Source organism: Amia ocellicauda, chromosome 4, assembly GCF_036373705.1.
Source record: "Amia ocellicauda isolate fAmiCal2 chromosome 4, fAmiCal2.hap1, whole genome shotgun sequence".
Lineage (NCBI taxonomy): Eukaryota > Metazoa > Chordata > Actinopteri > Amiiformes > Amiidae > Amia > Amia ocellicauda.
This window is the reverse complement of record NC_089853.1, coordinates 40,531,224-40,600,891: the sequence shown is the minus strand read 5'-3', so window position 1 is coordinate 40,600,891 and position 69,668 is coordinate 40,531,224. Positions and strand designations below refer to the sequence as shown.

The 69,668-nt window shown below is 46.3% G+C and overlaps 5 protein-coding genes across 8 annotated transcripts; all 5 read right to left on the bottom strand.

Moving 5' to 3' along the window:
- Window positions 1-1,968: 1,968 nt before the first annotated feature.
- On the bottom strand, window positions 1,969-3,598 carry LOC136748467 (iroquois-class homeodomain protein irx-1-B-like). The gene is made up of 2 exons (XM_066702214.1): window positions 3,358-3,598; window positions 1,969-3,096 (listed from the first exon to the last, which is right to left on the bottom strand). Exons 1-2 carry the CDS (start codon window positions 3,565-3,567, stop codon window positions 2,284-2,286), a joined length of 1,023 nt encoding a protein of 340 aa, XP_066558311.1. The 5' UTR covers window positions 3,568-3,598; the 3' UTR covers window positions 1,969-2,283.
- Window positions 3,599-6,456: 2,858 nt separating this feature from the next.
- irx7 (iroquois homeobox 7) lies at window positions 6,457-8,070 on the bottom strand. The gene is made up of 2 exons (XM_066702212.1): window positions 7,809-8,070; window positions 6,457-7,450 (listed from the first exon to the last, which is right to left on the bottom strand). The coding sequence occupies exons 1-2, from the start codon at window positions 8,016-8,018 to the stop codon at window positions 6,689-6,691; spliced, it is 972 nt and encodes a 323-aa protein (XP_066558309.1). The 5' UTR covers window positions 8,019-8,070; the 3' UTR covers window positions 6,457-6,688.
- A 7,337-nt stretch (window positions 8,071-15,407) lies between these two features.
- Window positions 15,408-33,330, bottom strand: LOC136748825 (ankyrin repeat domain-containing protein SOWAHC). Its single transcript, XM_066702870.1, has 14 exons — window positions 33,030-33,330; window positions 29,978-30,039; window positions 29,398-29,733; window positions 28,368-28,520; window positions 24,304-24,360; window positions 23,706-23,807; window positions 23,306-23,317; window positions 23,070-23,072; window positions 18,873-18,959; window positions 18,381-18,383; window positions 18,054-18,122; window positions 17,603-17,675; window positions 17,211-17,300; window positions 15,408-16,916 (listed from the first exon to the last, which is right to left on the bottom strand). The coding sequence occupies exons 1-14, from the start codon at window positions 33,151-33,153 to the stop codon at window positions 16,729-16,731; spliced, it is 1,359 nt and encodes a 452-aa protein (XP_066558967.1). The 5' UTR covers window positions 33,154-33,330; the 3' UTR covers window positions 15,408-16,728.
- A 5,896-nt stretch (window positions 33,331-39,226) lies between these two features.
- znf335 (zinc finger protein 335) lies at window positions 39,227-54,818 on the bottom strand. 4 transcript variants are annotated; one of them, XM_066702208.1, is made up of 28 exons: window positions 54,694-54,818; window positions 52,991-53,183; window positions 52,547-52,820; window positions 52,243-52,320; window positions 50,675-52,153; window positions 50,229-50,375; window positions 49,202-49,366; window positions 48,675-48,945; window positions 48,250-48,427; window positions 47,927-48,039; window positions 46,550-46,568; window positions 46,302-46,439; window positions 45,997-46,073; window positions 45,729-45,889; window positions 45,346-45,575; window positions 45,050-45,149; window positions 44,814-44,884; window positions 44,311-44,570; window positions 44,056-44,191; window positions 43,752-43,955; window positions 43,370-43,512; window positions 43,116-43,255; window positions 42,920-43,023; window positions 42,718-42,804; window positions 42,289-42,372; window positions 42,100-42,165; window positions 41,752-41,857; window positions 39,227-41,606 (listed from the first exon to the last, which is right to left on the bottom strand). In XM_066702208.1, exons 2-28 carry the CDS (start codon window positions 53,180-53,182, stop codon window positions 41,482-41,484), a joined length of 5,148 nt encoding a protein of 1,715 aa, XP_066558305.1. In that variant the 5' UTR covers window position 53,183; window positions 54,694-54,818; the 3' UTR covers window positions 39,227-41,481. The 4 variants fall into 4 exon arrangements, with proteins under 4 accessions (XP_066558305.1, XP_066558304.1, XP_066558306.1 ...); XM_066702207.1 differs by having other exon boundaries at window positions 52,991-53,188; window positions 54,694-54,811; XM_066702209.1 differs by having other exon boundaries at window positions 44,056-44,188; window positions 52,991-53,188; window positions 54,694-54,811.
- Window positions 54,819-59,165: 4,347 nt separating this feature from the next.
- mmp9 (matrix metallopeptidase 9) lies at window positions 59,166-66,012 on the bottom strand. Its single transcript, XM_066702211.1, has 13 exons — window positions 65,687-66,012; window positions 64,701-64,936; window positions 63,997-64,145; window positions 63,510-63,638; window positions 62,702-62,875; window positions 62,034-62,207; window positions 61,727-61,900; window positions 61,428-61,583; window positions 61,106-61,325; window positions 60,835-60,974; window positions 60,467-60,617; window positions 60,227-60,330; window positions 59,166-60,099 (listed from the first exon to the last, which is right to left on the bottom strand). The coding sequence occupies exons 1-13, from the start codon at window positions 65,819-65,821 to the stop codon at window positions 59,981-59,983; spliced, it is 2,061 nt and encodes a 686-aa protein (XP_066558308.1). The 5' UTR covers window positions 65,822-66,012; the 3' UTR covers window positions 59,166-59,980.
- Between the last annotated feature and the right edge of the window lie 3,656 nt (window positions 66,013-69,668).

The following is a 69,668-nucleotide window of genomic DNA, read 5'->3' as shown; positions in this document are numbered from 1 at the left end:
TCCGATATATATATATATATATATATATATATATATATATATATATATATAAAACAAAGTCAATATCATCAGACATAAAGGTTAATCTAGTTACTGAATATTCTTTATAATTTACCTATTGCATACTTTCATTTTCAGCCAACATTTTATGTTCAGTAAACTACTACATTCCGTTAAATAATTACCAGTTCCCGAATAACAAGTACATGTTTAAAAATTATTCAAATACTTTATTTATGTGTTTGTGTGTAGTTGTAAGTTTCCTGCAGCAAAATCAAACGCATATCAATACAAAGCTAAATCATGTAATTTCGTGCATTTATTTCACAAGTTCTGGATGTATGTACTGTTATAGAAATAAACTTAACTGTAGGAAAACGGACACGAAAAGATCCGCATCTTCACCTGCGCGCTTTCAATTTCTCATGTATGCATATTCTCACGAAAAGCACACACAGACAAAAGCAATCACCATAGGCACTGGACGGTGCAGAGATACCTTTATTTTCATTTCAAGACGAACAAAAAACTATTTGATTACCTGATTAGTTACGTGTGAAAGAGTGAAAACATCAAACGCACCAGGCGACGTGAATATTGCAGGCATCTGCGTTGCTGACTGTCGAGGCACTCTCAATAATTCATGTCTGTGATTTACAGCCCCTTTCACTCGACCTTGTGATGCAGTTTCCTTGTTTAAATGACACGGAGTCTGTTGTATTAAATCTAATCCTTTCGCAAACTGGTGGCCACGGGGAACAGAGAGATGCACAGCCGCCGGGATCGATGCGCACTCCGGGCAATCTGGTCTAGTTATCTATCAGGAGAGGAAAATGAAAGATCATAATGACAAAAATAATCGTTGTGTGTGTGTGTGTGTGTGTGTGTGTTGTCGGGGGTCTTTTTCAAACCACTACAATATTAACCCATTGCATTTATGATATATATCATGTAATGCCATTGTAAAATAAACGCCCTGGAAGAGGCGCAAAACATATTCAAGTTATACTGGGATAGAGCGTTTGCTTGCGTCAGTTGTTGTTTCATGCTATCTGACCCAAAGCACATCTGCATGAAAAATAAAGAAATTCCCAAACACCCAATCCACCTTGTGTACCAAACTGCACGTCACAGACTATAGCTAGTCCATGCATTCAGTGGTTCTCTCTGGGCAAACCCATGCATTTGGATTGCTTTTTACTTGATTTCTTAAAAATGTAAGAGAAAAAAAGCTTTGGAGAAAAAAAACAAGCAAACAATAAACATACACTATTTATGTGACCACATGGACTCTTCTCTTCTATCTTGTTAATGGCTTCTTATGCTAAAATAGTCCTAAGCGAATCGTATGTAAATCCATTAAAGATGAATCCTTAAAGATGTTTGGTTTATACATGGGAAAGCTCTTTGAACCAGGGTGCTCCAGTCTGGCACCAATTAAATATTCCAGCGGGGCAAAATGCTTTCAAAGGTTGCGCTGAGTTTTGACGTAAAATAAAATGGATTACATCAAGATTAAAAGCTATCTTGGGTTTATTTTAAAAGAATTGAAAACATGCTTTGAACGATTTCTTTCCCCCGAAATGATTGGCAGAATTGTCTCGCCTGCTTTAAAACATGTTCAACTCTGGCACTCTGGGCTTAAGTTAATGCGAGGTGTCTGTGGTTCACATGTTTCTCTATTATTATTATTATTATTATTATTATTATTATTATTAAATATTTTATTTTATAGTAGCATCCACAATATGTCTCATTACTAACTCATAATGAATCATTAATTTATTATTATGATTCCACCCAGACTGCAAATGTTAAATTGATTCTAAACATTGAACAACAATATCAGGTAGAATTATGTGACCTATGTTTTTTCAGGTTTTACCTCTTTTTATTTTATTTTAAATTATACAGACACAAATGGTTATGGTTATTTCTGGAAACACACCTACATGTATTTCATGAGCTCATACACTTTCTTTATTGTAAGGTATCTACCATTTGCACCAATAATATATTAGGAATCATACAAGTTATAGTAAAAATTAACTCTACATTTATTTATTGGCATGTGTGCAGCATTTGGCAGGTCAAAAGCATGCAAGCTTCAGAATAGGTTACAAAACGGCATTTTAAGTGGAAGGAAACAGTAAAACGATGCAAAAATGTGCCTTCGGAATGAAAATGCCAAATTTACAGTAATAGGTTCACAATAAACGTTATGTTCAATAAAAATACTTGTATTTTATTTATTTTAACTGGAAAGGTTTTGCATCCTGTAGTTTAGAGGAGTCTGCTGGTGTGAACTGGGTAATACACGGGGAACTGGTGGGTGTTCTTGAGAACCAGATCTTTCCACAATTTGCCAGTATCTTGAGTACTGATCTGAGAGGTCCTGTCAGTTGGGTCTGTTCGTCTAACGGACGTTGCCGTTTCAGCGAGGGACCAGATTTTAGGTTTCTGCGGTTGCGCTATATCTTTGGGCACTGCGGGCACACCAGCAGTGTCTGGGGGTAAGATGCACTGCGCGGGTCTCCTGTAATCCTCTTCAGACTGGCAAACAGGGCTCTGCGTGCCCAGCTTCAATCCTGTCTGGGTAAGTCTGTCGCAAGTCCTGAAATCCTCGGAACCGTGAAGCCCATCAGAGATCTGTTTGTTCTCCTCGTCCATAGTGTGGGCATCAATCTCATCCTCGTCATCTGAGTGATGTCCCTTCTGTCCGGTTTCATCTTCATCACTATCCTCCTCGTCCTCCTCATCCTCCTCGTCGGACTTGCCCTTGGAGCCCCAGCTCATCCGGTTCTCCTTCTTCAGTCGCCTCCTGGCGTTGGCGAACCAGGTGGACACCTGCGTGAGGCTCATCTTGGTGACGATGGCCAGCATGATCTTCTCGCCCTTGGTGGGATAGGGGTTCTTCAGGTGCTCGTTCAGCCAGGCCTTCAGCGCGCCGGTGCTCTCTCGGGTGGTCACCTTGGCAGCCCTGCCCGGGTCCTCCGCAGCCACAGGCCGGTATGACGGGTAGAAGGAGCCTCCTCTGCGGAGCAAGGCCTGGTGATACGGGGAGGCGGCCTTCAGGTCAAAGCATGGGCCCTGCAACTAGAAGAATTGAAATTGTAATAAATAAATACACTTGTGTTATTTCTATAAAAGTTGCAACACACTGAGCAGCAGGATAAACAGTGTAAAACTGCAATTATAGGATTAAGACAGAGGCTGTGTCCCCCCCCCCCCCCCCCCCAAGATTTAGCAGTGTGTGCAAAAACTTGTTTTCTAAAGTTATGAATGAACTAACTAATTCATGCATAGCCATGTTCATGTGTGTGTCGCCGTTCGGGTTAATTGAATCCAAACACCCACCATGTGTGCGGCGTGTCTCAGGTGAGGATACGGGATGAAGCTGTACTCCTGCAACCCGGGATAAGACACGGGCAGCCCGGCAACAGCAGAGAGGTGAGGCGCCGGGGGGACCCCTGTCGGGCACCCCACAACCAAAGTCTGATATCCAGGCGGCATGCTGAGGTTTTTCCCAAGGAAGAAATCTGCAAATCCAGTGTGCGGCGCAGGCATGCTTCTCCCCGGACTCTCGCAGCTGCAGTGCCGCCGACGCTCCGGACTGACGCTAATAGCGGCCGAGCTGCGAGGGGCGGGTCTGTGCGCAGGACAGGAGCGCTCAATGGCTTTTAGGAATAGTTTTGAAGAGGGTTGCACTTAGTAAAGTTAACAGGTGGTTATAAGAGGTGATGCATTTCATTTAAATTTTTCCACATTTCTGATGCTATTTCCTGCCCGTGACAACTTTCACATTCCCGGCACATTCAACCAGAGGAAGCGTTGACTCCAATTTATGAATGAACTGCTGTTATCTTCCTCACCCTCATCATTTATCTTCTGAAGCAGCTCCTATATCTGAACAGTGCATCTGTTATAGCAGGACAAACATAGGCTACTCACATGGGGAGGGGAGGGGAGGGGGGGGGGTAAGAAAACGATTGATTTATTTACAAGATCAATATCCTTTTGAGTTACATTAACAAGGGGAAGCTATTGCAGTTTAATTCTGATCGATCACTTTACTCAGCGCTTCCTACCCCAGGGACTGGAGACACCAATACTGGGCTTAGCCTATACATGGTGTAGCTCGGGGGTGGGGGGTTCTCTCACCAGAACAGATTCTGAACAGAAACATTTAGTCATTTCCACTGAGACACTATGAATGGATTATCTTATGAAAACGTTAGCATTGTGCACCGTGTAGTTTAACATCTGCCCCGATGTCGTCAATGCAGTAGAAAACTACCGTAAAACTTCCATTAGTCGCCGGGTTGATTTGCATAATCATGCGAACAAAAGCCGGTGTCTAATAAACGCCGGGTCACGCATCTTTCTTAATTCAGTAAATATATATACCGTAAATTAATTAAAAAAATTACCATCACTTGTGTTTTTATTAATGTATTTCTCACTTATATATATATATAAATATGTATATAGTTGTATTACTGTTAATTGTAGTGATTGAACTGTCAATTGCGACATGAACAATGCATTAATGAAGTATAATGTTGATGGTTTGGTTTAAAGTGTATTTCCACAGTTTTGTTGAAGTGCTTTGTGTTTATTTGTGTGTCACAGTATATTGAATCTCAGACTGCTAACAGAAGTACCGGTACCTTGTTTTCAATCCAGTGTGTAGTTCACCATACATTGAAAGTGGTTTATTTGCATATTTGGAAAGCAACGTATTAAAAAATTACAATAATTACAAAAATAAAGAAAGAAAGAAAAGTCTGGCCTATTAGTCTACTTCTACAATGAAACAGTGTTTCAGGCTCTTCTTACCCTGCATGAGTCCGCGATGTCTTTTTATTTATGGATGTTTAATACAATCGCTGGTCTCCAATTAACGCCAGGGCTTCTTGTAGTTATTTGGAATAAATGCCGGGGGCGTTTAATTGAAGATTTACGATATTTCGATTATTTGAAGGTATTGTCGTTTTTATTTTCATTTAATTTGCTTGTAGTGTTATGTGCCAGGAATGTGCAACACATCAGGTTAGTATGCGTTATTCGGACCGAAATTAGTTGATCTTATAGGCAGGCACTGTTTAAATATTATGGATGGACCGATAATATGGGTCTCACGCCAAAAAAAACAAAAAAAAAAACGAAAATGTCATCAGCCAAATCCAGCGTCTAACTTAATGGTGGATTGTGGTAAATCAGTGGTGAGGTATTAGGTATTACCGGTGAGGAAACACGTTTCGCCCGCAGTGTGTCCTGTCTGACCGGCGCACAGCCCTGCCCCGCTGGACACGCAGCATCCCTGACCGCAGCGCTCGGCCTCAGCTGCGATGGACCCTTCAGATCGATACATTTTACACAATGCAAAACCTGATAATTCAGCTGATCTGAGTGCAGTTTGGCTGGTTTCACTATTACTTGTAGTCCCACTCTCTTGGAAGAAACGTGTCAAAAACGAAACAAGTGCGCGCAAAGTTTCATCAGGGACAGCACGTGTTCCGATACTGTGATGGGAAATAACTACATATTAAACACAAACGCAACACATTCAGGTGAATAAATACATAATTAAGCTAATCAAATACAAAGTTGACTCCAAAGACTACTTTAGTTGAACTACTACTTCACAGGAGATAGTATATCAGTGATAATTGGACTCCTGGAGGAAGACTTATTTTGCGCAACAGCTACAACGTGTGTCAGGAGGCTACTATTAACACATATTTAGATTTTAAGCAAACGTTTTAGAGAGTATTATTATTTATACTACTATTTTTTGGCCTATATGTATGAGTCTCTATACATCAATATGACCTCGGAATGGTGATTTACAAAAATTTGAGTGATTAAATAAAGTGGAAATTATCCTAAAGTTCGCCAATTTATGTATAATATACATGCACCCCATACATATATACCCCCATATACTTTGAATTTAATTAGTGCTATATTTAATTTGTATGAATATACATCTATATACCTTAATTTGTGGAAAAGGGCGGAGAATTTGGTGTTAAAGACAACTAATGTCCTATTGTTAACCCCCCCACCCCCATAAAAATGACATCGTGATTTCAAATGATGCTGTCCCTGTTTGAATATCAGATCGTTACATTTGTATCTGTCTGTACGTGTTTGAGTTGGGCATTGATTTTCAATCTGCAGCTCTGATGGAGTGCTTACTCGAGCGGCACCCGACTGGAAGGTGTCATTTCATTACATATCTAGTCTAATGCAAATCTCGGGCCATTTGCGCTGCGGACTATCACGAAACTATCAGACACAAGTGTGCACTGTGGCCAGAGAAAGACTCCCCTGACATCCCGATCAATCGACTGAAAAGTGAACAGGCTCTGCGCAAAACACTACAAAAGAAAGTGACAGCCGTGAAAGACGCGGAACGACGGGAGACTAAATGACATGCCGCTGTGACCATTTTAAATCTGAAGCATTTTATTTAACAAAATAGCTCTGTACAGGTAATATCGTCAGATGTAACCAATATATATATATATATATATACACACAGGATATACAAAAGGAAAATATACAATATCTACAGCATCCCAAGACACCTTTCAGAAGATTGTCTGCGTTAAACAGTAACTGTAGGCGCAGGAAACGGCACACGAAGCTCGGTTTTCAGCGTCCAGGACTGGCTCAGGGTCTACTGGCAGTTCAACTCGCTCTGCTGCAGGATACACTGTGGGTAATACATGGGGAAATACTGTCCGTTTCTCAAAGCCCAGTCCGCCCACAGCGCCCCGATGTCCGCGCTGCCGGTGTGCTGGATGGCGCTCTTGCTCGGAGCTCTGTGCGCGCTGTCCGAGGTTGCCGTCTCGGCCAGGGACCAGATTTTGGGCTTCTGGGACTGCGCGTCCTCTTTCAGACACCCTGGTTCTGCTTTGCCCTCGGATTTCGACACTTGCCCCAGCCTCGCCAGCGAGCACACATCCAGGGCTGCGGGCACTCCCTCGGGCCCGACAGTGCCACCAGAGATCTCCTTCTCCTCCTCGTCCACGGTCTGGAGATCAATCTCTTCCTCGTCCTCCGTGCACGGCCCCTTCTGCCCGCACCCTTCCTCTTCGCTGTCCTCCTCATCCTCCTCGTCGGACTTGCCCTTGGAGCCCCAGCTCATCCGGTTCTCCTTCTTCAGTCGCCTCCTGGCGTTGGCGAACCAGGTGGACACCTGCGTGAGGCTCATCTTGGTGACGATGGCCAGCATGATCTTCTCGCCCTTGGTGGGATAGGGGTTCTTCAGGTGCTCGTTCAGCCAGGCCTTCAGCGCGCCGGTGCTCTCTCGGGTGGTCACCTTGGCAGCCCTGCCCGGGTCCTCCGCAGCCACAGGCCGGTATGACGGGTAGAAGGAGCCTCCTCTGCGGAGCAAGGCCTGGTGATACGGGGAGGCGGCCTTCAGGTCAAAGGAACGCTGCGAAAAAACAAGACATGCCATTGTCAGTTATAAGATACTTCTAATCAATATTTTGACATTTGCTTCTTCATTTTTTTTTAAATGCACCCAAGGGTATTTATCAATTTTAACTCTTTGGTATTGCACACAATAACACAAGACTAAAAAGGTATACGCCGAAGTGCATAATAAAAAACATTTCTGTAGCCTTATTACTACCACTGTAAGTAATGAAGCACCGCACAGTTACACTACCACAATGATTAATTATGGATTGATTAAACAATACGCAAAATGTAAAATATAGTTACATATACGTCCAGAGGCGGATACAATAATAAATAGAGCACAATCATTTCAGTAACCAAACACCCACCATGTGTGCGGCGTGTCTCAGGTGAGGATACGGGATGAAGCTGTACTCCTGCAACCCGGGATAAGACACGGGCAGCCCGGCAACAGCAGAGAGGTGAGGCGCCGGGGGGACCCCTGTCGGGCACCCCACAACCAAAGTCTGATATCCAGGCGGCATGCTGAGGTTTTTCCCAAGGAAGAAATCTGCAAATCCAGTGTGCGGCGCAGGCATGCTTCTCGTCGGGCTGTCGGAGTCGGAGTGCCGCCGCGGCTCCGGACGGGCGTCTTATAGCGCCCCGGGCTGAGCGGGCTGGGGGCGTGGCCTGCCGCGGTGATTGACAGCCCTGTGGAAGGTGTTGCCTCGGCAGCTCCAAATTCCTACAAAGGGGCTCCGCTGGCCCTTTAACGGGCTCTCCAAGGCGCTAAACACATGATAATCCCATATCTGAGCCCGATATGTATTATAATGAAAGGGATTACAAGATTTTTTCTTTTTCTTTTTTTAAGCATAAACTGTACACGGATCTGTTTCATGGAGTTAAACAATATACAGTAAACCCATACATCAAAGAAATGCTACTTAGGGATTAAAAAAAATGTTAGTATGGCTTTACTTTTATCTTATCCGTTATGCAACATTTTAAACAAATAAAGATCTAATTTGACATACATACATATAAATTGTATAATTTGTCATTGGGTTCCCGACTATTAAACATGAGATTTGGAAATCATCTTTTTATAAATAATTCTGATTTTGGTTTTGCTCCGTTTTAGTTTGTAAATTATTTGGACTCTTCTGTAAGTGTTTAAATTACGATTTTCACAAACGTATAATTAGTCAATAGATTCTAGGCTACAATGTATCACACTCCTGTATCGAAATTATATCGATATAGGCATCTGTGCGCCATTCATTTGAAGCGTAAAATACTTTTTATATTATTACCCAGTTCCAGAATAACAGATGCTAAATTTACATGTTAAATAATTTTTGATGATATCAAGATCTAGCTTTCATTTTTAAACTGGATCTGTGCAAGGTAACCACAAATTATAGAGATACAGATATCGATTAATAACATTTAATTGAATAACATGCAGTAAACTAGTGAGCAATGTATCTATTTGATTTTATATTATAAAAATATATATTATTAAAAAACAAAATACAAATACCAAGACAGTATCGAACAAAAAGTTAGATTATTATAATTATTATAGAGTTATAATATATGTAATCTGTTCAACGGTATTAAATGTATGAAGTTGGTCAGGTAATTTTCAATATGTGCAAATTTCTTAAGCGGGTTAAAAGTAATGAAGATAAAAACATAGCAATTTAAATTTGCTGAACTAAAAAGTTGAATTAATTTACAAATCATGATATGATACACAAACAAAAGCTGTAAAAGGTAAACGGGAATAGAAATCCGAAATTTACTTACTATTGATTATTTCAACAATATGAACAATAACTTTGATCAAATGGCGAAACGTATAAACATCGTATAATAAGCAAAACATTTATATTAAATCCTCAGGCCAGTTCTACATTCTCTTCGTTTTACAAAATTATTTAATATAATCTAATGAAAAATACTATAATAATAATAAACAGCTGGCGACAATAATAGAGATTTAAATGATCAGGCTACAATCATTGTTTTGTTTGAAGTGTAAAAACAGAGGGATGAAAAGGCCGTTGAGACGTTGACCAGAGTTGTGAATTACATTAAGCAGATTTAATTAAGCAAACAGTTGGGAAGATCAGAGCCGCAGATCTCAAACTTCAATAACTGGGTGAGAATAGGGGGGTGTAATGTCTGAGAAGCCGGTGTTTGTGATTTAATGATTGCCGTGTTTAAATCAGATATAAACTAGTATGTTTAAGGTGAGAATTGTTGCAAACATGGTCTGCTGACAAGAGCTTTATGTCCAAAGATACATTTCTTGTGGTTAATCTCTGTCATGATCAATACGTGTGTATATATATATATATATATATATATATATATATATATATATATATATACACACACACACACACACACACACACACACAATAATAATAAGTTATTTTAAGGGATGGCACATTGACAGCTTTATTAATTAATATTGTTTACATTTATGTTCGTTCATAAGGATAATTTAAATACAAAGATTAAACAATTTACTGATAATCAGATATCGAATACAGGGAATATATATATATATATATATATATCTAATCAAACAAAAATATATGAGGCCTACTAATAACAAAATTAGCAAAAGGCGTTTCAAAGGTGGATTTAAAGTATCTTTCGCCATATAGTTCGACCTGTCCTTAATCCAAGAGAACTGTTAACCGTGTCATTGCAACTGAAAGACAAATTGCGTTACTACCACACTGCGCCAATTCAAATGTTCAAAACAGTAGGACGACACATTAAAGCATCTTTTCCACTGATGAGGGTTATTAATGTGTCAAATGTTTTCCTTTTTATCACAAGGCAACGACTCAATAGCCCTAATTGAAACTTTTGGTGAAACAGGTGTCGGCTAATGTATATGATAATGACAAGATAACAGATGCTAATGGGACGGAGGTGGAAGGAATTGCTAAAGAATACCAAAGATAAGATTACACCCCCCCCACACACTTTTAATTTACACCATGCATACAAATGCGCCTCCCCCTTCAACGAAAACGGACACTGTAAACGAAATGACAGATGTCAATTAAAAACAGTAAACACCATTGTTTGTTTTTCTCCAGTTCGTTTAGTTTGCTTGGTAGTTATAAACGCTAAAGTGACCAGTATGGACTTCACATGAACCCCTTAAAAATAAAACTGAATAGCATCTAATTAAAGGGTTTTTGGCTGTTAATATCATGAAGGAACCAGAGAAGGTTACATTAACTTCCCCCTCCAAAAACAGTTGCATATACTATATCCCTAAACCAACAACAAAAACAGAGAAAGCTCTCACACATAGTGGATCAGGTATCTAAAAACAAAGCAAACCCCTGAGAAAACATCCACACAACCAAAGCCACAGACTGGATTTACTTCCAGGGTGGTGATCAAGCCAAAAAACAAAGGAGGAAGGAGAAATTGGGTTGGTAAATGCAGATAAACAGTGTTTCCCCGCCTACTTAGTAGCAATATTGCTTCAGACGGTGTGTTGGTATGGCAGGCGTGCGGCTGCGAGTGGCAAGTATGTGCAGGTTTGCTGGAGCGTGGGTGTGAGATGCCTGCCGTACCCCTGAGAGGACCACACTTGCAGGCCCACTCTAGAGCAGTGACAGGGGCCCATGGTGGAGACTGGGGCTGGAGGAGAAGGAGATGTTTGGATAGGTGGAGGGGGGGGGGTTCTAGGCCCCAGGGTTAACTTGACAGGAACAAATTTGCTCAGCTTGTGCAAAGGGAGGGACTCAAAAGCTGGCGGTTGTGTGCGGAGAGGAATCCACTGCTGATTGCCGATCTCGGAGGCAAACAGGCAGAGACACGGCGTGCCATTGTGTGCAGGGCCTGCTTTAGCACGGAGGCACAATGTGCCGTGATGCAGGTGTGTGTGACATTGCGCCCCTGGATGCTCACGCTGACGTTTGCTCTGCTAAGAGTGTTGCTTGCCATAGCAGCAGTGGAATTGGGTGAGTGGGGGGGGTTTCCTGGAGGACCTGGCGTAGTCTGTGTTCAGAGTTTACTCACAACTGATATCCGAAAAAGCAGCCCATTAGCTCAATTCGCTTGTTTTCTCTCTCTCCATGTCCTACAGCAACAATTAGATGGAATGTATTTGTATGTATATACAGCTCTGGAAAAAATTAAGAGACCACTTAACATTGATTTCTGAACTCAGGAGTGGTCTCTTCATATGTTCCAGAGCTGTATATACACACACATTATTCCAACACTTGTGTCAACAGTTTCCTTGCTCGTTTGTGGAATCACATACAAATGTTGATATTGCTGCACACATCGCACATTAAGATTAACGATAACCATTACTAACCCGAAAAACTTGCTCAAGGGCAATGTTCTGTGCCTTAATATGCTTGTAAAGGCATTGAACTGGGGAGGAACATCATTTACTAGCCATCAGTTGCAATTGCACTGACAAAAGGTTCAAGTACACCCCTTCATTTGGAAGAGAAAGGTCTGAATGATGCTTTGTGTGCGAGGTGGTGGTGTTGTACTTGTGGCCAAGTGTGAATGGGATGCATCCAGAGAAAGAAACCACACAGACCGTAAACAGATGCAGAGAGCATTCATCCATAAAGCTTGTAAATTTCCTTTAACATTCTCAGTGGGTAAGTAGTTAGTCTGGAAACGGGCAACAAAATAACCTGCAGCACAAGTCAAATTTGGCCTTCACATTCGTTTTGGTTCGTTCTCAGAAACATCACTACACATCCATGTAGGGCAGAAGCTTATTTTAATCCAATAAAGTCCCTCGACTCAAAGGCCGTGTGAAAACTGAATTTTGCTTTGTTTCAGATAACCCCAAGCAGAGGGGCTGACAGTCCAATAAACCTGGACATGAAAGATAAAATCACAGCGCAGATAAACAGCAACACGCTGCCAATGGGCGAGTTATGGATTTTCATATCTGTCTGTTGTTCTCCCAGGGAGGGGGGGGGGGGTGGAAGACTCCAAAATGACAAATGAAGAGGCAATTGATGAGAAAGCAACACCACGCAGGAGTGGCCAGATGAGGCTAACCCTCTCCCACAATATGGCCATCGATATGCATCAGCAGAACCCACCCCCACCCCGCCAATGTCTGCCTAATGAGATTTAACGAAGCTACAAACGCAAATGAAATGATGTAAAGAATGCGTGTTATCAGGCTCTTCCACCCCCTGGACCCCCTCCCTCTGCCCTTGTCATTACCTTTATCAGTCTCACTCCATCACTTGTAGAGAGTGGCTCTGAGACCTCTTACAGATTAATGCATGTCTTTGTTAACGGCCCCATTATAGCCGGTGTCCCCCGGGCCCACCCTGATGGACGGCCCACCGCTGAGTGAGTGACAGGCCCTCGTTCGTTAGCCTCTGACGAGCAGCGTGACAGCTGGGGTGGCCGGCGTCCTCCCCGGCACCCCGCCCCACCCCCACCTGGGCCTGACCGCCCTGCCAACCCCCTGGACCTGCTGCCTCGGAACACCTCGTTAGGGGCGAACAAAGCCCCCCGCGACGCCACGTAGAGAGAGAGCTGATTGATGGCGTTTGTACAGGGTGGCCTATTCTGCGCATGTGACTCCTAATGGCACAGACCGCACCCCTGCCCGCCTCCTCCTGCCTCGTGGCCCGGCGGGGCGACCTGCTCTGGAACAATGGAACAGGATCGGAACTAGGACTGGATTCGCAATTAGTATTTTAATGTTCTGAAGCGTAAGGGCGAAGAGCCAGGCAGGATTTAGAGACTCTCAGGGCTGCAAGATTTCTGGGTACGGTCAGGACCAGTTTCTGTAGATCATTTTGAGATCATGATAAAATTAGTGCAATTAACCTGGATTTAGTGCAGTAAGTGAGGGGAAAAAGTTTCAGTTTAATACTAACACTTCTCTCCGAGTACTGAGCGAAGATGTATGCTTTGCATTTTATATTAACTGTACTTCTGCACTTTTGTCATTATTAAATTGCCTTTGTATTAATGCTTAAATTAAAATTTTGTATCGAAATATATTACTGCACTTTTGTTATGCTTGTATAAACTGTAAATCTAAAGATAAATAATAAGTCCTGAAAAGTGCAGTGCTCGTGTAGTACGACATGGGATCAAGGTGAAGATTACAACTTGTCCACACGCTGCAGTCGGGAGGAACACAAACCACAAGACAAAACACAAAATCGAAACTCTGAAAAAGGCACAAGAGCGCCTCTGTCTCCGACACACAATGTTCCATTGCACAGCTGTGTCCGGACGCTGCTGCCAGCCTGTGCAAGTGCCAGCTTTATAGACATCCATTATCTAGTCCAGTCTCCCAGGAAAAATGGGAAGAAATCTAATCAGAAGTGTGCAAACTGAGCAGTAGTGCAGGCTGTAGACGCACAAGAGCGAAAATGGGAATTACACGTAAACAGAAATCTGACTTCGCAAAGAAAAGACCTGTGTAATAACCAATTGAACATCAAATCAAAATTTGGTCACATTAAATTAAAACTGAATTAGAACCGAATGGAAATAACGAAAGAAAAAATAAAGTAAGGATACAGTCTACAGGCTGACACACACTGACACTCAGCCACCTTGTTTCTGTTTTTTAACAAGTTTAAGCAGGTATTTATTGGCCTGCATTGACTGCCTCACGCAGAATACTTAATGTACTTGTAAGAAATCTGCGACATGACATCTACATTTCGGGCCATTTGTAAAACAAAAGCTACAAGGAAGCCAGAGGCAGTCTCGACACAATACCCAACAAGAAGGGGAGGCTGGTGGGAGGTATTGCTTTAATGGAAATGAGCAGCCAAACCAACAATGTAGGGCCTAATCTCTTCAGAGGGCAGAAGCTGTTACACAGCAGTTCGAGCTTTTCAAGTTGCTTTTCATTATAACCTGCTTCCCATTCAAAACCACCCCCCCCCCCTCGGTGACCCCTAATGTGCTGCCCCAGGCTCTGCCCCATAGCCAGGCCAGTTATACGGTAGCCTATACAACAGAAGGGAGAGAGCAGGGGGGCAGAGGGGAGGGTCGCTGGTGTTGGTGGTGGTGGTGGTGGTGGTGGGGGGGTTAGGCCTCAAAGCCTGGGATTACAGTTAATGTGCCTCCCTAGGTTTATAATCTCTTCAGAGGAGGCTTTGTTTGAGAGCTTGAGGGTGGTGAGATAAGTATCTATTACAGATACTCCCTCTTATCCCCCCCACCCACCCCTGCTCCCCCTCAGCACAAAAAATAACAAAAACCCAAAACAAAACACTTGCCTCCGTCCCCCCCCCTCCTGATATCTAAAACCCCGAAAACAAGTGCAGTCTTTTCTCAGCTAATCTGGAATTAGGCGCTAAAGCCGTGTGGAGAGTCACCGAGGCACATATTTACTCCATCTGTGCCCCTCAAAGTAAATTACACCAGAGTCTGCAGATCAAAGGCACTTTGTAAAAATGAGATTACTGTGGTGAAAAGAAAACGAGGGGGTGTCGGGAGGGCGAAGGCCGCTCGATGAGGCTCACACCCAAGGAGCTGATAAGGCCTGATGGGGTAAGATCACTCCTGGGGCGTAAAAAAGACCCCTTTTATTAATTAAAGCTTGCAGGGCTTGACTTCGAATCCTTGTCTGTGGCCTGGGAAGTAGCCAGAAGCTCTCTCATGCTGTTGTATCTTCTTCTTCTCTGTATATACTTTGTAATATTGTACAAAACATGCTTGCACAGCAGAAGCAAACCCAGGCATTGAATAAATGATAACGTCTCTTCTTCCACAACTTTACAACAGCAGCACAAAAGCCTGCTGCCACCCCCGCCCCCCCAACCGGTGTCTCAGCCCCGCGTCTTTGTTTTTTCCGGGTATTAACATCTATAATGATCCGGAGAGGCTTTCATCTGCTGATGCGCTAACATGAACATTATTTTATCAGTGAACTTATTACACAGAGAAATAAAGCAAATAGAAAGATATTCACAACAATAACACAAAGCCAAAGTGGTTTAATTTTGATATTACAGCACAAGGGATACTTCTATTTGTAATGAAGTAAATTCAATATTTGGTATTTTGTCTATGCAGTCCTAAGCACAGTGGCTGTTCACTAATGCTGCTAGCATCAGTTATTGCCTTACAGAAAGTACGGCAAGCTGTACATGACCTTGCGTTTGTAATACGAGTAAAAATAACTATAACAATAACTATACTTGTCACTTCAAAACCTCTCAACTCATTGCAAAAATATAAATGTGTTTATATTAAAACATGCACACACTCAATCACATTTCTGTGCCGCATTTTATGTTGAAAGTGACATTAACATTAGATTAAATAACACTGATCAAAATATAACAATTTTACTTTTTTTTTATATATAAACAATTTTTCAAGACACTGAGTGCTTTTAGTCGAATACAACAAATCGCAATAACAAAAGTAAAACCTCTGGAAAACATTAAGGCGTGAAAATGTAGAAGACAGTATTTAGAGGAATGTGAAGGCAGTCTGGGAAGTCATTTAGTTTCACCAAGAGCTGCATCGCCCTCCTTCCACAGCAAAACATTTGAAGCAGCTGGAATGCAAGGAGAGCCGCTGTGACGAAGCCCTGGATGGATGTCACCTCTGCATTGTTTAAAGTGCACAGCAGACGCACTGAATACAGTACGAGCCTCTGCAGTTTGTTAATATCTATATACTTATACTGTTATACATATAATAAACATGGCTTCGCACAGGGAACTTTGCGTAGGATAATGTAAAAAAATATCTAAAAAAAAACAAACTTCTCTGTGTGCGAGTATATACATGTGGTATATATATATATATATTACACACACACACACACACACACACACACACACACACACACACACACACACACACACACACACAATACATAGATACATATTAAAAACAGATATTCCAACTAGAAAACACAAAGGACTAACTTCTTATAAGAGAATGGCCACATCCAAAGTCCGGTGGTCGTGGAGGGGAGATCTCCAAGATGAAGATCGACTCCGGACCTCCAAGCCTGCATCAGCAGTGATTGCGTGGCGTTTCGGACGCATCGCAGAGGAACGACAGTGTCTCTGCCGTTGCGTCCCGTTTCAATGGGAGTCGAGAGCCCGGTCCGGTCCTTTTGATGGTGGACCCCAAATCTGGACCACAGCCATACCTGACGGAACACCTGCTGCGCCGGTACCGGAGGAGGGCTGGCCGAGGGGTGTGGCCCTGCAGCGACCGATTAAATGACTCCGCCCCCTGGCCCAGGGCATGCTGGGATCTGTGGAGGAGTGCTGGCTGAGGTCAGCGGGAGAACTTCCTGGGCCTGAAAGTGGGGGGCAGGAGCAGCTGGGGGCCACCCTTCTCCTCCTCCACCGCTGCCAGGTCCTCCACCGAGCCCCACTTCTTCTTGGAGCTGCCGGAATTCTTGTGCGTAAAGAGCGACGACAGTTTCCGGTTCCTGCGCTCAATGCCCTGCGACACTGGGAATTCTGGGAGGAGGAGGAGTGGGGATGAAGGAGGGTAACATAACGGACAGAACAAGAAAAAGGAGGGGGGAAAAAAATAGATTAAAGATTGAAATCATACTCATTTCACTTGATTGTACATTTGACCACTGTATGGTTATTCAAATGTATTCGAATTGTATCTGACTCGCCAAAGTGCATTTCATTACGAATCTCTACATATATTAAACACATCCAGTGTCCCCTCTTTACACCCAGAGTGTTGCTGATCTAGGTCTCGCATGCCACCGTGCTGGACCCACTGAGCAGGACACTCACGCAGCCCTCTGCCCTCCTCGCGGGAGTCCTCCATGTTCAGGTACTGGAACGCCAGGTGGCCGCTGTAGTCACGCAGGTTCTCCTTGGCTCCTGAGAAGGACAGATGGACAGACAGACCGGGGTGTGAAAACGGGGCAGCACACCGGTACACCCGGACGCCTCTGGTCCGCACTCCAGAACTCCCGACGGTGTTCCATTGCGTCTAGCGGAATACCATCATGTGGTGCAGCTCAGAGGGACAGAAGCCAGTCTACCTGGTCCTTCAAAAAACAGTTAATTCTCTACACAGTTCCCCAGTTCCTGCCCAGATGATCTCGATCTAGAGCACCCTAGTTGAACGTTATCAAAGTCGTTTATTTTTTCGTTGTCATATTAAGGACCTCCTTGCTTACCGTAGGTCCTGACGAGGAGGTCTACGATGTGCCGGTGTCCGTGTAGTGCCGCGATATGGAGGGGGGTGTAGCCCTGCCGAGGGGGGGTGCAGATACACAGGTTACAAAACAGCAGCTGGAGATCCGTTACTGCGCTAACCTAGTGCGCCAGGCGTGTGTGTGTGCGAGAAATCTCATTACAACTAAATACATGTATAAATAATCACCATCGATCACTGTGTGTGTGTATATAAATAAAAAAAAATGTAATACAATACATACAAATCTGATGGAAAGCCCAAACTAAGTGTGGCCAGAACCTCTGCCAGTTTTTTGTGGTTGGATTGAGTCTAGGCAACAGAGTGAACTTTGTGAAATCTTAATGGGTCTGGTGTTGTGGCCCTGAACTAAGAAGTACAGAGTAGAAGATAATCCAGGAAGAAAAATGCATAAATTACACAGATTTACTTACTCCCTGGAGGGGTCCCGCAGCCAGGCCAGAAAAAGGAAAGAAAAACAGAGGCATAAAAAGTAGTTGCAACTTTTATATTAGACACAGATATGAGATCCAGGATACTTTCATAACTTTTTGAGATGAGTCCTTCAATACATGAACTAGTTTCATAAAGGAAAAGGTTGTCAAAAGTCCAATCCAGACATCAGCTAGAATCAAAATATTTAGATGTATTCAAATATCAATCCATAAGGTTTGCAAGTTTAACACTCCCCTATTTAACCAAGCAAGACCTGCATTTTATCAGAGTAGGTAGAAGAAAAAAAAAAAAAAAAAAGTACTTACATGCTGCAAGAGACACACAAACAAACACACAAAGAGAAATAATGTTGGGGTTAGGATTACAAACTGGAATGGTTTGTCTGTGGTATCTAGGTAAACCAAGCTTGGAGGTCTTTTCTGAAGGCTGTTCTCTTAACTGGAGTTACAGGAGAAACAAAACAAACTCCTGGTAGTGGAAGTGACAACTCCAGAGTTTATAAACTGCAAGAACAGCAGCAAAAACCAGCAACAATAAAAAAGAAGGAACAATCTGGTTTTCCTAACTAGATAACACCTATCTTATCTCCCTCTATCCCAAATAGGCAATTGTGATGTAAACAATAACTAGAAACATGTAAATCTCCTATCTGGGCTGTAATCCCAATTGTGTCTTGAAAAGATCTGGATCAGTTTGGCACCACCAAAGTTAGTCTTATTTCAGTATAGGACAACCTGTATGCATCAGCCCTAAAGGAGGCTAAAGACAGTAAAATATGTAAAATCATAGTCACTCACAGCTTTGGTGTTGACATCCACTCCAGCATTGGCCAGCATAGTGGCCATATCTTCCTTGCCGTGTTTGGCAGCCCAGTGCAATGCAGTCTGTTACACAGAGGAGAAAAGCCAGAGGGGTTTGATCCATTAAAATGGAGGAAGACCGAAAGCACCTACTTTCCAAAGGCTACTTGAAGCCTGGCATTTCCCCTGCAGTTCATGTTAAAAGTGTGAGGAGCATCTCTTAAAACACGGTCGTTTACTTTCCACCTCTGCCTGAACTATTCATAACCCGCAGTTCACTGCCGGATGGATTTGGAAAGACATTATTCTACTGTCACACATTCAAAAAAAGTGAATGAGGTGAGGATATGGTTTCAACAACCGAGAAACACCTTGGCACATAACACCGCCGAGAGGTAGAGGCGAAGGGGTGACCAAGAACAGTGCAGAGCAGAGAAATGCTAGGAGAGGTAGGGCAACTGCAGTGGATAACTTAGCACAGAGTCTCACTCAAAATAATAAAAAAGGACATGGTAAAAGAAAATTGATTAGAGAAATAAAAAATATTACAGGGTGCCAAGCTGTCATTACAGTTGTGCTGTGTGCCGCTGCAGTGTGACAGATGTTGGTAACGCACACAGCTGTGAGTGCGAGAGGCCGGGCCCGGGGGGCTGCACGGCCGGGCTGAACAAGTCCCGGTGCCGGAGCAGTCCGGCCCGGCCTCTTGCCCGTGCTGCTGTTATGGTTGTTGTCAATCCGGCGTGGCGCGGAGAGTGGCTGTGATTGGCTGCTTGACAGAGCCATCCAGCTGCGTGGGGGGAGCTGAGTGACGTTTCCTGCCATTTAACGCGGCTAATTACAAAACAACAAACTGAGCGTGTCCACAGCGGGGGGGGGGGGGGTGAGGGGCTGTCAGCGGGTGAAGATTGATGATGTTGGTGTGACCCGCGGATGCCAGACCCACCCAGACCTCATCCCCTGTGACCGCTGTCAGCACCACTGGGGCCCCCTGCACCCTGCCCCGCTCAAACACTACCGCCCCCCCCCCAAGGCCCCGCCTGCCCCGGCCCGAGTGCAATTACCCCTTTTCATATTTACCAAGAAAAAATTATGTTCGAAATTACTGTAAACGTTCGCAGCATAATTGCGGGCCCATGTTTCTGTCCGATGCACTGCTGTCTGAGCAACGGGGACTTCTTCCCTCGGCCCAGGAGCTGCGCTGGGCTGAACACAGCTGTTTACAGACACACTGGCAAATAGACCGACAGGCAGTGTCAACTCACCACAGCAAACACCAAGACACAGTAAGAGTTTCTGTGGGTTTATGTGTGGAGGTGCCCGTCTGTTTTCCATTAGCGCTCCCATGAGGTCATTATAATAATTAAAATATATATATTCTAACCGTATTGTAAAAATAAAAGCAAAATGCAGCTGTACATCTACACACAGGTTTCTGGAGAGATTAAGTATTTAGTAAAAGTACACCCAGTGCGACATCACAGCAAGTGCGCACACAATATACAGATGCATACATAGGGTAATAAAGATGTGTGCGTGTGTGTGTGTGTGTGTATTGTGTACCCGAGTGTGATAGATGTGTCTGGCTGTAATATTTGCATGTCTTTGTTTGGGCCGTCGCACACGCTGCAGCCTGACTGACGGATTGACGGCTGGGACTGATGGATGTGCAGAAACAGGAAGCTGCTCTCCACTCAGCAGGGCACACAGCCATCCCTCACGTGCGCAGCTATCTCAGCGGGGTGAGGGGAGCGAACCGCAGGGATTTGGCAGGGGAACCATCCCGCCACTGTCCTTACAGACACCAGCACTCCCCCAGGAAGGGATCAATAAAAGCTGAAATTTAAACACCTTAACCGTCAGTTAATAGACAGTTTGTGAACCTCTGCTACTCGCAGCCACATGAACGGCGCACGCTGTACAAAAAGATGGCCTAGCGCTTTAAACTGGGTTTAATCGCGTCCAGGTCCCATACCCCTCTTCAAAAAGACAAGAAAAAGGAAAGTTTTAAAAGAAAATACTTACAAACTGTACGCACAAGTCCCAGGCACATCCATGGTCACATAGGAATAAATAAGAACAAGACACTATATGAACAAACAGACAAAAAAAAACAAAAAAAAAACAGGCTAACCTCAGCTTTTTGTTGTTCACTCTTCAGCTACAGACAATTCTCTTTATACCAAATTGAGAAGAACGCAATAAAACAAAACAACTAAACTGGCTTTAAAATTGAAGCAAAGATTTTAGTTTATTTCTACAGTGAAAATGTATTAAAATGGATGGATTGTACTCGGGGCTTTGAGGTGTGGCTTCTTCTGCAGCAGGGCTGAAGTTTCTGATCAGAGGTTGTGAGCAAAGACCCGGAGCACCAGGTAAAACCAGGTGTCCTCCACAATGTGGCACCACTAGTGTCGGACGTGTCCTCGTACCCCTCTCTGCACACAGAGCAGGGTGGGGCCGACACAGTGTGGCTGGTCCACAGGCCTGTGATTCTCTCGCAGGCCTACAGGGGTGAAGTGAACTTAAGCCGGTCCTCAGGCTGCCAGCGGCCCTCACTCGCTACAGATCCCTCCTCTTGGAAACGAACCCTCGCATTAAAGGGGTCAGGTGTTGACTGGGAAAGAGCGTCCAAGTCCATTCTGATCACAGGCTGCTTAACCCTTTGGTAGCCGAGGCTGTGCACTGCTCCGAAATTGCCTTCTGCCAGGGGATACAATATCAGCAGCTTAAGCACACCGATCTCTCACAGGGCAGGGGAGGGGAAGGGAGGGGATTCCCGTGCATGACTTCACTGGGCAAGTATGTTTCTGCAGAGCGAGGACATCAAAGAAGGCGCCGGGGACTTAACACCTTCCCAGGGACGCAGGCGGCCATTGTCCTCCAATTAATCCTGCCCCCTCTATTACTTTCAGATTATCTTAAAGAGCGGTGCGAGTCTTTGTGCTGTGAAGGGCCCCTCTTTAATGCTCCCGGGCCTTCAATGGCAGCCGTGTATCTTGTCCGGGTGGGGATGAGAGGGGGCTTCTGGTGGTCCCCGGGAGGTGGTCTGAAGCAGGTTTGTGTGTGTGAGAACCGAGATGCGCAGGGGAAAATGAAATGAAATTAAAAACTTAAAATAAGTTTACACAAGTGTTTGTGTGAGATGAGAGATGAGGGGACGAGATTGATCAAGTGTTCAAATGTACGCTTTCGGCGGATGCGTCTGCTCCTTTGCTTCTAGAATCTAGATCATGTTGTCTTTTAAAAAAATATATTAGTTAGTTATTTTGTATCCCACTTTACCTGGATTCATGGCGGCTGTTGGTTTACATTTCCTCATTCTAGTATGACCGTTCAGCGATATGAAGTCAAACGGCCAGAGGTGTCATGTACATATAAAACAGGCGTTCATAACTTTAGCTTGCTGGGCTTCCAGGCTGCTCAGCCAACCACATAGCTAGCATGATACCATGAGGCCACCACTGTGAGGAGCACACGGGACTCCATCAGCTTCTCACTAAATGACTTCTCCAGCTTGAGACTAAGTACTATCCCTGAAGAACACTGGACACAAACCAGAGGAGCTTTTCCAGATCTGCAGGGACATGGACCCGGGGACACAAATGGAGTCTTCACAATCTGAACAAACTCCCCAGTTATGTGGATGAAGCTGAAAATTTGGGAACATTTAAAAACAGACTGGATAGGATCCTTGGATCACTTAGTTATTAATGGACACCAAACAAGCACGATGGGGCGAATGGCCTCCTCTCGATTGTAAACTCTTATGTTCTTATGACACGGGGGTCATGGTTTCAGCGGGGGGTTTAAGCTTTGTGTTTTAGTCTAAGGTAAATCGTGCTGCCAACAGGAACATTGTCTTGAGGCAGAACAAAGCGGTCTGTATGTAGTGTACATGTGCAGGGAATGTTTTTATATGGGGGGGGGGGGTGACGGGTGACCTAAACAGAAATGAAAACGTCGTTATGTGTAATTAACTCAGATGCTGTTAGAAGAAAAGTCAAGAGTCAAAATATTCAGGCAGTTGAAAGTGGAAAGAAGCCCTTGATAGCACAGGCTTTACTCACCCCCTGGGAAAGAAGGCAGCGGCCAAGTCAAGAATAACAGCAGACACCCCCAGAAAGAAAACAAAAGGCACAATTAGACGGCTTCAGATATTGGGTTTGATCTGCAGAGCAAACACTGTGGTCTCACGAACTTTGGGGGGGCAGGGGGTCCCGTTAGCGTCGGCGCTCGGGCCCACCCCAGCCGACACCCCAGTTCAGAGCTGCAAGAGCAGGCAGCCCCTTCAGGAACTGAGCCACCATCTGGATACCGTTCTCTCTCATCATACAACAGTTATTACACGCTAGCAAGGAATGGAGGAATAAAATCAAATCATACAATGAATAAATAAATGTGTAAATAAATACTGTAATAAAAGTACTCACTGAGGTAAAGTCCTGGTCAGAAGGGAATATGAAAGCAAAAAAAAAACTATTAAAAATTATTATTACATGTACGGTCATAAAATCAGCAGCAGCCACCTGCTTGATGACAGTTAAAACAGGAAGTTAAATACAATTAGCGAATAACAAGCTTTGAATCTCGTGAGAACACTGCCATAATTCTGAACCTGCAGTATTTACTTCTATAACTTCAGGCAATGTGTATTTTGTGTAAAAATATAACCGTGTGACAACATGTAACTTGCTTCAGACACCTGCACCATATTAGCTGTGCCCTATTCATTTAGCACTGGTGTAAGGATGCCCCTGTACGCAGTTCAGCTCAGAGCTCAGCTCAGTGTTCAGGGAGAGAGAGCGGGGACGGCCGAGTCAGAGACAGTACCTTCTTGTAGGCCAGGGAGGGCTCCTGCTTCAGCAGCTGGTTGAGGTGGGCCTGCAGTCCACACGCCGCAGTGCGCATCCACTCCTTCTCCAGGGGATCCAGCTGTGGAGAGGGAAAACACAGAGCACGCTCCAACACCTCACACCGGCTCACCCCCTGCTCTCGCTTTCTATACCCGCCCCCAAAGTACTGTCTATTATACAACTACACTTTCAGTAATACTAATACACCAACCAAAGCTTTCACTCTCACACTCAAACACACAAAAGCACACAGAGATCAACTAGGTGCCGTAGTCCTGGTCAGGGGACTCCTCTGACACAGACAAGCTCAGTGGACAGTTATCAGCGTCAGCTTACCAAACCTTTGACACACACACGAGCACGAGCGCGCACACACACAGGCACACACACACCTTCATCCATCAATATGGGTCAATACGCCACTCCTTAAACACACAAACACACACACAGAAACACTGCACACCTAAACAATAACACTTTGCACACATCATCCACACAATGTGATTTTATGATTTAACACAGGCACACACACCCCGAGCTGCGTGTCCCCCTCCCTCCTCCCTCTGCCCACTCACAGCGACAGCAGTGGATCCCACACTTTCTGCGCCGTCCTCATCCTGCTCCGACCCCGACTGCAGAGAAACAGACAGGGAATCAGTAGGCTGGAGCGCCAGAGACCCCCCTCTCAGACCCTTACTGTCACAATATGGAACCTCAGCACATGTCAGCAGACCTGGAAGGGAATATGCTTGAAGCAGAAATTAAAAAAAAAAAAAAAAGTTTAAAACCCGTGTTTAAAGCCTATGATGAGTCTTAGAAACAGCCGCTGCTCCATGCGTTTGGAAATGCCTGCTGAATCCTGGAGGGGCTTTCTTGTAAGGTGTCTTGTAATGCTGCTACAGTCTGTGTGACAGCGGTAAGAGGGTTTGGATAGGAGATACTGTCATGCGTCCTGTTGGTCAGTGCTGGGGGGGGAACTAAAAACAAAACTACTCTTTGACTGGAAAGCAGTTTATTTTATATTCACAGTTCCAGTAACTAACAAACCCCCTCGGCCAGTAACTCCAGAGTTACACAATCCAGACCCACCACCTGACAAGAGAAGAGACTTATCTCAGCCTCATTACTGCACCTTCAATGGTAGGTCTAAGCACCTTTTACTTAAAACGGGGAAATAAAACACACGCACACTCTGACAGATCTACAGGGCCCATGCTCCCCAGCTCCCCAAGTCTCCGGCCCCAGTCTTCCCCGTTTACAAAGCTCCTAGTTCCAATGCAAACTGTAATTGTCTGACATTACGGCAAATTGTGAAAAATTACAGCCAATTGGGGAGCGACGGTAATTGCCTGAAACTCTGAACAATTTACCGGGCGCTGGTTTCTGTTTACTGAACTCCTAGAGACCCTTCAGTTATCTTTGCTTTTTCTTCTTTTCCTTTCATTCCCATGCGGCGGTGCTCAGCTAACAAGGAAGAGGTCAACAATTAAAAACCCCAACATTTTCCCCCCCCCCTTCTCGGAGAAAAAATTAAAGTGTCATTCACAGCTGATTAATGTGGGGTGCAAACAGGGCTTCACTTTCAGAACCACTTGATTAGTAATTGTTCTCAGATCAGCGCAGTGGTTCAGAGCGCTGTGAGCAAACACTCGACCCTTTCATGTCCCGGCGCCCACGCCACATGAGCTGCTCTTACCCCGCGCACCACAGTGGAGGGGTATTTACACAGCTAATTCCACCTACACGTCTTCAACTGCTGGAGAAAAAAAAAAAACACAGCAAAACAACAATAATAATATATACGAGCACAGCCTGTGTGTTTGTGCGTCGCACAGAGCTGCTCGTGTCCTGGCGGCCCACCCCCTGCCCGGGATCCTGTGTGGGACTGGCCTGGGCCTGTATTCATTCTGGGCATTAGAGAAAAGTGGAGACTACGTGGGGACTTAATTCAAGTCTTCAAAATCATGAAAGGCATTGACCACATCAAACCAGAGGAGCTTTTCCAGATCAGCAGGGACACACGCACCCGGGGACACAAATGGAAATTGGGCTTCAAGGCATTCAAGACAGAAAACAGGAGACACTTCTTCACACAGAGAGGCGTCACAATCTGAACAAACTCCCCAGCGATGTGGCAGAAGCTGAAAACTTTGGGAACATTTAAAAATAGACTGGATAGGACCCCTGGATCACTTAGTTATTAATGGACACCAAACGAGCACGATGGGTCGAATGGCCTCCTCTCGATTGGACACTCTTATTACAGCTGTGAGTGATACAGAACTTGCCCTGTGTACACTTCTGCCCTGAGACCTGGCCACCGTGACAGAGCGGAGCCCGGCCCCTAGGAAGGTTCGCCACAGGGGGTTTTGGAGGGCAATGTTGCAGGTTTTTTGGCCAGACACTGTGGGAACCCTGTAGTCTGTGCCATTCTCCTGAACCAGCTCAGTAAAACCCATGCCTACTGCACACTGGGAGACTGGATAGAGGGGGCTGTGGCTGCGATATCTGCTGGAGAAGCACAGAGACTCACAGGCTGCGATCACACATACCAGCAGTGGATTTCAGCTTCCAGCACTAAGCGGTACCCTGTGAATCAGCTGACTGAATTAATTTTGAAAGACTACTAGATATTACATGCATAAGAACATGTAAATCAAAACCCTGGGGCTAAAACATAAATACTAAATAAAGACTAACATACCCAGAAGGACGTTTAGAAGTGCATAGAGAATGTTAATTGACCAATTCTCAAAAGTATAAATGAGACTTTTGCGATTAATGTAAAGCAGAGCTGGGATGTTATGCATTTAAAGACGCATTATTACAACCAGGGTACGGCCCGAGAGTCAGAAAGAAAACAAACACTACCCCAAAACCATCCCGCAGACATGACAAACTCCTGCCCAAAGGTTCCCTCGCTCACAGCTTCATAATGCGTAATTATGCTCTCTCACACAAGGTCCTTCCAACTCTACAGAAACAATACACTAATGGCCTCAGCCTCTAATTATCAAAAGGGGGCCGCCCTCGCGATTGGACAAACCACAAAACACGCTCCGCAACCCGAGTCTCAAGGTCTGAAGGAAAAACAGACCAATGTCAAAACCAAAGGGAAATCTGCCCCGGCTATCCCCGAGGGTGCCTCCTGGGAATTAAAAAAAAAAAAAAAAAAACACGGACTACCCAGCAAGGCCACCAATTTCAAAGCAAATGAATTGCATTTCGCTGTGACAATTTAGTAATGGTGCTAAGCTGCTTACCTCTGAACAACCGGGACAACCCATCCAATAGGTTGCGTGCTTTGGACAACACTACAGTTATTCACTGAGGCAATGCTCAATAGTAACCAAGAGGTACTGCATACAGCAGGGAAAAAAATGGGGCATTTTCACATGACTGACCAACAGCTTAAGACCAGGGACCAGGAGGGCCTATCCTCAGCCTACTTACTATAATACCTGCAAACGCATGGTCTTCTCCATAATAAATAACAAAAATGGTCACGAGCAATCTAATCAAACTCAGCAGCAGTGGGGCCACTTTAAGGAGCTCACATTCAAGGTAGTAACAGATCATCTTTGAGGTTTGGAAACATAGTGAAACTGCCCACACGCCCCAGTTCACAGGGACAGTAAAATAACTTTCATACAAACAAAAAATGACTCTGACACCAGACTCTGGTGGCTCTCCTACACGTGCCTGGCCCTCGGGAGCCCGTGCAGTACGAACCGTGGGTTTGGTGATACAGGAAAACCCCCAAACTGCTCCCGCTGCTGCCCACGGTGAACAGAACCTATTTGCATTCGATCGTTGAGCATCGAGAGGGAGGAGGCATCTCAGATTGCTTCAAGACTCGCGCTCAGCCGGTCCCCGTGGATAGGTTAAACATAATCCCAGTTTAAACACAAAGAGCCGGGCTCAGTTTCCTGACCCTGCTCTCCTCACTGCCCCCCCAATTACCAAGATTAAAAACCAAAGATTTGCAGATTCCTAAATGCGACTCCAAAGATATAAATATATTAATAAATACACAAACAGGTTGGGTGCAGTTCTGGTGTCCGTGGAGGGCAAGGTGGGCTCTGGACCTGGTCAGCTCACACACAAAGACTGGGAAGAAACCTGACAGCATGCGATTGTAATTATAGCTTCAAAATTAAATCCCAGACCCTTGCAGATTGCATATCTTTGATCTTGTGGTGGGTTTTAGGTGCAGGTTTGACACCCATTATAGTAAAACAACTACCTTTCTTTAAATTACATTAAAGACGCACAACCACAGATGTGAGAAACGACACAAATTGTTCCCTGTTGTTTTTCCAACTTGTTGGCCTCTTTGTTGCTGCCAGCAGTTTTGTGTCAAGTTGCTGCTCCTATGCCATCTTGTGGAGGCTTAGTGTAGTGCGGCGCAGTCTAGGCAATTCCAGTGCCTGACTGAAGGGATCACACTGACGCAGTTTTACCTGCTCTCCCACAAGAAGACATTTGCACAGGAAAATAAAAAGTCATATCGCTTGCTCTCGAGGCAGAAATCAACCAATATAAGCCACCCACGCTGACCAGTGTGCCATGTGTCAAGCAACTCCTCACCACCTTCACCAGCCAGATGCATTTCTCCCCCACCAGAGTGACCTCTCACCTTTGACCCCGTTTCAGGATCGATGTCATCCTCTCTGTGGCTGAGGGGCGGGGATTCCTCTGCGACTTCCTGGGGCAGAAGCTGCGGAGCCTCGTCCTGCTCCTCCGGCGGGGGGCAGCGCTCGTCCTGCACCAAGATCGAGGGCAGCTCCATCTGGGCAGCCGTGCAAAAACATGGGCATCAGTACCAGTGCAGGGTGACAGGTAACACACAACTAACACAAGCCACACTGGACATGGATTCAGGTCATTGTCATCACTGATTGTATTGGTTTGTTTGTTTATATATTTAAAAGAATATCTGCTCAGGTCCAAAAGCTACAACTGTAACTATAAAACCTAGGTATTCATTTTAATTTCTTGGCATCTGAATTTATATTACTTTATTTATTTGGGTGATGATTTTACCGCAAGCCACACTTTCCTCTCCAGTTCCTACAGAAAGCAACTGCGTTTTCACAGCTGACTGGTATCTTTGACACGTACATTGCAGAATGGGACAGACAGCACAGAAAGCTCACGCTAGCACTGCAGCACAGCTTCACAAAAGCACATCAGGAAGGAGAAAGTAATGCCGTTATAAACACTGTTGTGAAGAAGTGTCAGTAAATGGCTACAGAAGAACCCCTGACTGCAGCCACTGACAGCTAAGATTTCAAAATTAGATTAGTTAGCCACAGCCTTGTGGTTTGAGACCTAATAAATTAACACTCTGTGCTGACATGAGCTCAGTCACAGTACCGTGTCACAGTCACAGTATTGTGCTGCCTTCTTTTTCCATCACGGGTGTTAAGCTAATAAACAAGATGTCTTGCTGGGCCTCCTATCCCCCGATGCCTGTGCAATAAAATGAGCCAGCATCACAAGACATTTCCAGAAACAAAGCACAGAGGCCAGTTAAATAGCAAGGCCTCGTTCTACTGCATCACACCAGGAATCACCATTGTTCATTATTTCGGATGCCCTCCCCTGTGCCCGAGTCCTGGGGGGAACTGTCAGACTCTCCCGTGTGTAAAGAGGTGGACCCTCACCTTCCCTGCAGGCTCAGGGGATGTGGTGTCCTCAGTGAGTGTGATAGCAGGCCCTTCACACCAGGAGACCAGGGTGGGTTTCTTGGGCTGCTGGCTGGGCCCGGGGACAGAGTCCACTGCGTTCTCCCCCAGAGAGGCGCAGGCCGGGGGTGGGGGGTCCCAGCTGGGGTTGGCACAGATGACCCCGCCGCCCTCCCACTGCACCAGCGCTGTGGGCCTGGGCACACTGGCCTGCTTGGCCCCTGCAGACATCACCTCCCTCTGCCTCTCCCGCTCCCTCTGTCGCTCCTGCATCAGCTGCTTGTACTTCTTCTTCAGCACCAGGTACTTCTCACCCTGCAAAAGGTGAACAGCAGGAGAGTGAGGGAAGCAGGCAGGGAGATGAACAGTGAGGGCACTGGGGCAAACTCAGCGTGGGTTAGAGTGGGAACGGCACCTATCACTGCCTCAGATGTGTGTTTTAAATGTTCACGTTCAGTTCACTGAAATTAGGGTCAACCCCAATTGTGTGTATTTTTATCTCAGGAAATATAAATTAAGATATATAACCAGGCTCGAGCATGGGGCGTACTGTACTTACGTTCTCAGTCTTCACCAGGGCGATTTTATCTACGATAACCTTGAACTCGTCTCGGTACTTGGCTGGGGAGAGAGTAAAGAGGTTAATGTTTAGCATCGTGGGCTAACAAAGGCAGCAGAGCCTTTTGGTTAAGACCTGGGCCCTGGTCTGACAGGTGTGTGTGGACAGGTGACTGGACTGAAATACCTGGAGCTGGGGGTTTAAAATAGAGAGATCTAGAACTCTAACCTGGTCTCAGGCAAATTATATGGTTTCATTGCAAAACTTAAACAAAGCCAATGGTCTTGAAGCAATGCAAAGACAGCAGTGGAGATTTAAAAACACAGTAAGTGCCGGTTGGATAACACGGACCCTGGGAGGTCCCTCCGACGAGAACCAGGGAGCCTTAGCGTTAAATAAACAAGGCCTTTGGACTGCCAAATTCCAGCAAAGCCCGCAAGTAACCTACTATCAGCTCTGAGCGCCTCTGACAAGGAAAACAAAACAACCCGCAGTAACTGGAAAAAATAAGGACACGGCAGGAAATCTTCTTTGGCCTGACAGGAAGTGAACTTAAAACAGCTGCTGGATCCCTGAAGGCCAACTGTCCGTCCATTTCCGCTCAGTGATTGTTCAATGGGAACTCCAGTCTTGGGTTCCCTATGGTAAGAATTTACACTCCCACTGAGAAGTCCTGTGTTCCTCCATTATTTGACCTACACCTTCAGCTAAACATTATTCACCAGTTTGTTATGCATTTTATTCATTTTTTTAAAATGTGGGCTGGTGGTTCATACCGATGATATCTTATCGGGAAAGCAAACTCTGAGGCCATCCAAAAGTCATTAAACAAAAACAGCGAGGCACTCTGGCATGGCTGTGTGCACCTACAAAGGTGGGTTTGCTCTCCGATAAAAGCACACAATTGCAAGCTTCATGAAGAACTGCCCTTCGCAATGCCAGACGACAAATTCAACTCATGACTGTTTGCACTGTTAGGTTCATTTCTCTACTTGAAGCGGACGTCGCCTATTGCTGGAGCTCAGTTCTGCTCGTCCTGTATGGCGGTCCACCAAACTCTTCTCTCCCGTCACCCCGCAAGCCGCCATATTGAAAAAGTCGACAGAGTAGAAAACAAACCCACCCTGCAACTCATCACCGCAGTTTCGTCAGTCTCGTCTTTCCACATCTTAGTGATCTTGTGGGGTCCGTCGCTGTCTGACGCAGAGAGTTCAGCTGCTATTCAGAGCGCCTAATCTAACCCCGGCAGAGGCGGACACAAATATCATGCACAGGAAATACCAAGGAAAACGGCTCTTACTGAACCCACAAGGGCATTCCAGTCTTGTCAGTATCTGGGCGAGAGTTTATACTTTCAGTTATTTATGAGTCAAAGGAGAAAAAAAATCTAGCGCAAACAAGTCTGTTAAGTCAATTGACACTGACAGCAACCCCCCCCTTCTAAAGCGACAATAGAAGAATAGATCTAAAAAATGAATAAAAACTGAAACACACTATTATGCTTCTTTGAAACATTGTTCGATAAGTCCATTAGCTGGACAGCTGCATTTAAAGGCGTTACTTCAAACCAGACTGCAACCTCTTTATTTTTTCAGAGGGTGGCTGTAATCAGTCTTACAGCAGATAGACGGTCTGGGCAGGCCACACAGAGTTATCATGCTACGCTGTACACCGCGATTAAGTGTGGGTTCCTATGCTGTACTGGCACAAGAACAGACTGCTTCGTGCTATACCACAGGAGCGGGGGGGAGCCTTCTCCGCCCTGGCGTGGCTGAAAGTGCTTCTTCTTTCACTTGTTGAATAGAGCAAACATATTACAGCTACATAAAGCAAACAAGTCTCACGTCACCTGCAAGAAAGAACAAAAGTGAAGCTGTGTCATGAAAGCAGTCCTGATCTCCGGGGGTTTCTGTTCTGTGCCATGTGAGGCGACTTCACAATCAGCCCTGCATTCTGCATTTCAAAAAACATATCGGGTTGCGAACGGGGAATAAACACACTGATCCTGCCGCCGATGTATTCGCTTTAGCTGTTGCACTGCAATACGGGGCCTGCGGCTCACATGCAGTGGACTGAATCACACCCTCTTCCCCGCTGTACTGAATCACACTTCAGACAAAGTTTATAATATACAGTCGGCATTAATGAAGACAGCTAAAAAACAAGATCCAGAAAGAGATGGAGAAAACACATGCGTGACCCATGGTGGTTTGGTAGAGGGCATCACACCTGCAATAAAACAAACCGTTTGCTGCCAGAAGTGCAAAAGCTATTCTTCCAGTTATGCTGGTCTGCTGGTTGAGCTGCTAGGTTTAACAAAGCTACAGCTTGCAGATCTTCAAGGGAGCTTTTAAGAAGCTGGGTTTCCATTTCCAGATGTTCATTATGGTAGTGTGGTCTATAAACTAGATGTGTTGTTGTTGTTGTTGTTGTTGTATGGCGTCATACTCCTCCACCTCAGCACTCCTTTGATTCCAACAGGAGAGTCTAATGAAACAACCTGTAGGTCCACTACACCCCTGGACACATAAAGGGTGTCAGACCTAACCCTAGAGTGGGATGTCCAGAAACAGACCACAGCTCCTCAAGACCCATCTCACCCCGTTTCTGGGTCTGGTACGAAACAGCTTGCATCGTTAAAAAGCTCAAATAGAGAGGAAATGACATTATTCTAACTGAAGTGTAATTTGATCCATCAAAACGAAAAAAAAAAAAGTGCGTTTGACAATAATGTAAAACAGATGTTTAACTCGCAAGGCTTTGGGAGGGACATAAAGAACATCGCATGTTTCTAAACGGCTCACACAGCTATTACTTCTCAAGGGGGCATCTATAAGTGATCTAAATACATACAGACACGAGTATTTAGATTAAGATGGTAAAGTAGAAATCCTACAAACCAAACGCACAAACCCGTTATAAGTCAGGCAGAGTGAGCCGCTAGCCTGAGACGTTTCCAGATGCTGAGCCGGGCGCCGCGGTGCGCCTCCGCAGTCACGCCGAGACACGGGCGGCCACATGCGCGGAGCAGCCCGGGGGTGGCGGTACTCACCGCGGCTCTCCTGCTCGCTGTGGTTGATCAGGTGCTGGTAACTTCTCACCAAGTCCGAGTTTCGGACCCTGCCTCCCGCCGCGGAAATGTAGTCCAGCATCGCCTCCTCGCTCAGGTCGCCCATCTCTCTCTCTCAGGTAGCCTGGTTTCAATAGTACATTAACTTGTATAGTTTGCCCGTGTTATTCTTTCTTTCTTTCCTGTGAAAAGCGGTGTGCGAGTCCGCAGCCCAGCCGCTCCGCCCAGCGTGCGCCTCCTGCCGCTTCAACTCCCGGCTGCTCTCCGGGGCCTACTGCGCATGCTCCAAGCCCGCTATTTAAAGTGTGCTATTTAAACTTGAGTCAGAATGGCCTCCTCTCGACTGGACACTTTCTTATGTTCTTATGTTCTTAAGGTGCCTCTCTGATATTCTCTGAAATGTTCCAGAGTCTGGGGACATAATGACAAAAGTCACCACATTTCCTGATTGATTTTTTGGAACACTAATCAAATGAATGTAGGATAATTAAGTTACATAAGGGCTGATGTTAAGTCAGTAATTCTATTAAATACCAACATGGGCTTAAAAACAATAAAAGGACTTTAAAATCAATCAATAACATGAATGTGAAATAAAACAGAGCAAGCCTGTTTGATTGTTTTAACCCCCAATGCTTCTTCCGCAGGCTGTTTAAATCCAATACTGATAATAATGCACCCCATGTTTTTATCTACAGCCCGTGCAGTTATTTCACAGCTGCAGTTGCTACACCTGCCGAAGTAATAAACCGCAGACTGAGCGGCCAGTTCAAATACAGGTGGAGCTGGATTTGCATGAGAGGCGGATACAGAACAATTGGTGCTAAACAGGGTCATAAAATACATTGCATTCATGGAAATAGCTTTCATAAACGTGAAAACTATAATGAAAAATAATTAAATACGAATTTAAGTGTGCTGTTAATCAGAAAATTGGTTTGATTAATAATAATATTAATAAACGTACCATATTTAGCTTAAATTACGGAACTTTTTTTTTTAACAGTCATGCAAGACGAGTGTTGGATTTCAGTTTTGGCATCATTTGATATTTTAATGATTTGTTAAATTCAAAAACCGTTCTACTTGTTAATGGCAGCAATATATTTTTGAATGTATTAAATGCATAATTTTTGAAAAAAAAAGTTTTTAATTGGGGACGCTCTTACTAATTTGAATATATAATTCGTTTGGTCTACCCACCGTATTATACTATATACTTTCTTGATTTCATTAATTTTCTTTTTAAGAAGAATTGTAAATATTTTAAATGTAAGAAATACTAAATTCTGTGCTAATTAAATAAACAAATAAATACATACATACATGCATTAAATCCATAAAAACAATCAGCAATACTCAGGATATTAATGTCCTTCAGATTAAGCAATATGCATGTGATTTAATTTTCAAGAGCCTGAACAATAAAACCCTTAAACATATTACAATATTGAAATGGCGTTAATCTTCTTACACCGTGACAGAGAAAGAGTTTGGGAATGGGGCTCTTGTTAATTGTCCCAGTCTCTCTGGGTCAGTAATGTCTCCTGTCAATGTGTCCCCCCATGCCCTGACACAGGCGCCTGACGCCAGAAAACAGAAGGTTCTTCCATGGGTGTCACCATGGGTGTCAGTCTCCCAGCCCAGTCGGAGGCCCATGTCCAGAACACACCTGTGCAAGATGATGATGATGATGATGATGATGATGGTTATTCCATGAGATATTATGATTTGGCATTGATGTGTACTAAACTGATCAGATCTGCTGTTGTGTTGTAGCCTTAGTGTGTTACCCTTATGTAAAACTTAGTAAAATGTAGTATAGTGCAGTATGGTCTGCCAATTTGAAGTAGGGGACAGAGGCATTGGTAGGGGATGGGGGCATTCAGCATTCGTGGGGGACAAGGGGGCATTCTTAGGGGACAGGGGGCGTTTGTAGGGGACAGGGGGGCATTCATAGGGGATAGGGGTGTTTGTAGAGGACAGGGGGCATTTGTAGGGGACAGGGCATTCGTGGGGGCATTCTTTGGGGATGGGGCGTTTGTAGGGGACAGGTGTATTTTTAGGGGACAGGGGGGCGTTTGTAGTGGCAGGGGAGTTGGGCTAACTACTCCTAACCTAAATTCTACTACCTCTACTTTGATTGCAAACTATTACTGATATTTATCTGTAAACTACAATAAAAAATAATGTATTATTATTATTATTAAAATATTATTATTTTTTGTATTATTATTTGTATTTCTTGGCAGACGCCCTTATCCAGGGCGACTTAAAACATAAGTGCAATACAAAGTGCAAGAATACAGTTAAGCATTACAGTTAAGTAATATTAAGTAATATTAATGATATCAACAACAATAATAACATACCATATCATGTATACCTGCCTGCTTAGTTTGACATATTGTTACTGATGCATATGACTCTTAAACTAGATTATACTGCTACTAGCACTGCTTAGATAACCAACACTGATATTAACCTGCATACTTTCATTACAATAGTACATATCCAATAACAGAGCAGGCCAAAAAGTACTGTCACATGCAAAGATATTTTCAATTCTAGTTTACTTTGAAATCTGCACTAGCTGCCTTAGAATCAAATACAGCTCCCATGTTTGCATTTATAAGATGATCTAGCAATGTGCACACACTGCATGTGCAATGTACCGATTCAATTTACATTTTAATCAAGGCTTAGTTGCTATTCCAAAGTCTGAATCCAGGTTATGGACAGGGGAGGGGCAACAGTCCTGGAGCGGAGAATCCCTCTATCTCTCTCTCTGTTTCCCTGCATCCGCCTGAACACAGTCCTGTGACTGGCAGTGAGTGCAGCTGACTCAGCCTGTGTGTGATCGCTCAGTTCTGCTGGCCTTGCTTATGTGTTACTGATTAATTTGATTTCACAAACTAAACATAAATATATAAAGTTTATAAACACCATACAATCTGTGAGGGACTAAGCAATACATGGAATACAATGAAAGCCCTGGATCAGACTGGGTTTATTATCATTATTATCATTTACTTCCTTTTCCCTGTGTCTGAGTGACTCTCCTGTCTGAGTGACTGCAGTCAAGTGGCCCTTTTGGACGACATTTTCAGAATGAGGTCATTTTTTAGCTATTGAAGATTTGAAAGTTAAATGAAAAATGACTAAATAAATAAATATGGCCCTCCTTCTCCATGTATGGCACTGCCTCCAGATTGTGCAGTTCTGGAGGAATGTGGCTGGAGCCCAGCCTCTCAGATCTGGGTGAAAGGCTGCATTCTGAGCACAGATACTGGCAGGGAGAACAGTGTTATAAAGTGCAGAGTGATGCTAAATTTAAAATGGCGAAGTAAGGCAACACAAATTAACAAACTATGTTGTGGGGGGGGTTAATCGCACTGACTAATACCAGCATTTGTATAATTTTGTTTTTACAGTTTCCAAAAAATTATAATCAACCAATAAATGAATAAATTAAAGGAAAGAAGAGATGAGAAGAGAAATGAAGCTGTGAAAAAGTGTAATAGTGAGATTATTCCCAAATTCATATTTCAACACAGAACAGGCAACAAAACACATGTGAGCGCTTTCCCATGTTCACACCTGAACGGGAATTCTGAGTAAGCAGTGCGTGTTGGTGGGTTGTTTGTTTTTCCGGATTGGCTCATTTAGAATAAAGGAGAGAAAGAAATGTGTGTTTGTACAGGCTTGCGGATCCCAGGTCTCTCCAGCTTTTCAGCTGCATGTGTCCTTTTCCGCAAAGGGATCCTAACAAAGCCAGATGTTCCATGAGCCGCAGCACTGCCAGCTCCCTTGTCAACCTGAAGGTCAGCCAGTCTTTGGTGGCATGGTGATGGTGATAAAATGCAGCTGTTGGCATTGTGATCCAGTCCATATGCCCCCGGCCCTCTGCGAGTCTGTTTTCACAGCGAAGTGCTTGTAAACATGCTTTAGTTTTGTGTAATTTCCTCCCCCCCCAGTAAGTGTCCTAAATCCAATCACCTAGCCCTTAAAAGGGATGATGTTGATTAATCAGGAAGTCTGGTGAAAGTGGCGCGCGTGTCAGGTTCTACCCCCCCGCGGTCACGGGCACCCTGGCACTGCCCGCCGCAGAGGGGCAGCTGGGTGGGATTGTTTGTGCAGACAATGGTGTCTACCTGATTTTAATCCTCAGCTCAGAAGAGAACAGGGATTCGCCGAGTTTAATAAGGGAAAGTGCTCGCATAATCAGGATTTGCAAAAGTGCCTTTGTGTTAATCTAAATTTATTTTATTTATGTTTTTACAGGATCGTTTCTGACATCTGTCACAAGGAGCTGGGTTAACCCCTTCCATGCCAACCAGCGCTGGAATTCACTGCAAAGCCAGTTGGTTTGGAACGTGAGGGAGGCCTACTGTCCATCCAGGCAGGGATGGAGTAGAGCCACACTCTCATATAAACTATAGATTTGTTCTTCCCTTCATTGTTCACAGGATATTTCTTGTTTATTAGTTGTTTTCCTCAAGACAGATCTGTCAGTCAGACCCTGCCAGGCCTGAGAAACTGGGTAAGACTTTCTGTGATAAACAAATTCAGTCTGTTCATTCAGTGTGCACAAGAATGAGGGTTAAGTTGAGGGATCATCATGTGATTGACATAAGATGATCCTAGAATGCCTTCAGGACTCCGAGAAAAAAGCCAAGCTATTCAGGTGCTCTTCCAGTGTGTACCCAGTCACCCAAATGTCTTAAATAAAGTGAAGTGTGACTGTAAACACAGGCCTAGAGATCCAACTTTCTGCCAAACGTCACCACTGTGTACACAACCAGTTGAAATGAGACGCCGTTATTTGTGCCCCACTCCATGCCGCCTTGTTGAAGGGCCTTGTTGTATCTGTTGTGACTAACGAGGCATCCTGCTTGGTTAATACGGGACTGTTGGCCATAATGGTAGAAGGCAGAAGCCCAAAATCTGTCCCCAAAAATGAAACAAAAAAGAAGCAGATGCCACCTTCTCTGCTTTTGCTCGATCAAATGGAACAGCTTAATCTGAGACTCATCCCTGGCTCCCTCCAGGAATGCGGTCAGGCATCATATGCTACACGGGGGTCGCGGTATGTCATCCTTTGCTGAAATAGTCACACTCATTCCTTAACGCCATCCAAATAGGGTGCAAACCTTGATTTAAATTTAAACTTTCACTGCAGGCAGAGTGGTTAAGCCCCACCAAAAAAACTAAACAAAAGCAACCAATCAACATTTTTGTTCTCCCATGAAACATAGTCAAAATATATTTAGCATCAATAAAAAAATGAGATGATTAAATTTAAGTGTCTTTTGTTTTTTTTTACAGGGAGGAAGATTAAAAGTTAAATTACAAGAGACACTTGAATTCTGCTGCTCTTGCATTCAATCAGTAAAGTTTCTGCTGATTTCTCTGAGCTGTTCCAACACCCAGAGAGAGCACATGTGCTCATAAAGAATATGTTTTAATGTGCCTGGGACAAGTGATGAAAGAACACGCACTCTGGTCACAATAATACCACATCCCACGACTCGTCTGGGGCGCGGCTAATCGAATTAGATTTTGCAATTATTTTACGATTAAATTCCAAAGCTGCATTTTTATAATTAAAGTCCAGAGTATCAGCGCTAAAGTATAATAAAATTGTTTTAAAATGCCGGATTACAATGTTAAGTCTGACGTGGCCAGCTGTGTGGATGAGCCGGCGGTCGAGATCACATTTGCAGGAAAATCCCAGGGCGCCGCGCAGCTCTTACGTGCAGATTACGGGTTTGTGTGGGCTCAACATCCTGTAATCCGCCGATTAGCTGATATAATCACCTGTAAATACACTTCACCAATCTCCCGGCAGAGGCGAGCTCGCGTCAGGGAGGTCGGTGGGTTGGGATCACCATGGCCAATGTCAAACGCTGCTCTTAAATGGCAGCTTCCTTGTTTTGACCTGGAATCCCAGGGGTTCCAGATTTCTGACAACAAATTCTTATCCAAGAGACAGAATGCTGGAAAACTCATTCTGTCTCTTGGATGACACTAGAATTTCCCTTTTAAAATGATGCATTTATTTAAACTATGAAACCATTAATTGAAACTGAAGATGTAGATGTATCTGAATTTGCTCTGGCTTGAGCAATCATTGCAAACTTCCCCCCCCAATATGTACTTGACGAAAAGACCACCTCCCAAATTGAAATGATCAGTTTTTATTTGTGACCTCCACAGCAGCGGGTGGCCAGACACGACACCCTGACTGCTCCCCATGTTTTCTTCCTACAATGTTATTCCCACAAAGAGAGAATAAAATAAAAATAAAAATATAAAACATACACCCATCTTTCCATTTACTAAACCTAAAGGAAATCAAGAGTTAAAGATTTATTTATACATATCATTTACAGAGGGTGTTAGTACCTTGCTTTCAGCACATTTTTCTGGTTTTAGAAATTCTATGCCCCCAATTTGGGATTTGCATCTATGCATGTTAAATAATTTTCAGGTTGCATGCCCCAGATGAGGGATCTTCAAAATGAACAACTGCAGAGGAAATACAACAAAACAGAAAAGAAGAGAAAAAGAGAGAGACAAGGGACTTTCCTTTCAATGGAACCTGATATTGAGGAGATTGTATACATCACACTCCACTATCAGCAAGCCCGACGGTCTGCTTTAGGAGTCTCCCGGGTCTACAAAAATTGCCTGTTCTTTAACGAAACGCACATCAAAATGAAAACGGAACAAACGAAAACACGGCCTGCTTTACATGTGCAAGATGTGTAACCAGAAACACAATCCTGATCTCCCTTGATTCCCTGGCGCTTCACTCAGACCAGCACTGGTGTCTATATCCCAGATTTCCAGTGTGCTCTACATTGCCAATTGAAGAGCAGTCTCTTGAAGCAATGCAGCCTCCTGCTGGTCACTAGACACACTGCAAAGCATTCCTCCACTTTCCCCTGCATGCATCTATAGCAATGCATCATCATTTAAGGTAACTAAAAGATACATCAGCTGTAACAAGCCTCTCTATACACTGTACAGTATCCACACCCCTTTACATTTTACAGGCACGTCCAACAGGCTTCCAACTTCCCTTCACAAAACGCAGAGCAGCCCGACCGGTCACTCAGGGGCTTTGCGTTACAGCTTCTTGCCAAACTAATACTTGATGTCCCTAAGAACTGTGGAAGACCGTGGGTTCGAAATAACCTAACTGAGTAATCACATATATTTCAAAAGCTCCCTGGCCACAGTTCAAAGGCTTGACCGGGAAGACATTTGAGTAGAATGCATTAGTTCTGGGACGAGGAACAGGACCAGAGCAACGCATAAGAGTCTTTCCAAAGGGTTCCACTGCGACGGCATCCTTGAGACTGCTGGTGGACGCTATATACAGGAGCAGTCTTTTGTCTTCATCTAGCACTGGTGAAAGGTCGTCGGCTGTTATCTGGGTCTATTTACAACGCAAGCAACAGTTTGCAGGTCAGAACTCACGCAGGAAAACCCCTCTGCGTCTCCCAGTATTTACAGAGCCTCATTAATTTGTTTAATCGGATCTAATCATATAGGGTTTGGAAATAAATAAACTACCTACTGTCTATTTGTTTAGTAATAAAGCACTATAGAGTTTTGCATATGTAAGCATGTACGCATTTGAATGGCGGGTCTGAGCGTAGCACATGAAAATGATATAACTGAACATGAAAATATATATAGATGAGGAGCAGACTAGCTATAGCCATTTCGCTTGATTGGTTTCTTATCTATTTTGCAATTCAGCAACAGAAATAAATCTTTGGTATCAGCTTTTGTCTTCTCATGTCTGATAGCAGCACGGCGCCCGCTCTGGTGTGCGTCTGCATGGAAACACAACACTTGCATGGAAAGGTTTGTGAAGGCATCAGGATATGACCCGACGCCCCCGTGCTCATATACATATTTACACTGTATGTTCAGTGTGAACTGAAAATCAACCACAATCGCTAGAAGAAGCCCCACTAGAGCCCGCATGGTTAGGCTGCAGCCCGTGGTGGTGATAACTCCAGTGTTCCCCCGTTAGTTTAGGCCAAGCATGGACAACGCGAAAAATGTCTAAATTTGGGCAAAGAGTCTTTACAGCAATTCCATACGAAAATACTCATATATATATATATATATATATATATATATATGAGGTATTTTATGTTCTCAGAAATGTGGATATTGACATCAAAGACCAAAAGAGGAAATGACTCTCTCTGACTTTGTTAGAATCTTAATGTCAAGTCTTGACAGTGATGGGTAGAATAGGAGCCCACCAAAGAGAGAGAGAGAGGGAGAGAGAGAGGGAGACGACAATCTAGTGAAATCCATGTCAGATTTGCCTGAAGGCTGCCGCAGCAGCAGTGCACCTCTAGCGTGCCGTTCCAGCCCCAGCAGCCGACGCACAGGGTTCGCTCCGCTACTCTTCCGTGAAGGTGATGACATCATACTGGATGCCCTGCTGCTGCATCTGCTCCAGCTGCTCGGCCGTGGCCTCGGTGGCGTAGACCGTCTGGGCCTGGGCCATGGCTGCGTCTGCCACCGCTGTGGGACCAAGGGCGAGACAGACGGATGGAGCAGCATTACAACCACAGGCACCGACACTCAGCAGTACAATCTGTAGGATATTAACTGGACGCTGTCTCTCCACTCTGCGGCCGCAAGGCACATTGACTTAAAGCTTGCTCACCCGTCACAGCAGAGTGGGCGGCCGCCTCCAGGTCCTCGTGGCTCAGGATCTGCTGCTCCGAGCTGATGGGGACGTACTGGATCTGCCCGTCGTGGCTCAGAGCGATCTGGAATGCAGGCAGGAAAAAACATCATCAATGACAACAAACTCCCAAATGTCTGCAGGCTCTGCTATTCAATACTGTAGTTCAATCACACTGGGAATCTACAAAATAAACTCAGGTCTGTCCCAAGGCTATCTGTCTGCATTGACTTCTCCCACTTCATCAGCATTGCTCCTGAAGAACTATTTGTAGAACACATTACCTAATGAAGACCTCCCTCAAGCTGTTGGTTTGGTCCCTCTTACCTGCTGTTCCTGCAGGAAGGTTCCATCCTGGTCATACTGGATGTGCGCAATCTGCCCGTCCTGCATCTGCAAAAGAAAAGCACAGAGACAGCTGCTCAGCCCGGGCACAAGCCTCAGAACAAAAGAGTAAAGGAACCATCGTGGGCAGGATTGCGTTCCAAAGATGGGATTTTGGAACGGCCGGTGTACCTGAATGTGGTTGCCCTCAGATACCACCACGTACTCCTGTGGGAGGAGATGCTGAACACCGTCCTGTGAGATGATGTACTGGACCTGCAGGGAGATGGGAAGAGAGAAGGGTCAAAAGGTGTGCCGCCGGAGTGGACTGTGATGGTCAGCAATGGTTCTCCGTCTCACTTTGATACGGTCAACATCAGTGTGGACTAAATCTTCTGCGTGTCTCTCCAGTGTAATACCACTAGGACTCCAGTCTCTGAAGCCACCCGCTGAGAGATGCTTCAGAAGCATCAGAAGCATGATGTCTTCTGAAGCATCTCTCAGCGGGTGGCTTCAGAGACTGGAGTCCTAGTGGTATTACACTGGAGGACATTAATTTAATGGTTTTCTCTGCTGTAAGCCCTGAAAGACACTAAGACACTTGGCAATGGAGACCCTCACCTCGGTCACCTGGTTTTCCGCCGTCATCAAGTGCTGAACTGTCTGGCCGTCCACGGTGGTTATCTGTTGGATATATGTGGCCTCCTCCTGCAGGCAAAAAAATAAATTTAAAAACCTAAATCTTCAACATGTGATTGACCCTTCCAACAACGCTCAACCCATTACAGTGCAGGCCTGTCCCCCGGGCCCCCGCGGGCCGTACCTGGTCAGAAAGGGTCTGCTCCTGGGCCACGATGATGTGGTCCTGTCCCAGAGCCTGCTGGAGCCTCTCTGGAGTGATCACGGTCTGGCCGGCCTGCAGAGCGGCTGCACAGAGAGGGAACAAGTGTTACGGTTTTCCCCAAGCAGTACTAAAAGAGAACTGCACTGGAGGCGCGGCTCAGGTCAGGTGTGCTCACACTGCAGCGTGGCCAGGGCCTCCTCGTTGCTGTTGAGGATGATGGCCTGCTGGGAGCCGCCGAGACGGGTCTTGCGCACAGGGGGGTCCAGGCTGTGGAGCCTCTCCATGTGGAACTTCAGGTGCCCGTTGCGGTTGAACCTGCCGAGGGAAGACCACGATAGAAGGTTAATACTGAACAAAATAAAGCTGTTTCATGCCTGCCGGGAGTGACTCGGAGTCGTGTGCCCATGCGATTGCGGCGGCTTCTCCCACCTCTGACCACAGACATCGCAGGCGAAGGGCTTCTCGTTGGTGTGGGTCATCATGTGGCGCCGCAGGTCCTTCTTGTTCTTGGATGCAAAGCTGCAGTGGCCACACTTATGGGGTCGGAGGTCTGCGTGTTGAGACATGTGATTCTATAGGAGAGAGAGATGAAGAGGTTAAATTTAGAAACTAACGTTGTCTGGAGAATTAAAATGCCGTCTGTGTAGCACAAGTTTCTTTGCTGATGCACATATCTGTATTAATTCCAAAAATTAATTAATAAAGAATGAAAAACTTCAATGTCTTAAGTTTCTTGTGATATATACTCTGAGGCTTAAGTATTGTATAATCATATGAAAAAACGGTCAACTGGGCAGTGAAGCAAACTGACCCTGACATCCGGCCAGGAGGAGGCAGCATAGTCGCAGTCGGGGCACTTGAACATGTGGGGGCCGACGTGCGCCCTCTTGTGGGTCTCCATGTCGGCGCGGCCGTGGAAGGAGGCCATACAGATCTTGCAGGAGAACTTCTTGGAGCTGAGCTGCTGGGGGGAGGAGGAGGCCGACGGGGGCGAGCTGGGGGGCTCGCTGCTCAGCTGCGGGGAGAGGGGGGACAGAGTGAGTGATGTTTAAATTCGCCTCAGCCCGACTGTATTGGTGGTGGCGTCTCATCAGCGCCTGTGCCGCGTGCCTCACCTCGATCTGCTGCAGCGTGCCTCCACCCAGCCCAGAGGTCAGGTAGTACTTGCCCTTGTGCTCTTTGATGGTCCCGGGGAGAGAGGCGCTGCTGACGACCACAGGGTGGGAGCTGTCAGGGCTGCTGTCACTGCTGCTGCAAAACACCGCACAGGAGAGTCTTCACTGCACACATCGAATTCGGACTATGACCCGCTGTTTAGATCTACATCTTGCACTTCCATAAACCCAGCCAGACTGGTATTGGCTCTATACCTGTAGACGGGGGCGGTGCTGTGGATCTCCTCTCCGGCCTGCTCCACCACGCTGAAGTCGGCGCCGCCCTGGTAGGCGTTGATGGCGATCTGCGTGATCTCCGCACCCCCCTCCACGGCGCCGGACTCGAACGCCTCCTGCACCAGCGTCTCTCCGTGCTCCGACACGTGGAACGTCACCACCTTCTGGGGCTGCGAGGGCAACGGTCCCGCGGAGTCTGCCTCGGCCCCCTCCAGCCCATCCGATTTCAGCACGGCCACCTGCAGCCATCCAACCGAGTGATTAATCTGTCCGGGGCTCCTAATTTCTACGTGTGATGGCTTCTGTTGCCAGATTGTCTTTTTATTTAATTTCTTCCAAACAACCGTATAAGACAATTTCTTACAAAAACGTTATCTGACGGTGGAGACGGTGACTTTACTATGCTCAAAAGTGTTCTTACACTGAACATACAGTGTGCCCGACTGCTCCTATTTCTCGCGAGGGTTAATCGAGTTGCTCACCAGCTCCCGTGGGTTGCTCATGTTCAGCAGCAGGTCCAGTGCATTCTGGGCGGACAGGTCTGTGGTCTCTGCTGCATTCGACACAGGGGCAAAGGGAGGGAATTAAGCCAAGGCACCAGGATCACATAGTCACTGAAACACATTCTAGAACCCTCTGCAGTGGCACTTTTTAAGGACTGGAAACTGGGCAGCTCCGAGCAGCCTGCCCTGCTGTCGCTGCACTAGGACTGTCTCACCTTGCTCGTAGATGATAGTGGCATTTGCTAGGGAGTCCTGAGCGACCCCAGAGTTCTCCACTGCCTGCATGGCCTGAAACCCAACTTGGTCCATCGTCACCTGAGAGAGAGAGAGAGAGAAGAGGCTGAGAGAAGCGGTCACTGGACTCCAGCTTCCCTCAGGCGAATCCAGACCCTGCTGCTCTCAACTTCACATCTCTGTTCCTCCAGACCCAAATGCCCGTCACCCCATACATTCCCATTCCCTCTCCCCTTCTCGCCTGATGAGTATGCGAGTATGACAGCAGCTCCCTTACGATGGGCCCGCGGATGCTGTCCTGCACGGCCTGCGTGTGGTCGTGCTGCTGCTTGAGCTCCTCGATCTGCTGCAGGGTGAAGAAGGGGCGGCGGCGGCGGGGCGGCTCCTCCGGGTGCGAGTGGCACCACTCCTCGAAGCTGTCAAGGTGCCGGCACTGCACGTGGAGGCGCAGGTTCTTCTTATGCTTCGTCATGAAGTGGCACAGCTCACAGGAGAACGGCTTCTCCCCTGGGGAAGCGCACGGGGAGACAGAGAGAGAGTGCTGGGTGAGAGAAGAGCGCCGTAGATCTGTCTCTGGTTCAGCCTCCTTTCCACATCCATAGAACTGCTTGGCGGGCTCAGAAGATGGGGCATATTGGCAGAGAAGACCCTGCTGCTCACCGGTGTGTTTGATGGCCATGTGCGACACCAGGAAGTCCTCTTTGGTGGTGGAGTACTTGCAGTAGTCGCACTTGAAGGGCTTGTCGCTGGTGTGGGACAGCTGGTGGTTGAGGAGGAGCTTCTTGTTGTCACACGTGTACTCACAGAACTCGCACTTGAACCTGACGCAGCGAAGACAACGAGGACACGTGTCACCACCCGCACGATATTGTTTTAATAACTACTAGAGATGAACAGTGTAGAATAATAATAACAAAAAGCTACTGACCTGCTGTTGCCGTAGCTCTGGATGTGAGTGAGGAGATGCATTTTGAAGGTGTAGCGTTTCTTAAATGACTTCCCACACTGCAGCGGCAAGACGAAATACACAGGAGAAACAGGTTACAACACGGAGTCCTGGCACGGACACACGGCGGCAACAAGACCGTGTCAACCTGGACCAGTGTCAGATGGTTCGCCGGTGAGGACTTATCACCCACAGACAGGCAGAACCAACGGTGAGAATATGGTGGCTGAATCCTTGTTGGCCAAATAAGCATCTGTTCTGTGTATCGATGTATATCGTTTACTCACTTTGTCACACATGTGTGGCTTCTCCGTGCTGTGCGTCTTCATGTGCTGGGTCAGGCGCTTCTGCATGGGGTACACGCGGTTACACACTGGACACGGGTACTGCGTAATCTTGGGGATCTGTGAGAACCCGAGAGAAAGCTGCTATGGCATCAAAAGCAAATACTTCATGAGCCTGTTTGTTTTCACTGCTGTTTAAATATACGGCACTTCCTACTGCTGCAGATTAAACGGTTATTGAAAACACTCACCAGGTCTGTCTTCTTTTTCCTGAAAGATAGAAAAATACAGGACAAAATTAATGTAACCTGCATTTCAACATAACCTGTCATTATAAACTCTGTGCTGCGGTGGAATGTGTCAGTGATCATGAAAATATACACTCACCTAAAGGATTATTAGGAACACCATACTAATACTGTGTTTGACCCCCTTTCGCCTTCAGAACTGCCTTAATTCTACGTGGCATTGATTCAACAAGGTGCTGAAAGCATTCTTTAGAAATGTTGGCCCATATTGATAGGATAGCATCTTGCAGTTGATGGAGATTTGTGGGATGCACATACAGGGCACGAAGCTCCCGTTCCACCACATCCCAAAGATGCTCTATTGGGTTGAGATCTGGTGACTGTGGGGGCCAGTTTAGTACAGTGAACTCATTGTCATGTTCAAGAAACCAATTTGAAATGATTCGACCTTTGTGACATGGTGCATTATCCTGCTGGAAGTAGCCATCAGAGGATGGGTACATGGTGGTCATAAAGGGATGGACATGGTCAGAAACAATGCTCAGGTAGGCCGTGGCATTTAAACGATGCCCAATTGGCACTAAGGGGCCTAAAGTGTGCCAAGAAAACATCCCCCACACCATTACACCACCACCACCAGCCTGCACAGTGGTAACAAGGCATGATGGATCCATGTTCTCATTCTGTTTACGCCAAATTCTGACTCTACCATCTGAATGTCTCAACAGAAATCGAGACTCATCAGACCAAGCAACATTTTTCCAGTCTTCAACTGTCCAATTTTGGTGAGCTTGTGCAAATTGTAGCCTCTTTTTCCTATTTGTAGTGGAGATGAGTGGTACCCGGTGGGGTCTTCTGCTGTTGTAGCCCATCCGCCTCAAGGTTGTACGTGTTGTGGCTTCACAAATGCTTTGCTGCATACCTCGGTTGTAACAAGTGGTTATTTCAGTCAAAGTTGCTCTTCTATCAGCTTGAATCAGTCGGCCCATTCTCCTCTGACCTCTAGCATCAACAAGGCATTTTCGCCCACAGGACTGCCGCATACTGGATGTTTTTCCCTTTTCACACCATTCTTTGTAAACCCTAGAAATGGTTGTGCGTGAAAATCCCAGTAACCGAGCAGATTGTGAAATACTCAGACCGGCCCGTCTGGCACCAACAACCATGCCACGCTCAAAATTGCTTAAATCACCTTTCTTTCCCATTCAGACATTCAGTTTGGAGTTCAGGAGATTGTCTTGACCAGGACCACACCCCTAAATGCATTGAAGCAACTGCCATGTGATTGGTTGGTTAGATAATTGCATTAATGAGAAATTGAACAGGTGTTCCTAATAATCCTTTAGGTGAGTGTATATAGCAGTGTGCACCAGCTCTTACTTGTCCTTGTTGTGGACAGTGGAGTGGCGGATCACGTCCTTCTTGTACACGCTGGTGTAGTCGCACTCGTCGCATTTGTAGGGTTTGGTTCCCACATGGTTGAACATGTGCTCCTAGGGGAAGACATGAGGGCAGGGCTCTTACATATGTAGTATAGATGTCTGACTAACTCTAACCTTAATGCAACCAGTAAGTTAAACTAAAAAATACTTTTAAAAGGTCACTCCATGCACAGAGCCAGCCTTTTGTCTGTACACAGAGCGGAGGAGGAGGGGAATTCACATGCAAAGCCTTTACAGAGACACCAGATACGGGCAACATGCCTTCAGGGAGGACCAGCGCTTGCACCGGTAGCTGCACTGCAGGCACTTGAAGCGCTCGGGGTCGTTCCCCTCGTGGGATTCCACGTGGAAGCGCAAGTCCTCCTGCGACAGGAACCGGGAGCCACAGATGCGGCAGTTGTGGGGCCTCAGCAGGGGTTTGTGGGATTTGTAGTAGTACCTAACATCACAAGAAAACACACGTAAGGCAAGAAATATATATATATAAATGTGTGTGTGTATACATAAAACTACAAGCAGAGGTGGCACCAAACAGTAAGTGATCAATAATGTTCAATGAATAGTAAGAGAGCACATTTGTATTAATTTCAGCCATATTTTAAACTCATCACATTCTGACGTGGCACTTTATTTGCTTGTCACTCTATACCCCAAAGCTGCAACGCACGGATGATTTCCACACTCACTTGCGTGTCATGTACTTCTTGTACTTCTTGCGAAGAAACCGCTTGGAAGGCCGCCCTCGCTTCCTGGGATAGAAGTCCACCTCCTCCGCTCCGGTGTTGGAGGAGGGGTCCTTGTTCTCGGAGTCAGACTGGCTGACGCCCGGCTCTGCGCCGTTCTCGTTGGCGGAGGTGGCAGCCCCCGTCTCCAGTCCGGAGGAGCTGGCTTCCTCTGAGCCCTGGGGGTCTGCGCTCTTGTGGGGCACAGCGGATACCGAGACGCCGGCCGCAGCTCCTGGGAGAGGAGACGATAAAACAAAACAAAACGGGGAATCAGGTTAATGCCTTGGGCGATAACCTTCAGACCTATATGGTGATCGTGAAAAAAATTTAAACTTTCATGGAATCAAGACTGAAAACTAAAACCATATCAAGCATTTAAAACTATTATAACATTTATCTTATTTATTTTTTATTGCGAGCGGCCACTGGACAGTATCGGTTATCAAAAGCTGACTGGCTGCAGACAGTGGGAGCTAGGGGACACGCACCCTGGCCGCGGCGGCTTCCCTCAGTGCTGGGGAACTTCCTGGGGCGCACCACCGTGCGGCGCGGCCGGCCCTGCGAGAAGGACGAGGAGGAGGTGGGCGCGCTGCGTAGCTGGGAGGGCTGGCGGCCCCGGCAGTCATCCTCCGCTGGGTTGTAGTCACTGTCGTCTGGGGAGAGCAGGGAGGTGAGGAGCAATTAACTACACACCCTTCATGCTATACTGGTCTTCTTCCAAAGAATATATACATCAACAGGTACATAATATTCAAATGCAAACTGATTATTTGTTTAGTTTATTTTCAATCATTTGTATTAACATCCCATCTAGGCTTCCACACACCTGTGCAAGCCAGAGTGTTAGGGTATATTGTCAAAAGTGTAGAATTGAGAGGGCAGTGATGTTCAGACTGTACAATGCACTAGTTAGACCTCATCTGGATACTGTGGACAGTTCTGGGCTCCACACTTCAAGAAAGATATCGCTGCTCTAGAGGCAGTTCAGAGGAGAGCAACCAGACTTATTCCAGGTCTAAAGGGAATGTCCTACTGAGAGACTGAGGAACTGAACCTTTTCACCCTGGAACAGAGGAGACTACGTGGGGACTTGATCCAAGTCTTCAAAATCATGAAAGGCATCGACCACATCAAACCAGAGGAGCTTTTCCAGATCAGTAGGGACACACGCACCCGGGGACACAAATGGAAATTGGACTTCAAGGCATTCAAAACGGAAAACAGGAGACACTTCTTCACGCAGAGAGGCATCACAATCTGAACAAACTCCCCAGCGATGTGGTTGAAGCCGACAATTTGGGAACATTTAAAAATAGACTGGATAGGATCCTTGGATCACTTAGTTATTAATGGACACCAAACGAGCACAATGGGTCGAATGGCCTCCTCTCGATTGGTCACTTTCTTATGTTCTTCTTAGCAGTGTCACTCTGCTACTACCTCATCGATACGCAGTGCCAGCCCTTCACTGCGTGTCCCAGCACCGCAGTCACGGCGCTGCGGTCATCTGCTTACCTGCGGGATCATCAATGGCGCCGGCGTCAATGATGTCATCGTCCTCTTCCTCGGTGGGCTCCTCCACCTTCACCTCACCCTCACGGAGCAGCGGGGAGTCGGAGCGCCGCGGACGCCCTCGACCTCGCTTCCTCGGGGGTGGGGCCCCTGCCGAAAACCAAACCAAGGATAAATTCACCAGTTACAAGAATCCTTTTCTTTTTGACGAAGTGTTTCCCCAGATGGGCCCTAATCTGGATTATAAGGCTGCAGCTTGTGAGCTTTTGACACTACCTACTGTTCTGTGGATTGGGCTTTACAGCAACTGTACAAAATAGCATAGAGAATGATTCTGACCTTGCAGAGATTTTTCACTGAGCATTTTGTGTTTTATAATGGATTTATTTAATAAGGGGACTAGAGAAACTACAGGTTTGTAAACACAAGGCTGTGTGTCAGGGCCTCACCAGCATTCTTGAAGTGCCGGTCTCTCATGTGGTTGATGAGGGTGTCCTTGGAGACGCTCTTGTAGGGACACATCTTGCATTTGAACTGCTGCACCACCACCACCTCCATCATCTCCTCCAGCTCTGCCAGGTTTGGGGGGCGGTCCCGGGGCCCAGGTGTCGCCCCCAGCCCCCTAGCTGGTCCGCTGCCCTGCGCCCCAGACTGCCGAGGCCCGGCCGCCCGGCCCTTCTCCTCTTCCGGCTCGTAGTGCTGGGGCTGGTGGGGGACGGCCTCCCGCTCGGGATACCTGGAGTGCTGGGGCTGGTCCGGGCCGTCGCCGCTGCTCTCTATGTAGTGCGAGTGCTGAGGCTGATCCGGTTGGTCCTCCGAGCTGTCCTCCTCGTACAGGGACCCCCGTGGCCCCCCTTCCGAGTCCGGGACGGCGCCGCGCTCCACATAGCAGGAGTGCTCGGCCGGTTCGGAGCCGTCGACGCTGCACTCGGCGTATTCCTGCAGGTGGGGTGGCTGGCCGGAGTCGTCCACGCAGCACTCGATGTACTGGGAGTGCTGGGGCTGGTCAGGGCCATCTGTCACACACTCCACGTACTGGGAATGTCCCGGCTGGTCGGAGCTGCACTCCACGTACTGGGAATGTCCCGGCTGGTCAGAGCTACACTCCACGTACTGGGAATGTCCCGGCTGGTCGGTGCTGCACTCCACGTACTGGGAATGTCCCGGCTGGTCGGTGCTGCACTCCACGTACTGGGAATGTCCCGGCTGGTCGGTGCTGCACTCCACGTACTGGGAATGTCCCGGCTGGTCGGTGCTGCACTCCACGTACTGGGAATGTCCCGGCTGGTCGGAGCTACACTCCACATACTGGGAATGTCCCGGCTGGTCGGTGCTGCACTCCACATACTGGGAATGTCCCGGCTGGTCGGTGCTGCACTCCACATACTGGGAATGTCCCGGCTGGTCGGTGCTGCACTCCACATATTGGGAATGTCCCGGCTGGTCGGTGCTGCACTCCACGTACTGGGAGCGGTGCGAAAGGCTGGAGTCGTTGGAGTCGTCCCCGGCGTATTCCCGCGACTGCTCTGGCCCACCCGTGCTGCAGTCCACGTAGCGGGAGTGCTGTGGCCGGTCGGAGCCGTCCACTGTGCACTCGATGTAGTGGGAGTGCCGGGACGGACTGGAGTCGTCCGCGCTGCACTCCACGTACTGCGAGTGCTGTGTCTGGTCGGGCCGGTCTCCCGTGCACTCGCTGTACCGGGAGTGCCCCGTCTGGTCGGGCTGGGCCATGTGCCCCTCATGCTCGGGGTACCCAGAGTGCCCCGGCTGGTCCGGCTGGTCTGGGTCCATGCCCTCGGGGTCGGGCAGACTCCCCCGTCTGTGCTCCGTCATCTCCGATTGGTCCAGGCAGGTGGAGGTGGGCCCGTCCCCTAGAGCCTCGATGGTGATGCGGCTGGAGGAGGACATCTGGGACACCATGGGGTTACCTGTGAGAGAATGAGAAACACAGAGGTTCAACAACAATCTCTACACCGTCAAAGAAGAGGCACTTTCCTCAGACCAAAAACACACTGACCGTCGTCCGGTCCCTGCAGGATGAGATACTGGGTGGTTTCGGCGCCTCCATCCTCTGCGCTGGTCACTGTGATACAACCTGCGGACAGACACATAATCACTGTGGTATCTGCGAGATGCATGAGTGTACAGGTCAGGAGGGTTAATTAGGGATACAACTGAAGATAGACATGGTGTTTTGGTTCCACCTGGAAATTATTTGGTTTAGGTTAGTTGGGTTTGGGGTTAGGCTAGGGACAGCATTACAGTTAATAAATTAGTAAATAACTACACAGAGGGACGGGCAGCGTATCTGGAGAACTGACCGTTCATGATGTCGGGTCCGATGGTGGACTCAATGATCTTGTCGATGGCGGAGCCCAGGTCGGTGGAGGTGGACGCCGTGGAGTCGGACACCATCATCCCCCCGTCCGACACCGCGCTGGAGTGCACCAGCACCTGCGCTGACTCCGACACCAGGATGGACTGCGTCACTGTGGACACGCTGGAGACGCTGGTGGACTGGGCGACGGAGGACGAGTCGGGGAGATGGACCACCGCTCTGACGTCAGTGCTGGAGCTGGTCTCTGGGATCAGCTCCTTCACAACACAGACACGCAGGTTAGAGCTGGGACAGATGACTGGACACACATACAGCCGATTATCCGAGTGTTCTGGGTGAGTTCACGGACAGAGCGGGCACACATGGCGGCTGTGTGTGGTCGTGTGTGAGTGAGTGTGCGTCTCCCCCGGCCCAGAGTCAGGCTCACCACAATCCCCTCGGAACTCTGTCCCACGTGGGAGTCGGACTCGGGCGCGAGGCCGGGCATGGCGGCCGTGTCACTGCTGTCGGCAGACATGGCCTCCGAGGTCTCCATGCCCAGGCCACTCTCCGAGGGCTGCTCCACCCCCGAGGGCCCCGCGTCGCTGCTGCTCTCCACCTCATTCTCCTCCGAGTCCATGCTACCCTTGACAGAGCGTGAGAGAGAGGAGAGGGAGTGAATAAGAGAGAAGGGAGTGCAAGAAAGAGAAAGTGAGAGGGCATTCATGTTGCTCCGAGTCCATGCTCAGAGTGAGAGAGTGAGAGAGTGAGATAGTGAGAGAAAGGCGAATGAGTGAATCACAGAGAGGAGAGAGAGAGAGAGAGAGAGAGAGAGAGAGCATTAATTCTCCTCCAAGTCAATGCTTGGAGTCAGAGATTGAGAGAGTGAGAGAAAGTTAAACAAAAGACAAAAATGGTCATAGCAGTGGTCTAGTCATGGAAAGTCCCAATTCTCCAGGTATGATATGCTCCATCAGCCAATAGGCACGTTATTCTTTATATTTATTATTTAATGTTAAGGGCTGATACATAGGGGTACACATACATCCTATGCTAGGAGGATTTTTTGCAGCTAGTGTTAAATAAGCCTCACTTACCAGACAAAAACATTATAATGACCAGGTAATGTATGCTTAAAAAGCACAACATAACATTTTCCCATCATTCCCACAACACTGGCAACGGTGTGCTGGTCTGTACCATACAGAGCACCTAAAGTGAGGCGAGTACTGTCTTTCAGAAACCTTGCAAGCTTGTTCATAGCCCCACCAGAGTCAATGCACAGGCAAACAAGCCCTGCACTGGGATTTACAGCACGACTTGTGGTGTTTATGAGGGCATGAAAATGCGACACGATATGAACTCATGGAAATGATGAGAGAATTCATACGAAACTGAATCAGACCTCCATGAATACACTCCTGCCTTTGTATTCATGTTATACAGCTGCACGTATTTGGAGTGAGGTATGTGCTTTGGATAATCATACATTTACACTGAGCATCTTTTGAGCGGGCGGGTAGGCATGTTCAGCTGCCCCGCACTAGCAAGTACAAGACAAGGATCGCTCATGCACTTTTTGTACTATTATTATTATTATTATTATTATTATTATTAATAATAATAATAATAATAATAATAATAATAATAATAATAATAATTAGTCGTTTAAACACTGGGCAGGAGTTAAGAGAATACAAGCTTTCATGGGTTCCGCTCTACATACAGCCATGAGAAATGAGAGCCGACCCAAGCCTGTCGCTGTCGTGAAGGGGGAACTGGAGGGAGGAAATAAACTCCCAAAAACGGTGTATATTGGCCTTAAATAAAGCCTATTTAGTGACAAATGTAAACACACATCGTCTCTTCTGATACTTTTCCAACAATTTCTCGGTTCTTCGCCACTCAGACACTACACGCGAGTCGCCCCTGTGCGCTTTTAAACCCAGGCCGAGCTGCCCTCCCCACTGCCTGCTGCGCGCCGCCATTTTCCCGAGCCGCTTTTCCACTCAGGCAGTCGCTGAGCGCCTATCTGTGGCCGAGGGACCCCGAGGGCCTCGCCGGCTCGGCCAGACCGCCCAGCTCCCTTCCCTGAAGAAAATTAAGCTGCCCTTTTCCTCGCTGAGCCGAACCTCGGCGTGTTCATCTTACCGTTTCGTCGGTCCCGAATCCTCTGCTTTTTACCCCTCGGTTCTCCAGAAACGAGATTCAATGGTAACCTATAAATGCTCCGGCATTCTGGTCGGGCGCCATGAGCTTCTTCTGTCTCCTCTGAGGACACCGACCGGATCTTATTTATTCGCTGCACTTTTGGGATAAAACGTTGTCTTACACCCACGTCACGCACATTTAAGATGCTGAATTTATTATTTTTCTACATGTTTCCGTGTGATGTAAGAATTTGATGCACACTTTCTAATGTTTCAGTTGTACCTTTAAATGTAAATGATGAACTATTTGTTTCAGCGGAAGGCAGCGTATGAGTCGCCTGTTGCATGGCGGCTCGGAAGTAGCGCAAGCGGATTGGTAGTTGTGATGTTAGTCGCCTCTGGGCTGTTTTGAATCAAGTAAATGGTTTTAAATCTTGACGTGTATTGTAATTATACCCAGATGTCTTATTATTCATTATTTCTGTGTATGTCCGTTTACAGGGTTTAGATTATCATAATTCTGCTTAGTTACAGAGTTCAACCTTAAACACTGATCACTCGACTTAAAATCATTATTATATCGATGTTTATATTGGGAGAGGGTGCAAAATGGGGTATTACACAGGGATTAAAACAACACTGAGTAAACTGGGTGCATTGAGACTATTCATAGTATTAGTACGTCACGCCGGTTCCCTTGGCTGGGGTTTTGCTAGATAGAAAGTAGGCAGAGAGAATCCTCGTTAAATAATAATAATTAAACCGTTTTCTACCATAACTCCTTTATTATGCAATTGTGAACACTAAGGAAAACACAGAAGTGTGGTACAGGGCAGTGAAAAGCTGTCATTCATTTTTAAACCTCGGTACACCTCTCTACACTGTTCTTACCACAGTAAACCACACTTCACTCTTCACCACACCGTACTGTATTTAACACATTTTTGCAACATACCACCATTTTATATTGAACATCGTTTAGCACAGTATGTTGCCACTAGAGCTCCTATCCTTTTACTACACTGCCTCTCTACTGCCCTTCGCTTCCTCCCTGCTCTCCGGCTGTTTCCCTTCTGCTTTCAAACAAGTTTCTGTGATTCCACTTCTCAAAACCCCTCAACCCTACTTCTCCACAGAATTACCGCCCTGTTAAAGGTCTATTTTTATTGATTTGATTCATTTATTTTGCTGTGTGTTTGTTGTATGCTTACCACTCTGTAAAGGGCTCTCTGGCTACCCTGTGAAAGGCGCTATACAAATAAAATAAAAATTGATTGATTGATTGATTTTCCTACTCCCCTTCCTCTCAAAGACTCTCTATGATGAGTGCACCACACTGAACATCGTTGTGGAGAAGCTCCAGGGGGATCAGTGGAACAACAAAGATGTGGCACCCAAGCGGATGGCTGTGTTTCAGGCAGCGGATCTGCAAAATATGCTCTCCATCATCTCCTGGATTCTGAGCATAACAGGGTTTGTGGAGAGAGTCTTTTCCAGGATGAACAGCAAGCGGAGTGAGGCCCGGAGCCGGTGCTCTGTGGAGCTCATGAAGAGTGAGCTGCTTGTCTCTCTGAACTTTGACCTGTCCTGCGCCGAGTTCCACACAGTGGTTTTGAAGGACGAGGCATCGCTTCAGGCAGCAATGAGCAACAAAAAGTACACATGGAAGAAAAAGTAGAGAGGGTGGGGGGTGGGTTGGGTAGAGAGAGAATTCACGTTCACAAAGTTCATATACCCTAGATAAATTAGTAATTATTTTGTTTCTCCACATTTGCCTTACTCTGGAATAGGTTGATCTTTATTTCAATGCCTACATTCAGGAGAGTTGTTCTGATCAGTTTGACAGTAAAAGAAAGTACACCAGAATGCAGGAAATGAAGTGTCTGACACTCAAAATCTCATGGGGGAGGACCCCCAGACCCCCGCTTCATTTATGGTGTCCCTTATTTTTCCACATTGAAGGTGGCAACCCTAACTTAGATCCTAGCTTTACTAACAACAAGACCTGCACCTACCGGGCTTATACTAATGAAGAGTCGTTTAACTTAATACAGTCAGTATCAACTTCACGTCAGTCTTGTCCTTTATAGATTGGATGTAAACGGCTGTGTTTTAGTACAGTAAGTCACGTTGAGCATTTTCTACATTAAGTGATATTTACCTTAAGTGACTTATTATATGCAGAGTTTAGGTCATAATCATATTGTTTATGTTAGTAAAAACATACCCATCCTTTATTCATAGTATTAGGACATGCCTAACTGTAAACGTACAAACTTTGCACAGTAATGGTTATGTTTAAAGCGCATTAAGTCACGTTAAGCTTCTTTAGACTCTCCCTGCTGCCGTGTGGTCAGCCATGTTTGATGAGAATGGAGCTCGGTAGTGTGGCGTTCATCTAGGATGCCTGAGCTACGTGTTGTGTTTGAGTCAGTGTGAAAACTGTGCAAAAGAGCTGCGGGCATGTAGAGAACTGCACGTGCGCAGCAAGAAGCGTGAGCACACAGCAAGAACTGCAAACTGTAAACGACATTGGAGCGCAGATTTGAATTGCAAGCATAAAATAGTTGTATTTCTGTGCTCACTCATTTTGACAGTGAACTCACTCCATATTTGATCCTCTGCAATCCGGCTCACACACAGCTCACTGAAACTGCTCTTCTAGTAGTCACTGACTCCCTCGGCTGTGCTCGGGTGTCCTCCCTCTGCTCTGTCCAGGCACTGTTCTCACCTTGTCCTCCTCCTACCTCAATGACTTCAAGTGATGATGATGATGATCTTCGTCCACAATGCAACCTCTCCTGACAGGCGTACCCCAAGGCTTCAACCTGGGCCCTCTCCTGTTTTCTCTCTACACACGCTCTATGGGCCCCTCATTGCATCCCATGCAGACAATGTCCACATCATCCATTCTTTTCCCACTCCTGACCCCCACATCCCCTCTCATCTCTTCCTGTCTGTCTGCACTCGGATGCAGCTCAACCTCTCCAAATCTGATCTCTTCTTTTCCCCCTCCTCTTCACCTTCTACTGATCTCTTCATCTCAATTCCCGAAACCATAATTTCTCAGGGAATATACACTCACCTAAAGGATTATTAGGAACACCATACTAATACTGTGTTTGACCCCCTTTCGCCTTCAGAACTGCCTTAATTCTACGTGGCATTGATTCAACAAGGTGCTGAAAGCATTCTTTAGAAATGTTGGCCCATATTGATAGGATAGCATCTTGCAGTTCATGGAGATTTGTGGGATGCACATCCAGGGCACGAAGCTCCCGTTCCACCACATCCCAAAGATGCTCTATTGGGTTGAGATCTGGTGACTGTGGGGGCCAGTTTAGTACAGTGAACTCATTGTCATGTTCAAGAAACCAATTTGAAATGATTCAACCTTTGTGACATGGTGCATTATCCTGCTGGAAGTAGCCATCAGAGGATGGGTACATGGTGGTCATAAAGGGATGGACATGGTCAGAAACAATGCTCAGGTAGGCCGTGGCATTTAAACGATGCCCAATTGGCACTAAGGGGCCTAAAGTGTGCCAAGAAAACATCCCCCCACACCATTACACCACCACCACCAGCCTGCACAGTGGTAACAAGGCATGATGGATCCATGTTCTCATTCTGTTTACGCCAAATTCTGACAGAAATCGAGACTCATCAGACCAGGCAACATTTTTCCAGTCTTCAACTGTCCAATTTTGGTGAGCTTGTGCAAATTGTAGCCTCTTTTTCCTATTTGTAGTGGAGATGAGTGGTACCCGGTGGGGTCTTCTGCTGTTGTAGCCCATCCGCCTCAAGGTTGTATGTGTTGTGGCTTCACAAATGCTTTGCTGCATACCTCGGTTGTAACGAGTGGTTATTTCAGTCAAAGTTGCTCTTCTATCAGTTTGAATCAGTCGGCCCATTCTCCTCTGACCTCTAGCATAAACAAGGCATTTTCGCCCACAGGACTGCCGCATACTGGATGTTTTTCCCTTTTCACACCATTCTTTGTAAACCCTAGAAATGGTTGTGCGTGAGAATCCCAGTAACTGAGCAGATTGTGAAATACTCAGACCGGCCCGTCTGGCACCAACAACCATGCCACGCTCAAAATTGCTTAAATCACCTTTCTTTCCCATTCAGACATTCAGTTTGGAGTTCAGGAGATTGTCTTGACCAGGACCACACCCCTAAATGCATTGAAGCAACTGCCATGTGATTGGTTGATTAGAAAATTGCATTAATGAGAAATTGAACAGGTGTTCCTAATAATCCTTTAGGTGAGTGTATATGTGTGTGTGTCTATGTGTGTTGTTACTTTTCCATGTTTAGCTATTATGTGTGTGCAGCTTTGACAGGAGTAATAATAATAATAATAATACAAATCCTGCAAGAGATCAAGATTATAAATATAGGAGACACCAGTTACATAAATTGTGGAGGGGATACTACTGCAAAATAATGTAACAACAGACCATTGGATAAAAATGCTGAAAAGTTTATTAAATTCACAGGCAGTATTGTAAAGATTGTTTCTTCTTTCAATTAATAATTTAAATTCAGTTCACAACCATGTCTTCCAGTGCCTTCTCTGGTTAGCTCCATGGTCATTTTAAATAGAAAATAAAACAAACAATTTTGCATCATTCTTTAGAAACAAAACACAAAAACAATCCAAATAACAATACAATTAAAAAATAACAATTAATTTAAGAAAAATCCAGGCTTTCAAAGCAAACACAAAAATATATAATCCCGCTTGCTCCAGGCAGACGGAGTTGTCAACAAATGGAGACGGAGGAGCCAGTCTAGGAACTTTCTGATTGGTGCATTTCAGCGATTATGACAGCAGGTAGGGCAAATACTGAAAACAATTATTATAAGGGTTGAATTGGGTCCTGATTTAGTGCACAATAATCAAAGGGATTTAGTCTCCAAAATGTGTTTCAGTAGTTCAGACAACCCCCTATTGAAGCAGGTGGAAGAAGTAGCGATTGAAGAAATGGGGTTATTTTGGCCTAACCCCCTTGGCTGAAGGAACAATAAGATGCCCTTGTGGCATTACTGAAGTGAATCTAAGGCTGTGAAAGGGGGCTGTGGGGACACTAAACTATAACAGTTTCCGTACATAAGAAACAAGTCCCTTTTTTCTGGTCTTCTAAGGCACTAACACTAGAAAAGAGAAATATCAAGAACTTTGAAGGAGGAGAGGGGCCTGAAATAAATAATTATTCCCCCAGTAGCCAGCAGGAGGCAGGTCAGAGGTATAGGAAGGGGGGGACGGGACAACTGGCTCATTAGCGGCGGGATGGGTTGGGACACTTCAGGATGTCGTACTTCACATAGCCCACGCGGTCCACCTGGCGCCGAGAGTTCACCCTCCAGTAGTAACTCTCTCGGCAGAAATAGAAGGATCCTGTAACACACACACACACACACAATTAAACAAAACACAAAAGCACCTACTAGTAAAACTACTGTCTGAGTGCTGTGGTTTAAAACCATATAACAGCCACGTACAATAGATTCATAACAAAGCTTACCCTTATACAGGAAGACATCATGGGAGTCGATGGGAACACCTCCGAAGACCTGGTCGATGTAGCGAGGGTAGCCCTTGTCCACAGTCTGGGCTTTCATGTCCAACCTGGGGGGAGGAACAGGCGGTGGGTCAGAGAGAGGACAGCCTGCTGCCTGCTGTCAGATCAGCAGGCTGTGACTGAGGAGGGCTGAGAGAGATGTAAAGAAGAGAGAGGGATCTGATGTGACTGTGCCATGCTCACCTCCAGTAGTTTTCTCCACTGAACAGCAGCACCTTGTCTTTCCCTCTCTGCAGGGCTCCCTCAACGCGTTCCACACTGCTGTCCAGGCCCAGCTTCTCAATGCTGCGGGGGCCCAGCACGCTCTTCCCTGTGTACACCCAGAATTGCCGACCTGCCCAGGAGACACAGGGAGGGAAAAGGTCAACACAGTTGTGGACAGAATGTGGCCAGGATGAGCCTGGATTTCGAGGTGTAGATGGCCTTTCTCTGTTCTGTGTAATTGCGCTTAATGTCTGCTTTAATCAGACAGATGGGAGAGAGACCTACATCAATCTGTATAGATGCAATTGGCGGGGGGAACTTGAATTATGAATTATATCTCACTGTACCTGAGAAGAAGTAGACTTTCTTGGTGAGCAGGTCCTCGAATGCCGTGTCAATGGTGTTGGGGAGCGCTGGCCAGTTCTCCGCGATGGGGTATGGGCCCTTGATCACTACCTGCTTCTGGGACTTCATTCTCCAGTACTGACTGTGGACAAGCAGATAAACACAGGGTTACAGGTCTTGTGAACACCCAAGCAGAGAAATAATAACCAAAAACAAATTCCTTAGGTCTCAGAGTCCTTCTTTTGTATGTATCGCAATGCCAGCTCTGCCTACCCATCCTTGAAGAGATGCAGCTCTCCCTGGATCTCAGTGATGGCATTGAATGAATCAATGTTGCAGGCATCTTTGGTCGGGTCAACAGGGCTGGTCGTGGTGGTGGTAGTACGGGTGTGCGGGGAGGTCGGGGAGGTCGGGGAGGTCGGGGTGGTAGAGGCAGGACTGGCCGTGGTGGTCTTGGGCTTAGGGGGTGTGGGGTCAGGGCCAGTTTTGGGTCCTGTGCGAAGTTGAGGGGGAGAAGAAGGAAAGTGAGCGACATGATTCACAAATATGTCTTGTGTTCAGAGTGTGTGTGTGAGAAGGCAGGGCCAGGACTCACCGTAGAGGTACTGGATGCCTTCGATGTCATCCTTGTTCAGGGAGAAGTCCTCCACGTAGGAGTACATGGGGAACATGAGGGCATCCCGGATGTTGGAGTGGTCCAGGCCCAGTGCGTGGCCGAACTCGTGGGCTGCCACCAGGAACAGACTGTACCCTGGGAGTGGTGAGAGAACGACAGGGTCACACTGAGCAGTCGGGGTGAGTGTCGTGGTCCATTAATTTACTTTAGACGAGTGATTTTCCTTGTTTACATTTTTTCTTTGTTTGATGAAAGTCATGGTCACACAACGCACTCACCCTTGTCTGGGCAGAAGCCCCACTTCTGGTCCCTGTCGTAGCTGCTGGTGGTTGCGCACCACAGTTTGCCGTCTCCTCGGCCCTCACTGGTGCAGGAGTCGTACGACTTCCCCAGGAAGATGAAGGGGAACTCGCAGGGTTCTCCCTCAGAGTTTCCACCAATCACAGCAGTGTCTGAGAAGCCCCAAAGAATCCAGAATTATTGATTTATTTAATTTAATTATTGCATCTTTCTTGTGAATGATGCTCGATGTGTGTGTGTGTGTGTGTGTGTGTGTGATGGGGGTGCTCAGAGAGGATGCCTCACCTCGGTTGGGGCAGAAGCCATATTTCACGTCGTCGTCGAAGCTGCTGGTGGTGGCACACCATCTATACCCATCACTGCGGCCATCTGTGGTGCAGCGGTCATAGGACTCGCCCTGGAACACGAAGGGGAAGACGCAGGGCTGTCCATCGGCGTTCCCCGCAAACGTATACAGCACTGCAGAGAGGGGCTAGCGTTACACACACTGACACAACTCAGAGACACACACACACACACACATCACACCCTCCCTGACATGTGTAGAACATCAACCAAAGCTCAGGCACCCCAGAACACCAATAGTATTGTGTATAGTATTGTGCGCCCCACACTTATGAGCCTAGAGCAGTGAGCCTGAAAATCAAACCTGTGTTGCCTAGCGATCAGCCTGAGCCACAGCGGCAGCGTGACACGGCTGTGTTTCGAGACGGGGATCAAGACAAATCAAGAGAGGTCGACCAGGACGAAACAAAAAAACAAATCTGAAGGTGCCAAAAGGAAAAATCACCTTGTGGGGAAATCCACTCAGGATTTTACCTGTTTACTTATTTACAATCATCAAAAATTAAAAGGTTAAACATATATATCTAAGTGAACTGTCTCAGGGTAATGTACAGCAGGTCTGGGAGCTGCACTGTGCTGTGCCTCCTCAGTGATACTCTGGTACTCACACTCGCTGGGGCAGAAGCCGAATTTCTGGTCACGGTCGTAGTCGGAAGTGGTGGCGCACCAGGGCAGGCCGTCGGAGCGCCCTTCAGTGGTGCAGGTGGTGTACGTTTCGCCCAGGAAGTTGAATGGGAAGTGACACATGGCGCCCTCGGCGTTGCCATAGCTCGTCTTCACAGCTGAATAGCAGAACACAAGGGGCAAAGAAGAAACCAGCGGTCAGCATTTTGGGGATTGAAGGTACTGTGGGGAGGTGGCAGATCTGGGGGGGATGGACATAGGGACACTCCACAACAGACGTGATACAATACTCCCAAACTCAGGTGCACAGTGCATGGTGCAGTCTCACATGGTTCTGCCCTATAGTCTGGTAAAATAACATCACAAATGTTATTTTAATGAAAGTGGTGCAGTAGTGGCTAATGATTATGTCTCAAAATGAGCACTAGGTGGCGACATACTGCCACAAATGATGCCACCAAAGCAATCAATTGCTCTATTAAACGACTTTTAAGCATAGTTATGGAATGCTTAATTACCCCTGCAAGCACAGATAAGAGGCGACTGTTAAAAACAACCAATGCCGATAAACGTTTGTTTAAGCCTGTGCTTTTTGTTGGACTAGCGTTGTATTTGGGTGTGGAGCCTGGATTGGTTGACTGAGGGAGACAAGGTGACTTACAAAGCATTACAGACTGGAACACAAACGTCTCAGTATACGCAACACAAAGCACAGTGAATTAAACGAAGGCCTGACAGTATATTGAAAGGGCCAACACACATCCACAGTGTATCTACAAAGCCAAACCAAACCTGGTCCTTTGCCCAGAGTCCAGAACTCGTCGTCGTCAAAGTGCGCGTCCCCCTGTATGCCCTCGCCGGGGGGGAAGGCGTGGGCCAGCAGTCCGTCCTTCCCGTCAAAGGGGTAACCATCCCCGTGATCTGCAACACAGACCAACACTTCACTAAAAATCTCTCCAAACTGGTTGCCTTTTACTGTAAGACTTATGGACACACTGTCCTCAACTACTTGTGGATGGAAAATGCACTTTTTAATTTGTTCTTGTTGTATAATCATTATTAGCTACAATGCACATACAAACTATAGCAACAGTAATAGTAACAGTATATATAGTGCCAGCAGTGGTAGTCATAGTACAGAGCAGTCCTGGGCAGTGAGTCCTGTATGGTTTGCACTGCTGCTACAGAGCTGCCCTGCGGTACATTCATCCTAATCTGGATCTGTGCGAGTCACATTAATGGGGGAATAAATGACCACTGGACTGGGTGGATCACTGACCTTCCTTCCCGAAGGACACCATGATGTCTGCAATGCCCTCGTACAGGCGGGTGAAGGTCAGGGGCGTCACGTCGCTCCACACCTTAAAGGCGCGCGCAAAGGCATCGTCAATTAGGGACGCGTCCATGTCAGGAGAGTAGGACAGGATCCTGCAGAGGAGAGAGCAGAAACCCTGTCATGTTTACTGCCGAGACCCCCAGCCCTCCACAATGCAATTGCAATGCACAGACATCTTTGAATGAAGTGAACTGACTTAGTTCTCCATTCCTCTGCACACCTTATGTTCAGATGCTCAGCTTGTGAAGGGAAATGCCTGTTTCTCCATCGGGGGCAGCACTGACACTCTCAGAGGTGGCAAACTGAACACTGCATTACGACTGCTTGCGTTCTTAGCACTGTGTCATTTCATCACGTGTTGATCTTGCTTGATTATTTAACCAGAACAGAGCAACGCAGAGACACCGACAGGCATTGTAAGTTAAGTTCATATAATATTAATTTTTAACTGATTAACAAAAACACTCTTCCAGATCTATGTTTGTGTCTTGATGGATTTACAAAGTTGCTGTTGCGGTCAAGTCCCCACTGGTAAAAAGACTTGACTACAGCCGTTCAACAGACCACCCAGCCCTGTCCCGGCCCCACCACCACCATCTTCAACCCCCACACCCCTGCCTGGCCCCTCCACCCCTGCAGCGCCGTACCTGTATGTGATGTCGTTCTTGTCCCACTTGAGGTCTCCATCAAAGGTCTGGTAGTTGCGGATATCAGGCACGCCACAGCGGGGCTGCTTCATGGCCTCCAGTGTCTGTTTGTCCAGCTGTCCTGTCTCTTCCAGGCCCAGCTGTTTCTGCAACCTGAGCAGCGCCTTTCTGGTGGACACATGCGCGTCGCTGCTGCGGAACACTGGGTTCACGTAACCGTATTTCTCCAGGTACCGCTGTGTGTGTTGGGGGCGGGAGAGAAGGGAGAGAGGGCACAGGTCAGAGATGCATGCGTAGGGTGGTTATGTGCTTTATGGGTCCACATCTTTTCCAGGTCCCCACACACTAATTATTGTGGCGGGATATATGCGGGACTGTGTCTCTCCAGGGTTGCACCCCTTCATACAGGGGAGGAGACGGGAGCAGGAGGCAGAGACACCCTGCTTTAATAAACAACACGACAGACAGTCTACGCTGCTCATTCAGTTATCCTTCACAAAAGAAACTGCTTTCAATACCAGTTGTATGACAGTAATCTCAGTATTTTTGTGTCTAAAACTCAAACACATGTACTACTCATAAACCTGGCATATGTGAAAAAGGGAATCAAGCACAATAAAGATTTAAGACCCTGGTTAACTTCTGCCTTTTATTAGTTTTGTTCGATCGCACCGTTAGTAACAATCTCTAGCCCAGTGCTGCCCCAGCTGTGTTGTCTGTGATATCTGCAAGTCACCAGAAAATCACTGCTGCCTTTCCCATTGCTGTCCATCTGAAACGGACTCTAGTGCCTGTGAAACCTATTCCCATTCCTCTGCAATAACCACCTGAACCCCGCTGGCCCTACCCTGACTGAGACCACACATTGTGGTGAGATTGCCCAGAAGTTTGGCTTGGAGGTTGGTCCTCTGACCATGAGCAACTCAGACAAAGATGTGGCTTGGGTCGTTTGGAAGCACAGAAAAAGCACGGGGTGGGTTACTCACATTGGCCAAATCCTCGTCGGTCATGTTCTTCATGATTTCCCCGGCGAAGTTCACGTAGGTTGTCCTGATGGGGATGCAGAGTCCCCCCAGAGCACACAGCCCCAGGGTGAGGACAGCCAGAACACAGGATCTCATGGTGAGAGCGAGGATACACTGTCACACTTTCTGTCCAGGGATCTAAACTACCTGTCAGAGGGAAGAAAAGACTCGGAGCTGCCTGCTGAAGGGAGTGACGGTGCTGCTGTCTTCAGGAAGATGGACAGGTTCTTTCTTCACTCGCAGGTAACTCTCTTTGTCTTTGTCTTTGTCCTTCTGAGCTCTGAGAGCTGTCAGGTCCTTATTTATACTCTCCCAAACCAAAGGCTCTGGTTGAGTCACTTTCAGTCCCCCACCTCCCTCCTTCTCTACTTGCTCAATGCTCTTCATAACAACACACCCACAGCACTGGGGAAAACACACACACACACACACACACACACACACACATATATATATATTTAAAGCATAAAAATAAGAAAGGGGGTTGCATTTCCTTTTTGTTTTTTAAGTTTTTTCTTTCTTTCCATGACATATGGTTCCTGACAAAAAAAGGGGGAAAAAAGTTGCAATCCCTGGTTATGAAAACATATCAGTGTATATCACCATTTCATGATGTTCATGACTTCACAGTCCTGCTGGGATTCTTTCGAGGCGCCGGGCTTTATTGAAAACACATCCCGCCGCTTAGTGAAGGGACTCCTTAGCTTTGGCAACTGACAAGGTGAAAAACAACAGCCCCACCTGTGACGGTAAAGAATTCACTGGACCATAGTGACCATGCGTGATTGTCCGCCCGAGCAAGATAGTGCTCAGGTGGGTGTCAGTGGGAGTAGGACTTCAACTGCTTCCTTCTATAATTCTCTTCCAGCCAACCATGAGGCTTCAAAAGTACAGAGCCCAGGAGACAAAGGGGTTTGGGAAACCGGGGTCTGACACCCAGTAGCCAGAACACAAAGATTTTAGAAGACAATTAGTTTTTGTTTGCATAAGTACCCATAACTGGAAAAACCCTTTTTCTAACCACAACAGACTTGCATTGCTTCTCAAAAACTCAGATTAGCCTGTGCATTTCCCCTCTCCTCAGTGGTCACCTTTTCCCAGTCTATCGTTACTTAATTGACAATTAATTGGGTCATTCATTGCTTTGGTGAGGATGATCGTGCACACAGCCTACCACGGTGACACCACTGAAGCGGAGCCACATTCCCAGAACTTGCTGCTTTAGATTAAATGTCTTCCTGTGGATTAGGGAGAATTTCTGGCAATCTCAGTGTTTTTTTGGTCTTTTTTTTTCCAAAGAACAGCTGCTTGTGGGAAACTTTGATCTGCAAACCTCTCAACCGACATCCTGCAGTGATTGCTAACCTTGGTTCTGTAGAGGCAGGGTCTTCTAGTCTCGGTTTGTGTCCAAGGTGAGCGCTGCTGAGCTCTTCTCTGGCTTGTCCTCGCCCGCTCTCAGACGGGGAAGAACAGGAGCAGCTTCTCACGCCTGACACCTCGTGTGCCAGTCAGTCACTCCCTGACTTGAGGAGCATTCATCAGCACAGGCGACCCACTGTGTGACTGCTGAGTCAGCCAAACTGGTACAGGGACGACTCTGCTGCTGCTACGGGCCACCATGACCCTGCACAGCATTTCGAATGCTCAGTATGCTCTGCCAAGCTCAATCTTATTTAATATATATATATAATCTTCTAACTCTGTCTATAAAGAGAGAGGTTTTATTTTTAAACTAAAATTTGGACATGCTCTGATTTATCATCGAAGTCCCCTTGGGGATCTGAAGTAAAATCCATCAACTTTGGCTCAGCAGCTTCCACTAGAGGGAGCTCTGCAATGTCTGTTTTCACTCAACTGTGGGACAATGTGTGCTCCTGGTGCAAGCACATCAGCAGGACCATGGGACTACAGCATCACACATAGCAAGCCATGGTACCTTGATATTGCATGAGCACAGTGAAGAAACACAAAGGATTTGTTTTTGTCACAACTCACCTCTCGACAGCACAATGAGGCAACTATCTTTGTGGGAATGGCTTGGCTTTTGTTTTGAAAATAAGTTTTGTAATGTTCCCGTCTTAGATATTAATGAAACCACATGTTCTTATCTTTTGAAATATCCGTATGCACGAAACTGATATTTTGTAATCTGCACAAGCTGGGGGGAAGGTGCCAACCAGGTTTGTGCTTGGAGATTTGTTGAGTTTCTGCATAATCTGCATAATCTTACAGGTTTATTTGTCCTTAATTTGTGGATATTGCGGACACCTCAGTATTTGAGCCTTATGCTAGGGACAGTATGTATCTTTCTAAAAGTCTGAGACAGGGGCTACCTGATTTTTAGATGAAGATGTGTGTGCGTTCTCACACACAGTTCTGGAGGAGAATCGCTTATCCCCCACTCCTCTTGCTCCACCTCTGTCTCAAGCACAAGGAGAGGGGACCATGCACCCCAGTACAGTTATTAGAAAATAGAAATCTGGCAGCGCAGTTTGTTGGATGGTCCTGGCACCAGTGTTGATATGCTCCTGCTCACTTGGGTTGGCCAAGGCTTTCACTCAACCATCTCTCACTTCCACACATTTGATCTCCCATTTTTGGCTGTGCGTGTGTTTTTTTATGACGTGTGTCTCTCTGCACGGCCAAAAGACACACTGCTTTGATGGAGGGAGTTGTGAGCCTGGCTTGCTGAACCCCACATTCCTCTCTCCCTGTTCTCAGTGTTTCCCACTGAGCACAGCGCTCTCTCAGCATTTGCCAAAATGCTTACTAAAAGTTCAATACATGTCAGTGCATTCACAGAGCATACAGTAGGTATAGAAAGTTAATGTTAAAGCAGCTTTTTTAGTTGCTGTAAAGGCTGAAATCAAGACAAATCATGCCAGAACTTCTTCACCTTTAATAAGATCATATTTAAGTGAAAAGCAAAATAGAAAATGTCTTGGAAAAATTTAAAATAAAAAGCTGTCAATGCCTTGGTTGCATAAGTGTGCACACCCTTTAACTGATACTTCCTGGAAGTACCTTTTGCTTGGATTACAGCAGTAAGTATGTTTGGATAGGTCTCTATCAGCTTAGCACACCTGGATTTTGCAATTTTATCCCACTCTTCTTTGCAGAAGCTCAGTTCAAGCTCAGTCAAATTGTGAGGGGACCTTTTGTGAACAGCCATCTTTAGGTCAGTCCATAGACTTTCTACAGGATTGAGGTCCAGGCTCTGACCAGGCCATTCCAGGACATCGATCTTCCTTTTTAAGCCATTCCTCGGTTCATTTGACCCTGAAATTCTTCTTTAACTTCAGCTTTCTGGCAGAGGGAAGCAGGGTTCGAGCCAAATCTTGATATACCTTGGTCTCATCAGACATAAGACATTTTCCCACATGATTTTGGGAGATTGAATGTATATTCTTGCAAAATGTAGACAGGCTTGGATATTCTTTTTTGTGAGAAATGGCTTCCATCTTGCCACCCTAGCCCACAGGTCAGACTTGTGTTGAATACTCGCAATGGTTTAAATATGCAGGGAGTGGCCAGTCACTGCCAGAAAATCCTAAAGCTCCTTTAAGGTTACCATTGGCCTCTTGGTAGCCTCACTGTTGAGCTTTCTCCTTGTCCCATCATCAATTTTGGAGGGACGTCCTGATCTTTGCAATGTCCTGGTGGCGCTATATTGTCTCCACAGTGTTCCATGATATAGGTAATGCCTTCGAAATTATGTTATATCCCTCTCCTGAGCTGTACCTTTCAACAATAAGATCCCAACAATTTAGCTCCTTGTGGACCATCTCTGCAGTACGAAATCCAAAACAGCTGATTTTATTTAGGGCTAATCAGAATCGCTTCAATTAATATCAGGTGAAGGCAAATTACCTTTGTACATGATGTGGAATGTGATTTGATTAAATCTAAACACAATTTCAACCCCTATTATAAAGGGTGTGCA

What these genes read in the sequence shown, in the direction of transcription:
- LOC136748467 (XM_066702214.1), bottom strand. Translation starts at nt 3,567, where the DNA reads ATGCCTGCGCCGCACACTGGATTTGCAGATTTCTTCCTTGGGAAAAAC. An exon ending in TGAGACACGCCGCACACATG is followed by an intron (nt 3,097 to 3,357) that starts GTGGGTGTTTGG and finishes CAATTCTTCTAG; the next exon opens with TTGCAGGGCCCATGCTTTGA.
- irx7 (XM_066702212.1), bottom strand. Translation starts at nt 8,018, where the DNA reads ATGCCTGCGCCGCACACTGGATTTGCAGATTTCTTCCTTGGGAAAAAC. An exon ending in TGAGACACGCCGCACACATG is followed by an intron (nt 7,451 to 7,808) that starts GTGGGTGTTTGG and finishes GTTTTTTCGCAG; the next exon opens with CGTTCCTTTGACCTGAAGGC.
- LOC136748825 (XM_066702870.1), bottom strand. Translation starts at nt 33,153, where the DNA reads ATGGGCGACCTGAGCGAGGAGGCGATGCTGGACTACATTTCCGCGGCG. An exon ending in ATCCTGAAACGGGGTCAAAG is followed by an intron (nt 24,361 to 28,367) that starts GTGAGAGGTCAC and finishes GTTTCTCTGCAG; the next exon opens with TCGGGGTCGGAGCAGGATGA. An exon ending in CGAGGAGGGCAGAGGGCTGC is followed by an intron (nt 16,917 to 17,210) that starts GTGAGTGTCCTG and finishes TCCTCCTCCCAG; the next exon opens with AATTCCCAGTGTCGCAGGGC.
- znf335 (XM_066702208.1), bottom strand. Translation starts at nt 53,182, where the DNA reads ATGGACTCGGAGGAGAATGAGGTGGAGAGCAGCAGCGACGCGGGGCCC. An exon ending in AGCGCTGGTCCTCCCTGAAG is followed by an intron (nt 48,040 to 48,249) that starts GCATGTTGCCCG and finishes GTCTTCCCCTAG; the next exon opens with GAGCACATGTTCAACCATGT. An exon ending in TGAGCAACCCACGGGAGCTG is followed by an intron (nt 44,571 to 44,813) that starts GTGAGCAACTCG and finishes GGATGGCTGCAG; the next exon opens with GTGGCCGTGCTGAAATCGGA.
- mmp9 (XM_066702211.1), bottom strand. Translation starts at nt 65,821, where the DNA reads ATGAGATCCTGTGTTCTGGCTGTCCTCACCCTGGGGCTGTGTGCTCTG. An exon ending in CGGCTTCTGCCCCAGCGAGT is followed by an intron (nt 62,208 to 62,701) that starts GTGAGTACCAGA and finishes CCCTCTCTGCAG; the next exon opens with TGCTGTATACGTTTGCGGGG. An exon ending in GAAAGTCTACTTCTTCTCAG is followed by an intron (nt 60,618 to 60,834) that starts GTACAGTGAGAT and finishes TCTCCTGGGCAG; the next exon opens with GTCGGCAATTCTGGGTGTAC.